General features: G+C 42.6%; 1 protein-coding gene across 1 annotated transcript; it reads right to left on the minus strand.

The window, feature by feature from the left end:
• Window positions 1-19829: 19829 nt before the first annotated feature.
• Window positions 19830-52095, minus strand: Frzb (frizzled-related protein). Its single transcript, NM_001100527.2, is given in 6 exon segments — window positions 19830-21326; window positions 24879-24942; window positions 25331-25535; window positions 30249-30314; window positions 43483-43530; window positions 51221-52095. Coding segments are annotated over 6 exon segments (972 nt in total). The 5' UTR covers window positions 51699-52095; the 3' UTR covers window positions 19830-21215.
• Window positions 52096-58096: the final 6001 nt, after the last annotated feature.

A 58096-nucleotide genomic window follows, 5' to 3' on the forward strand; every position in this document is an offset into this window, starting at 1 on the left:
ACTCAGGACCTCTGGAAGAGCGGTCAGTTGTCTTAACCGCTGAGCCATCTCTCCAGCACCCACCCCCCTTTAAGACTGATTGATTGATTGATTGATTTTATATGGGTATACTGTAACACCAGAAGAGGGCATCAGATTCCATTACAGATGGTTGTGAGCCACCATGTGGTTGTTGGGAATTGAACTCAGGACCTCTGGAAGAGCAGCCAGTGCTCTTAACCACTGAGCCATCTCTCCAGCCCCCTACCGTGACTCTTGATACACAGATAAAGGTGCTAATTGCATTCCCAATAACAGGGTTTTGTTCTCTGCCTTAATAACTCAGAACCCTTACTAAGTGGACTTGTATTGTAATCAGTGCTGATGGGAATCCCGGAAGCCAAAGGAATTAAGGTCAGCCTCAGTTTTGGGAGTTGCCCTAGTAACGTGGGAGTGTGGCAGTATTTGCCCAACAGTTGAGGACAATCCTGAACTATATTCTCCAGCTAAAAGAGGCATCATGTAAATGTCTAGGACAGGTATTGTTCAGCTAAAGTAAGGCTGGTCAATGAGTTGTTTGAAGGGCATAGCTATTTTGTTTGCTGTTCCTTCTCAGGATGACCCTAAAGTGAGTCTCTAAAATAGACCTTGACCTTCTGAGCTTTCAAAGCCTTGGAAATACCTTTATGGGCTGGAGAACTGGCTCCAAAGTTAAGAGCAATCGTTGCTCTTCAGAGGTTCCAGGTTCGTGCCCAGCACCCACCCACATGACGGCTCAGAATAATTTCTATCTCCAGTCCCAGGGGATCTGACGCCGTCTTCTAGCCTCTGAGGGAAGCAGGCATGCACGTGGTGCACATACATAGACGTAAAATCCTCACAGAAATAAGGTGATATTTTAAAAGAGCATTGCAAATATGCCATTTATACCTTAAAAACTGCTAATGGGCAAAAGTAAAAACAAACAACAAAATAAATCCTTAAAACTTCTCTTCAAACAAGAAAAAGGTAGCTATCACCTTTAATACAAGGATAAGCCCTATCTTAAATCTAGTTGTAACTTTGCTCTAGGTTGGTACTCAATGATTATAACCTCGCATTGTTTTTTAATCTGCTCTATTATATATATATATATATATATATTTTTTTTTTTATTAACTTGAGTATTTCTTATATACATTTCAAGTGTTATTCCCTTTCCCGGTATCCGGGCAAACATCCCCCTCCCCCCTCCCCTTCCTTATGGGTGTTCCCCTCCCAACCCTTCCCCCATTGCCGCCCTCCCCCCACCAGTCTAGTTCACTGGGGGTTCAGTCTTAGCAGGACCCAGGGCTTCCCCTTCCACTGGTGCTCTTACTAGGATATGCATTGCTACCTATGAGGTCAGAGTCCAGGGTCAGTCCATGTATAGTCTTTGGGTAGGGGCTTAGTCCCTGGAAGCTCTGGTTGCTTGGCATTGTTGTACATATGGAGTCTCGAGCCCCTTCAAGCTCTTCCAGTTCTTTCTCTGATTCCTTCAACGGGGGTCCTATTCTCAGTTCAGTGGTTTGCTGCTGGCATTCGCCTCTGTATTTGCTATATTCTGGCTGTGTCTCTTAGGAGCGATCTACATCCGGCTCCTGTCGGTCTGCACTTCTTTGCTTCATCCATCTTGTCTAATTGGGTGGCTATATATGTATGGGCCACATGTGGGGCAGACTCTGAATGGGTGTTCCTTTAGTCTCTGTTTTAATCTTTGCCTCTCTCTTCCCTGCCAAGGGTATTCTTGTTCCCCTTTTAAAGAAGGAGTGACTGCTCTATTATTTGACTCCTACCTAAAACTGTTTCTGTGTTTTGTCACATTCTTAATATATAACCATCAGTTTGCTTTGGGATTTTGTTTTGTGGTTGCTGGCTTGTTTGTTTGTTTCTTTGTTTTTCACTATCCAAGGGGTCAAAGCCCCAGGAGCAGCTTCACATAAGATGGTTCTGCTGGGAAAAGCATGGCCCTGAATCTCCTGTATCTTGGCCTCTCTGATCCATTGGTTTTCAAAGTCATGCTAATCTCATTTAGCCCTTATATGTTGAATATGTAGAATTTGTATCTTCTAGAATATCTGACTATTCCAATCTAAACTCTTTATGATCCAGGGATTCCAGCCAATTACTAATACAGGGAATCCAAAGTCTCCTCTTCAACTTATGGCCAACATAGGAGAGAGTTTTGTGGTCTCTTTTAGGCCAGGTCTATACTTTGTCAGCATGGAACACAGAAGACTGATTATTATCCTTTCACTCACTGGGCACAGTTATGGCAGGAGAATAAGGCAGAAAGATGTCAACATCACCTCATGAAGGAAACCAAAAACAGAAAAAGACTAGAAACACCCACACAGTGGCTGTGTGTAAGGGAGAGCAATTACACAAGGAGAGCCCATGATCTCCACAGAAAGAGGAAGCCAGGTACTGTGAAACAATGCTTAAAGGGCCATGATTCTCATGGCTCCAGGCCAGGCCATCTAGCTTTCAACCTTCCCCAACTCTCAGACTCATTCCCATCCTCACTTAACTCTGTGTGCATCGTTACCCGTGTGGCCCTGGTCCAATTCCAGTAACAGAAGACCCCAGAGATATGTTCCAAACTTTGATTCATGCCAATGATAGTTTGTGCTCACAAAATCACTTTTAAAATATTCATTACCTATTGTATTCAAAAATTAAAATTTACAGGTTACAGGAAACATTAGAAAAACACAAAGAGTGATGGTGCACTGTGTAAAAGCTGACAAGTTTGATGACTTGAGTTCAGTATCCGGGACCCACATAGTTGAAAAAGAGAATACCCACAAGTTTTCTCTGACCTGTGCATATATGTATCACGGCATGCACACATAACTACATAATATGTATAATATTACACAATGTGTAATCATACATTATGTAATACTGATAATAATAACAACAGCAATAATAAAAAATTTAAACACAAAGTGTAGACATTTTGGAAGATAGAAACGGGTGACACCTATTGAGTTTCCGGTCATGGCCAAATGGGGTGTTCTGTGCTTTCTAAGCATTACCTTGCTTGCTTGTAGAACAGTCCCTCTCAAAAGGTCATTCCTCCTACTTTGTAGATAAGAAGGCTGAAAGCAGCAGATTTATGGCGTGCTCCTGAGTTTAGCCTCCAGACCACGCAGTGATTATACAGTCTTGTCTTAATTGCCCTCACCACAGATAACACGGGTGTTTACATCCCCAAGAATGCTTTTCAGACATACCCCAAGGGAATTACTTTCTTGGCACAAGTTGTGAAAATAACATCTGAGATCTCAGGCCCCTCATTTTGTGGGCACTTGATTTAGCTTTTATTTCTAGTTTTAATACACTTCCTCTGTATGACTTTCCCATATCATATTCAGATGGCTAAATGCAATTCTTGAACCAACGTGTGGATTCGCAGAAGTGTGTGTGTGTGTGTGTGTGTGTATGTTCTATAAGATTTTTAAAGTTGAAATCGTTGTACATACAGCTTTGAGCCCTGTTTTATTCATTTCTGTTCTATCGAAAACTTTTCTTATTCTATTAAGAACTCTTCACACAAATATTTTTATAAAAATTTAAGAGTTGATACCTTTCTGTCAAGTGGCTAAATCACAGGTCTTTTCAACAAGCATCTGTGATGTAGTATAAAGCAAAAATTTAAATATGTGGGTCAATCCTGCCTTCCTGGTCTGTAAACTAATCAGTAGATGTACTCTGAGCTGGTACCTAAGGGCTATTGCAATCAGTAAATTATATAGTATGTCACACTTCATCAATTTTTACCATATTAACGGTGATTACATGAGTCTTAAGTTTCACAGGGAAATCAAATAATTGACCGCAGCTGGCAATATTTTATTTTACATGGAACACCACTGCTGGGGAATTTCAGCCTAACCTTTAACAGGGCTCTAATTGAAGACAAACACCCAGAGGCAATGCCTTGAGCTGTCCGAGCTTCTCTCCTCTGCTAACTTCATTTTGTCTCTGAATATTTTCAGAAGTACTTGCAAATATTACATGGCCTTCACTGAGGTCTAAGGGGACCCAGGAAAGCAACCAGCTTTGTTCTGACATGAAAAGCAAACCTTTGACCATGCACGATAGAACAGGGGCATTTTCGGAGTCAGGAAGGCTTTGAAATGAATTTGATCTCTCAGCTTTTATGGCTACTCCAAATCATGAAGCGGGGACAGTAACATCAAAGGACGAGTTTTGAATGCCATGTGATCTCGCCATCATGTTTTTATAAGGAAGGATGAAATCGAAATGATTTGTGTAAAAGAGAAGTAGAAATTTTTTTTTCTAGTTAAGCTTATAATCTCCTACTGAGTCACTGTGTTTTACTGGGATCGAATGATTAAATGCAGAAGTGCTCCGAGGAGTGCAAGTCGCGGTGCAGTTTGGTTACCATGTTTATCGGTTCTGTGGGAATAAGAAGACGTGGTTGCAATCATTTGGCACTGGAAAGGAAACTCCAATCCATTTTTGTTGGCACAGTCCCCCAACTGAAATCAACATGCTGTATGATATAGACCTTAATTAGGCTAAAAAATAATTAGTTTTCTGTAAGAAGAAGAAAACAAGTGGCCAGGCATATTCATGATTTACCTAAAACAGACACGGAAGCTCTCATTAGAGCTGCTTTTTACTTGGCAGAACAAAGAATGGTGCTGTCTGCAGCATAGGCACTGAAGGAGCACAAGTAATCCTTCAAAACTTAGAGAACTATACCACGTCACTCCACGGTCTTAAAGAGAACTGAACTGAAGTCAAGTGAATAAAAATATTTTCACTTTCTAAGAAATAATGTATATACAAGTGCATGCATGTACACTCCACACAAATTCTAGCTTCTATAAAATATTATTTTTAAAACTCTGTTCAGTTTACAGTTTTCCATACGACACAATAAAAATCGTAGTAAATTGTTTACACTGTCTATTTTTGTGAGGAATAATTTTAAAGTAACTTCTATTTTTAAGCAGCCTTCGAGTTTTTGCTTTCAATATTTTCTGTATCTTATTTTCAAGAAAATGTTGACTGGCAACTTTAAATAAACCTTTCTTTCTTTCTCTCTTTCTTTCTTTCTTTCTTTCTTTCTTTCTTTCTTTCTTTCTTTCTTTCTTTCTTTCTTCCTTTCTTTTTGCAGGCAATTTTTCATGATCTGCCCTGAGTTAACCCAGACTCTGTTGCACGCATTCAACCACCAGTGATCAATGTTAGGAGTGTAAGAAATCTCATAGGTAAGTTATCCCCTGAATTATTTCAGTAACACTTAAAAGCGAGGTGTCCTTCAGAGCCTAAACAGTCTATAATTTTGTAAAGTAATAAAGTATAGGTCAAAATTACAAGCTATTGGTAATGACGGGATAGCTTCATTTTCAGAACCAGTAACTTAAGTTTATGTAATGTCAGCACACGCGACTGTGAGCCAGTGTAGGTTTTATTTCATTTTTTTACCCTAGTTTAAATGTAGGCAATCTGGTAGCCCTTTCCCATCCTCTGGTGTCCCACCGGAGCAGTAACATTAGCAAAGTATCTTTTGTGCCCTCACATGTGGGAACTTAGTAACCTTTCTGCCACCACAATTAGAACAAAGACCTATGTATTCATTCAGTAGAGTTCTTCATTAACAGTTGGCCCAGGACTGGAGGAGTCATTAGGCTTGTTCCTATCTGGTTCATTGTGTTTCTGCCTCGGTAAATAAGCCCGCAGCCAGAGTTCTCAAGCTTATGGCTAGACACCAGTTTATAGAGCAAAAGGCAGCAGGGCCATTTAACTTTTGGCTAAGTGCTTTTCTATTAGCTGGGTCACACATTCTTAATAAGCGCCACTGCACAGGGTTTGGTCCTGAGAAGATCTGCAAGCCTTTTGTGTGTCTTTTGTGAGTTCCAACATACAGCTTACCATTGATTTAGCAGACCGCCTTTCTACAAGACCTCTCTAATTGCTTTTCATGCTTAGTTGGGAGAAACAGCAGGCGGCCTTGAAGGGAAAGTTTTGGGGCCCCAAAAGGTAGCTTTAAGTGCCTCCTTTCCTGTGTTTACTGTTGACAGTTCAATTAGCAGACCAAAGCAAATATGCACTACCGGGCAGGTCAACAAGACTTCACATGCAATTAATTTTATTAACAGAGAAGCAAAATTAGCCAGGATGCATTTATCTTACACACTTACTAAAGAGCACAAAAGACAGAGAAATCTGAGTCATTTTCCCAAATTTCATTTCATCTTGGGGCAAGTCACAAACTTAAGCCATTTTTTTTTCATGTGTAGGTAGTGAAAATTTGTTAATTTTCTCGGTCTTCTAACTTTAACAGTAGCTAAAAACGGTAACAATGAGATAAAGACCTTAGGCTGGCTAGATGGCTCAGTGAGTAGAGAAACGTACCTCCAAGCCTGGGAAGTTTGAGCTGGATCCCTGGTAGCCAGCCACGTGATAGAAAGAGAAAACCTGATTCCAAGTTGGAGTCCTTAGCATAATTGATTTCCAAGGTACAAATATTTACTTTTAATTGACTTAGAATTTGGACAGCATAGAAGATGCACACAGGTTGGAGGCAGAGACAGTACAGGACGTAACCTCCAGAGTAGTTGACAGAGAAGTGGCCATCTATCTGCTTGCCCTGTTTAGCTCACACATCTGAGATTCTAAATTTAAGTCTAATTCTAAGACATCTAAGTCCAGCCCCAACTTAAAAGCTTCATTGCTTTTCTTTCCAATGCTGTTAATGTCTCCTGAACCACTTTGTTTTAATGTTATCACAGTGATACACTTCCCTGTCTTTCCCTAAATTTTTTTCACACCATTAGCATGTACTGTCTTTCCCTAAGCATGTAGTTCTACTATTAAATATTAAACAATGTTAATGTGTGTTTGCTTCTGGAGCTGACGTCATTTCCCTGCTCTGCTTGGGTGCTTTATCTTTTTTTATTATTTTTTTACATTTCTCATTTTTTTTTTTTTGTTCTTGGACTAGACATCAAGTCAAATACTGCTAGATTTCAAAATAAACATTTCAGAAGTTGTAGCAGGTGGGTCATTGTACAAAGATAAGACACAAAAACCCGTAGGAGCTGGAGAGATGGCTTAGTGGGAGGAGTTTGCTGCGTAGACTGGTGACTCAAGTTCAGTCCTCAGAACCCATGGGAAGGGGAAGAGGGAGCCAACACAGATGCTGTCCTCAGACCGCTACAACTGTGCCATGGCGCCCACACACACACACACACACACACACACACACACACACACACCTCATATCACATATCTTACACACACAATAACTTTTTTTTGGAACTCACAGATGACTAATTCATCAAAGAATAGAAAAGAATCAGAGGAAAGCACAATCCACGGAGAGAAATTTTGTAGTGTCGAATGCCAAGCTGAACCCAGAACTTGTTGCAGTTACAGGTCGAATCCCCAGATCCTTGAACACTTGCAGCCTCAAGATTTCCATCCCTATCCTAGTTCTTCAATAAAAGTCCATCATAGACATTGTTTTCAAATATACACTTTTTTATTGCATTTGCAAATAGAGACTGTGTACATTGATCTCTGTTCCCCGGGGAAACCTACACAAGGCTTTTGTTTTTAGATTCTGGAGTATGGCATAATAAACATCTCTTTCCTGTATATAATATTTTCATTTTCCTGCACATTGGAACCATCACTAACACTTTATTCACTATCCTGAGCATGTGTCAGAGTTCTCTACCCCCCCCCCCCCAGGCTGCTTGATTACACGTGATACTTAACTTTCAGTCTGACTTGAAAGAAATTAGACTTTGAGATTAGTCAGTGTGTCTCTTACTTGTTTCTCAGAACTAACAATAATAAGACTTTAACTCCAGAGAAACGTTTCCCAGCTGGAACGTTGGAAAGTCAAAGCGTTAACCTGGACACACAGGTTGGTGTGTGCTTGACAAACCAATCCCTTTGTTGACTGGAACGATTTAGTGTTAACTACATAGTTGTTTCTTCAGGGCACTCAGATCATAAAGGTGACGTCTGCTGTGTTAAGAGAGCTGTGCACCCACATTTCACATACTTCACTCATTCCTGCACACTCAAGTGGGATTAAATGATTCAGCGTCATGTCTAAACCCTTAATCCTGTTGTGTATCACTTTCAAAGAGATGTCACTGATATATTTGCATATAAATCCACATCAATATGATATTAGCGAATGCCCTCCTAGATGTTCCCAGATCAGTTTCATCCTGTGTGATTGGCCCAACCCCTGCTTATGCCCAACCCCTATCTTTCAAAAATTCCACAGTTCCACTGAAAGACCTTTCCAGTTCAGTCTGATTTCTCCACTTTGCAGGCACTGTTCTGACTCAGACTGTCAGGTAAGACTCTGATAGTAAGATAAGTAAAAACTATATGTGTTTTACAAATGCTGACTTCTAGGTTTCTGAAGATTTGTCTCTCTGATGCCTGCACCTATAACAGAATAACTACATTTTTCAAAGCTATCACAACCACATCAGAATTTTTCAGTTAAACTTGAAGGGAAATAGGAAGGCAGAAGTTTCCCCTCCCCCTTCAGAGCTCAATTTTTTTTTTCTTTCTCTAGGTCTTTCTCACGACTGTCAACCGAATAGAGGTAACACTGCAGTCAACCCAATGCCTCACATTTGGTGACTCGAATCATCTTTAACTCTTTTCACTTCCCAACATGGTACACAACTCATCAGCTAGTTCTCCTATCCCACACTGACTCACATTTGTCCATCTCCTTCCACCCCACTGCTGCTAGCCAAGCCAGCCACCACCACTGCTCCCTTGAAATACCACCACCATCTCCTTTATCTAACCATGTCTTCACCCCACAGTGAGGCCCCCTGTAAAAGTCTAGATAAGCTTGTAAAAACATAAACCTGATCACATCTTACTGCGGCTGAGATCACTGTGCCCCATTTTGACATAAAAAGCAACTCCCTAACACAGCTAGTGTGGCCCTTTATGCCTGCCTCTCTCTCTCTCTCTCTCTCTCTCTCTCTCTCTCTCTCTCTCTCTCTCTCTCTCTCTTGCTCTCGCTCTCGCTCTCTCTTTCTCTCTCCCAGTCCCATCCACTCTATAGCTCTTCCAAGTAGCTAGCTATAGCCTGACATTTCTTGAGGAGACAAGAATAAATAAATGTCTTTTCAACCCAGACAGGACACCTGTGACAGACCATAGAAACTGTTTCACTTAAGTCAAATTTGGTGAACCACTGAGATATTGGAATTACTAACATGGCCATGGATCTGAGGATTATCCTCATGGTTGTCTTTACTGGGTTTAGAGTCCTCATGGAGACATACCTTTTATCATGTCTTCGAGGGTATTTTCAGAAAGGTATAACTGAGGAGGAAAAGTCTACCTTGACATCTCTACCCCCTTTCACACAAACTGCTACTAGGCTAATCTAACCCACCGTTTCTCCCTGCCCACTAAACCTCTCACATTTATCACAATCAAATTAGAATTTTCTGAAAGCTGTGAAAGAAATTAGAGGCAGAATACACTTATCCTGGTACCACCCATTGACTATGGCTTATGACAATGGAATAAAAAGAGGGAAGAGGAGGAACAGAACAGAACCCAAAATTCATCTCCTCTGTCTCCTGAATGAGCTACACTGTAAGCAGTCACCTCACATTCTCACCTCCTGCCTTCCCTGCATGAGGTACTGCAGCCTCTTAAACCTGTGAAACAAGGGAAATCTTCTTCCTTAAATTGTATCTTGTCAAGTATCTGTCACAAGATTTAAAAAGTAACTGATACAGTAGGAGATTCCTGTGGAGCCTGCGTAGCTCAAATGCAGCTGCATCCTCAAAGCCCGAGCCTGCATACAGGGCAACTCCTGAAGGGGCATCCTCTGAACAACTTGCAGTACAGTTTTACCCAGGAGTATCCTCGTCCTAGAAATGTTCTCAAGTTGGGCCATAAGTTTCAGAGCTCCCTAAGTCTTATGAGCCTCCCTACTCCCACAAAGAAGTATTTCAATCAAGAGGAAACAGTTTAATATAGCATCCCATCCCTTCCTCTAGTTCTGGCATTTTCTCTGTCCTCTCTCCCATTTTCTGAGCATTGGAAGGAGTAATATAAATATCTGATTGTTTTCCATTTATGGTTGATCCTTGGGCCACAGCAAGAGTCACTCTCAGCTGTTTGGATGATTTAAATCTCCTTAGTAACTGGCCACAAGGCAAGAAGTTTTCCTCTAAGACCACAACATCTATGGGTGTTTAGAGGGCAATTTGTTACATTGTAACGTGCTTCAATGTAAGCATGTGACATGTTATGGTATAAACATCTCTTCTGTTTAGCAAAATGAAAATAATAGCTTCTACATTAGGGCCTGAGATGGTCCCAGTCATAAGTCTCTGCCCTGACTCACAGCACCAAACATAACAATTTCCTCCTGTGAAACAAGTCTTGAAGTCAATCAGAAAACAAACGATCACACTCATAACAATTAAGCCGCTATTCTGTCATCAGGCACGTCTTGCCAGGCATGTCAGTAGTGTGGCAGCTAGGGTGATGTAAAGTTCTCACCACTTGTTCCAGTTATACCATCATCAAAGCAATGCTGGGTACAGTGGCATCAGCAGGACGTACCACCTTACCCAGCCATTTGTAATCCATAGTCGTCCCCACGAGTCACCCTGCTTCTTTGTCATAGGGTGTTGCAGTGGGGTCTCTATTTTCCCACTCCTGACTGGCTTGGTGAACCCAGCTCACACTGCTCAGTGCACTTCAGGGATGGCAGAGTGTGGGGCTGTGCTCTCCCCTACATTCCCACTGTTCAAATTGGTTTCTTGGTTCTGACAGGTTCCAAGGCAGTCCTCACAGTAATCTCAACTTCCAACACCTCCCTGTAGCTCATGCAATAATACACCTCCGTGCCCCACCACAGTATGCAACAAAGCCATTAAAGGCCCATTTCAGTTCTGAGGTCCTTGCTACATTAACTTCTTTCTTAGCTCATTCTAGCTGTCCTATCAGGACTGAGGAACTGTTTCGAAACATGCCTGTCCGTGTAGGAATTCTCTCTGTTCAAGAATAGTGGAAGTTCAATGTCGATCTCAAATTTGAGGCCAGCCCAGGCTGCGTGAGATCCTATCTCAAAAAAAAAAGGGGGGGGGGGAACAGACAGAAAAAAGGAAACCCAAACAAGAACAATAATTTTTTTTTCTCCTAGCACTTAGGAAGTTGAAACAAGGGGATTACAAGTTTGAGGACAGCCTGAGCTACACAGTGAGAATCTGTCTCAAAAGCAACAAAAGCAACAACAACAGCAGCAGCAACAACAACAACAGAGCAACAACAGCAGCAACAACAACAACAGCAACAACAACAACAGCAACAATTTAACTTTTATAACTTCAGCAATTTTTTTCACGTAATTTCACATTTTTCTCGTGCTAAAACCCTCAGTGTGCATTGCTCACAGCAGGGATTATTACTAAATTCTAGAATTAGCTACAAGTGCCCATCATTGTGTCTAGCATATCCTTTGCCAGTGGGACAGGTAAACTCTGGTCTATATTCTTTGTGTTTGGTTAACTTGAAAGAGAAGACTTAGTGTTTCAGGCTGAGTGTGCTACAAAATTCTTGTTTGTTTCCCACCGATTGTTAAAATCCTTAACAAAAACAATTATAAACTCAGGTTCTTTTGTATCTGTCTGCACGGAACACATTTCATTATAGAGTGGTTCAGGATTTCTACCATTGATTTACTTGTGACAAGTTAAACATTCCGCCACAGTGTATATTTTATGGTCAAGTTAACCTGAGCTAGATGAATTAGAGCAGCAATTGACCCTCAGTCCTGCCCCTGACAGAATGAAGCTCGGAACGACCATATTTAACTCTGAGCTACAGTATATCAAACACAAACTTCTGATTGGAAGCTGTTTCAGGATCAATTTACATCCAAATAAAAGGGCACTCCAGCGAGAGTAAATTACAGGGCATGTGGGATCCATCAGGCAAGGAGGGCAGTTGTAAATCAAGCTCACTGTGAATGGGTTAAATGCACAGAGGGGTGTAGTGCTCCAGGGACTTCCTAAATTCTCTTTTAAACTTCAGCAACTTAAAGAAGGGCAGAGAGTGAAAGAGGTTTTAAAAGCTGACAACTCCCAGCCTCCATAAGGACCTGGGTTTGATCCCTAACAAAACAAAACAAAATAATGGAAATATTGACATAATTATTATCATTTTTCACTATCCCTGACATGCCAACTTTAAAAATGAGTGGTGGAGGCTAGACAGATGGGTCTGTGGATAAGTGTAGGAGGACCAAGCTCAGATCCTATGGCCACACAGGAGATTGCAACACTACTGCCCTGGAAGGAAGAGACAAGAGCTTGTAGACCAACAGCCTAGCTTTGGGCTGAGGTACAGACCCTGTCTTAAGGGAATAAAGCAGACAGTGAGACAATGCAAGTCACCTAATGTCCCCCTCTGGCTTCTGTATACACACACGCATTCATATACAAACACCAAGACATCAGCATAAGGCCCTGGGTGCCAGATCCCAATCAAACTAGAGCACATGAGAGGGAGGACATGAATGAAAGGAAAGCAAGACCTTTAAGGATTTACAAAAACAGCTTTGCCCTCTGTTCCTGACTCTTGTAGAGACTTTAGCTTCTGGCACCCTCTGTGGACATGAGTCTTGTTGCAATAAAACTTTATCCCTAAAACATGTGCTTTCTATCTAGGGTGTGGCTCAATGACTGGGTCTTGCCTAGCTTTGCAGCTAGCCTAGATGCCCATCCCTAATCACTGCAAACAAAAACAAAGTATGCCCCCCCCCATAGGAACAAAATACAATTGGGTGACAAGTGGTTATTAGGAATAGTTGCTTAAGCAGATGGAGGGCTAAGCATGTCCCATTTTCTTTTCTTCAATCTTATTTTTTTTTTTCTCTTCCAGAAACCGTAATACTCTAGGGAAACCTCTATTCTTTCAGCCCCTTCCTTAATAAGACAATAGATGCAGACAAAACAATGAGTCGGCACATCCATAGACCCCAGGTTTAGGAATTTTTAGTGAACCCAAACTGAATCTATAATGCTAAGACTTTAAGCAAACCCTCACTTAAGTCTGAGCTAACTTTTTTCAGTAGCAATGTTTTTGTTTTTTTTTTTAATGCCATCCAAATCGTTGATTTCGTTAAATCCAAAGAACAATAAAATAAGGCACAAAGCATTTGACTAGACACACAAAGGAAACAAATCAAAACTACTCTGCTAAATCCTGGCCCCTGACATTTTTGAAAATGAGTTTTATTGGACCACAGCCTTGCTTGTTCACACTTTGGTTACCAGTGTGTCTGATTTTGAACATCAGTGCCAGAACTGAGTTCTTACAACAGCAGACCCGATGACCTACAAAAACCTTCAGTGTTTTGTGTGGGACTCTTTGTGGAAAAATTTGCCAGCCCCACCCCCCAACCCCCATCCCCCACCCCCCACCCCCGCTTAGGTTGTCCCCTTTTCAGTCCACTGTTCAGTTGTCATCTGTTTTTCCAATATAGACTAGCTCAAGTGCTTTATGAGTTAGTTTTATTTTCCAATGAAGTAAGAGTTGCCCATCTTTTGAGAGCCTTCTTCAAGTGTGTAGCCCAGAATACAGTCTGTACTCATTTGGAACATAAACACTTTGTTTCAATATACTTTTAGTCCTTCTGCAACTGCCTAGAAGATGAAAAACATCTAGAAACAACTCTAACAAAAGTTCAGCTCTTGTGGGAAACATGTATCTTTCTTTCTAAATGCTCTCTGCTGGTTGCCCCAGGGTATGGAAAGGGACTCTCCCAGGAAAGCCGAACTGTTACAGTAACATTGAGAAAGTGGATTGGCTGATTGTCTTATTAGGGTTTCTATTGCTGTGGTGCAATCCCATGACCAAAAGCAACTTGAAGAGAAGAAAATTTAATTGACTTATATCGAGTCATAGTCCATTGAGGGAAATGAAGGCAGAAACTCAAACCTAGAGGCAGGAGCTAGGCCGAGTGCTTATTGGCTTACTCAGCCTGCTTTCTTACAGAACCCAGGACAACCTGCCCAAGGTGGTACTACTTTCCCCTTGGTAAGTGATGGACTTGTTGCTCCATCACTAATTAAGGGTTGCCCAGAACCCATTTTATAGAGGCAGTTTATCAGCTGAGGGTCCCTCTCCTCATAATTTGTGTTGACAATGAAAGCTAACCAGCATACTTGGTATTTTTTGTTTGCTTGTTTTGTTTTTTGGTTTGGTTTGTTTTTGTTTTTTTAGATTTTTCTTTTTCCTTTTCTTTTTTTCTTTTTTTCGGTTTTGTAAAAAGTGTGTACAAATGTATGTGAGTCTCCATGAGTTTCTGTGCACCCTGTGCAAACAGGAACCTCCCAAGGCCAGAAGAGGAGGATGTCAGATCCACAGGAACTGGAGTTCTGGAGATTGTGTGCTACCTTGTGGGTACTAGGAACTGAACCCTGGTCCTCTGTCAGAGCAGTAAGCACCTCTACCCATGGGACCATCCCTCCAGCTCCTCGTTGTATTCACACTTTCCTCCCCGCAGCTTTTTGTTTTGTTTTTTGAGGCAAAGTTTCTCTGTGGAGCCCTGGCTGCCCTGGATCTCCCTACGCAGACCAGACTGGCCTTGAAGTCAGAACTAGCCTCCACCGGCCTCTACCTCCTGTGTGCTTGGATTAAAGCATGCACCACCATCCCCAGGTTTACTGTTGCTTTTTAAGAACATCTTCCTGGCAGGGAGGAAAGGAATATACATTCAGTAATCAGCTAGAGAGTGAACTGAGAAGAATCTAAAGATGCAGGAGAGAACTCAGGGTAGCTGGGTAATATCTCCCGGGGAATTTTATTCTCTTCAGACGCAGTAAGCATTTGCTAGAACTTTGTTCAGGCACTGTGAACCTCTCAGATATTTGGGAGTCACATGATAATCTCAGTACTTACTAAGCATCTACAAGGTCCTGCTCAGTCTCCTCCACTCCTGATTCACCAGCCCTCGAGGTAGCTTGACAGTAGCAAACTAGAAACTTAAATCTAGGTACCTGACTCCTGAGCTTCCTCAACTTGTTCCATAAAAGTCTTGATCACATGTTTTCAAAAGTGTTCTCTCCAAGGAAAGAGGAGGCTTGGCAGCTTTCATTCTGGAATTGTGTAGACAAGATCAGATCCAGACTGCTTGATCTGGGGATCTAAAAGCACTTAAATGAGCTAGAAGACTATTAATCAATGAATTTAAAGAACATGATTTTTTAATATTTGCTTCATAGTTGATCTTTCAGCTGTTCTTAACATATTGGTGTAGTCATTTATTTAACTTTATCAACCAAGTAATAAGTAGACAAGCAGAAGAGGCCTGGCAGGGAGCCATGAGTGGCTGACCAGACAATGTAGTCTCGGCTGGTATGTTGTCCTTGGGCCTCTGTGATTCTCATTGAGGCTGAGCTGTTTCCTTCAAATTCTAAGTCCTAGAGAAAGATTTCTAGCTAAGATTTTGTTTGGGTTCGTTTCTTCTTTTGCTGAGTTCTTCTGGAATTTTTCTTACCTCAAATACTGGTTTTTAGCTGTTGTTTGAATATAAAATGTCCCCCACACCTTCTGTAAGATTCAAACGTAAGGACAAAGGCTGCCTTAGGCAAAGGCCAGGTGGAATTTAGGATAACACCCTGTTCCAGGAAATGAGCTAACCACCCTTAGCAGGGGTCCTTCACCACCTCCTCTGCATGCCAAAGATATTTCCCCACCAAGGGCCTCCAATGAATTCAAAGGACAACAGGCGGCCTCCAATGAATTAAAAAAGTAATAGACCCCACCAATGAGATATAACCAACTCATGCTGTAACCTAAAGCCTATTCCCTGAAAAAGTATAAAGGGTGTGGGCCTTTGTTCTTCAGGGTCGCCTCTGTCCCGAGTACAGGGTCACCCCAGTATACTGGATTATTAAACCTCTTGCTTATTGTACTGATCTCCATCCCCGTGTCTACGTGAGTGGGACCTCCTGGATGTAGGGCTGATCGGGTCCTACAGTTCACGTAGCTCATGCCCCTAGCTGAGGACGGCATTTTGAAACATTCTGAAAACTTTAGGAGGTGGAGGTAGCTGGAAGAGGTGAGTCACTAGAGGTGGGCCGTTGACAGTAATACTCTCCATACTTCCTGTCTACTATGAAGTGAACACCCTTTCCCCCTCACACGATCCCACCATGATGGTTCTGTCTCACAATGGACCCAGAGTCAATGAAGCCAAGATCAGAGACTGAATATCTGAAAAGAAGCTAAAATAAATCATTATTCCTTTTCAACTGTTCCCTCATGAATTCTGGTTACAGATACACAGGGTTGCAACCTCCAAGAAGCTATGGTTTCCATAGAAACACCTAAACAATGTAGAGATAGGCAGTAGAATGAATCCAATCGGCTTTATTTCTGAGTTCCATCTACCATTCAGTGAGATGGACTGCTCCATTCCCTATCTCACAGACTAACATTGCTGAGCTAGCCCATGCTTCCTACCCACCCATCTTGCCCAGACCTAAGTGATAACATCCACCCCACATCTATGCGAACACCTGACTACAGTGCCACTGTGTAGTGGGTGACATATCACCCTCCTGTCCCTGGGGTTAGTGCAAACTTCTTATCCTCATGTCCCTTCCTTTCCGCATCAGCCTCCTCGACAGTCCACACTTCCTTTCCTTTTAGACAAACTGGCCTGAAGTATATCCCATGCTTTCCTCTGTGGGACAACAGTTCAAGCTTGCAATGCCTGCCAAGCAGAAACTTGGTGTTTGCATTTTGTCCCAAGAACAACATCACTGTTGTACAATGACATGTTGACTCTGTCATAATAAAAATGCTTCAGGAATGACAATCTGGGAAAGCAGGCCATGGAGAACAGTTTCCTTTTAGATTATGAGGGCCCTGGCTGTTCAAGGGTTAAAGGTAATGATCTGCCTAGGATATGACAGCCCCACCCTTAGGGAAAACAGCCACTGAGTTCTCTACCTTAGCAACCATCATCCTTGACTTCAGCCTTTCTCCAAGCCTTGCCAAAGGCGTGGGACTTCAGACCTTTTCCACATTCAAGGGAAAACAGAAAGATAGCCACTTTCCAACTCAAAATCATGTGTGTTTAAGCTACCAAAGTTAAAAGGAATCACTTGACTTATTTATCTGATTATCCAGGACTAGAAGAATTCCACTAAAACTTTTACTTCAGGGTGGGGTGTGGGGCACACCTGAACAGGCACGAGGACAGTATTTTGGGGTAACGTTGGGACAACATGGTGTAGCCTTTCCGACAGCATCAGGCAATCTTCCACTTGCTTTGCACTGTGCTTGTCGAAAAACGATATTAAGGTACATTTACATTTTTACTACAGCAGGAAACGCACAACTTGGGAAATAAGACGAAAAGATTCTCCGGCCCCTCTCTGCCGCTTACAGATGTCTGAAGGGCTGGATCTTCCATTCATCTATGAAGTGGGAATCACGCCATAAACTTTTAAGGCACCAACAGGACATGTGTGAGTGTTTTGTGTAACTTCTCCCCACTGTTAGACAGGACCCCAAGGAGAGTCCCATCAAAGGTATGAGGAGTGCATTATTTTTGTTATTGGTGACTGGGATGCAGCTGGGAGCCATAGACTTTAATTCTCCAGACTGCATTTCAGTGACACTCTCCTGAAAGTCTGGGGCTTGGTTTTTACCTTCTTCCTTAGTGCTTCTTTTGTTTTCCCTGTATTAAAATGTTAAAAATCCATAGGGTTAAACAATTACCAGCCTTGAAATGCTTTTTAAGAAGTCATTTTACTGTTGAAATGTAATAGCAAATAATTTCTTGCAGAAGGCTGTAAGCAAAGCTATTTACTCACAGCGATCGTAACTCTTTCGTGTGGCTCCGTAACGGGTTCCAGATGTGGAAAGACACGGGATTGTCCCGCCCCACCCCCAATGCTCAGCATACCATATGGCACTGGGTCAGATTACACACAACACAACGCAGTCACACACTCAGGGATCCATGAAAAAGAGAACACACATTTGCTGCTTGTTTTTCTCTGGTTCCTTCAGCAGGCTGGGTTAAGAAAACTAAAATCCCGAAGGTGAGCAAAATTTTCTCAAGAAAATTAAAATTTAAGGCCTCCGGGTTTACTGACAAGCATGGATGTTGAGTTTGTAGTGGCTTTTTGTTTTGTTTTTTGCTTGTTTTTCAACATGGAGCTCCCCCATGTTGCCCCTGGCTATCTTGGAGCTAATTATGAAGAGCAGGCTAGCCTCAAGCTCAGAGCTCTGCCCGCCTCTGCCTACCCAGTGCTGAGATTAGAGGAGTGCACCACCGCCTCCCAGCTTTTAATGGCTTTGGGGGGGGCATAAAGGACCTGCAGAGAGGCACTAGTGACACATGTATGACAATGGTGAATCGGAAATGGTTTTCCAGTCTGCATAGAAACCTGCCTGTCCTGACAAAATCATGCCTCCCTCCAAGATGTCTGCACAGTTTGTTAGTGAAGATGTCAAAGCTACCAAACTTAAAAATGGCCATGTACCTAGTTCACAGGTGTTGTCCCATTCAAAATGTTGAAATGACAAGTCCCCTACAGACAACCAAGACTAAACAAGGTGATTGAAACGGAAGGTAGTAAAAACTCTGCTTAGGGGCTGGAGAGATGGCTCAGCGGTTAAGAGCACTGACTGCTCTTCCAGAGATCCTGAGTTCAATTCCCAGCAACCACATGGTGGCTCACAGCCATCTGTAATGGGATCCAATGCCCTCTTCTGGAGTGTCGGAAGACAGCCACAGTGTACTCACAAACATGAAATAAATAAATGCTTCTTAAAAAAAAAACAAACAATAACAACAACAACAAAAAAAACCCTCTGCTTAACCTCAGAGACTACCCCCTTTATCTGTGAATGCAACTGTGTATGAATTTACATCTATTACATGGGAAATTCCTACACTGAAAACTAATATATTTTCCCATCTATTCACCTAAACAGAACACCTCCATATAGGTTTTCATTTATATAAGGATATTTTATCACTGGCTGAGGCTGTAGCTTGATGTAGGCAGACACAAATGGCAATGGAGATAGAAATGGAGATAGAAATGGAGATATATAGATGTCGAGCACCCACAGGGCCTGGTTCTACCTTCAAGACATAAAAAAAAAAGAAATAAACAAACAAACAGTAAAATTTTCATTACTTAAAATAGCTTCAAGTATGCCCTGGAAACACTGATGGCATGTTAGGGAGTCCAGATGCCAGCTCCTTCAAGTCTCCTGTTACCAAGTCCTGCCCTTTCTGCAGGGTTGCTGTGGAAGCCCTGAGGAAACAGAATAGGATGGTTGTGTTCATCCTGGGAGCCCACAGCCAAGACAAATACCCTGGGGAGAGATTGGAGGCCAACATCCATCCACAGTGCTGCCCTTCCCTCCCCCAACTCCGTATCTCAGCATCCCTAGAGCAGCACTCCTCAATACCAAGTCACACAAAATTCTCCTTAAAGGGATAACAACACACCTAGGAAAAGACACCCCTGTCTCAGCACCAGAGAACACAGTACAAGGTACCTGAAAGCAACCACAGCAGATCCAAGCCTGTGCTGTCCTCCTACAGACAAACATGGGAGTCTGGTTCTAAGGTTGGGGGAAAATATTGGTGTTTAGGGCTCACTGGAAAGCAAGGATGGTTTTTTGCTTCTAAAAGAAAAGAAGTTAGATGAGGTATTAATTACCAACACTGGAAAGGTCTGCTCAGGAATGAATTTCATCCTTGCCTGGTTGTTCTTACAGAAGGACACACAGCATCGTTTGCTTCATACATGCTTTATTTTCAGCACACCATAGCTTAGGAATTTGGATCCACTACTACCACATGCGTAAGCTGCAAGGAATGAGACTTTTAGGTGATTGGCACATGCTCTAAAGATCCCCACTGCAGGAAGGAAGAAAAGGCACCATGAGTTCCCCATGGGCCATCGGGGGTTTCACTGCAGCTTGAGTAAGAAAAACATTTTTGTTGTTGTTGTCTCTCCCGACAACCATAATTCCTTTTATTAGACATTTTGACGGAGCATTAAACAGCACAAATTCAATTCATAAGGTCTAGGCCATGAGCCTAGTCTACTCATCTAGTTCGACTTGGATGTGCAATGGCTTAAACCACCCACCCCCAAAAATACAGACACACCAAAAACCAAAATCACAAGCCCAAAGCAAAAAGAAGAATAAAAAAGAAAACAAATGTGCACATTTCACTGTCCTGTAAACTATAGTCTTTTATAGAGTTACACATCTCTTTAAAATAACACCCTGGTGCACACATGCATACTTCAATGCTTTCTTTTCCTGGTCAATACAGCGAGCCAAATTTATTTCTGAATGGAGGTGGGGCGTCCAACAATGAGCTTTATTTAGAAGGAAGCAGAGCTACAGTGATAACAACAGAAGTCTAGCTATAAGCTTTTCTCTAATGTCCGTTAATACATTTATGAACAAATCAAAAGACTTTGCCAGAAGAGCACTGTTGTCAGTGGCTCAAGGGCTACTGACTCCAGTGTGCCCCTTAACCAGGCAAAATATTCTTTTCTTGGCTCCTAACACTATTTATTTTGCTGCCTGCCAATCTTGAAAATAATTCATGCTGTGTGGCATTTCCTCATAAATGCTTCCCGGTGTTGCCCCGCTCCGCTTGTGCAGTGTCTGATTTCAATCTGCCATTCTACCTTTATAAACATTTAGAACTTTCACAGCATGAGGGAAATGCCCAAAGGCATACAAACACAAGGCTTCAAGGATAGCCGCAGAGTCTGCTTTACAGCAATATCTAGTTCTTGAGATATTACCAGAATTCTCTCTTTACATCAAATACTGCATCTCAATCGGGGTACAGAACACCAAATTAAAACCCGGGACTCCAGGACAGAGACCTTAGCATCAACATATTTAATTTATTATTCTGGTTGCAAAAGAACAGTTCCCACATGGTTGGTGAAACAGGATATAGAACATATAGAAGAATCTAACCCCAGGCTATTAAGAAGCAGGAGAAAAGGAACCAGAAGTAACATCAGTTGGCACGCGGTGTCTGTGGTAAACAGGAGGTCGCGAGTGCAACCGTGCGGTGTTCCTTTGCTAGTCCAGCAGCGCCAGTCTTAGGAGGGAGTCCGTGGGTGTGGCCTTTTACATTTCAGGATTCAGCTGCGCGCTGGCCGGGGATTAGCGTTCCTGCCAGACTTCTGATTCTGAGTGGAATCGCTGGCATCAGTTTTACCCAGTCCAAGATGACGGAGTTTCATATCCCAGCGCTGTGAAATGTAAAAGAGAGAACAGTCACATGGACACAGCATTTGGGGCTTAATTTCTATGATGCTATCAACGGAGGGAGAGTCCAGAGTCAGACCTCTAAAGTGTTTGGCTACTTTTCCAAAAGTACAAAACCTCTATCCAAAGATAACAGCGATGCTGCGTAAACACAACGCTCTGATTTCAAAAACCACAAAGGAGACCGTCTCATCTATAAGATATTCAAGGATGCCATCGTACCGAAATGTAGAACTAAAATTCCATGTCTGTAAATGATACAAAAGTCAACAGGATCTGTACTTTCTGAATTTATATTCAAGTGGAAGATTTATGTTGACAGTTTGAGGGAAGGGCTATTTCTCATCATTTTCTTAAGACTAAAGCAACATGACCTTTTAAAAACTAGTTGAGTGGTCTGGGAGTTGGTACATGTGTTTGGTACCCAGCATCTGGGTAAAAGCCGAGTGGAGTGGTATCCATCTATAGAGTCAGTGCCGAGGGGACAGCAAGCCAGGGTGCAAAGACAGGCTGGTCCCTGGAGTTCCGTAGTCAGAGAGTCTAGCATCCGTTTGAGGGAAAGACCTTGTCTCCAAAGGTGAGGTAGAGAGCAATTGAGCAAGACCCTTAACAGTGACTTCCATATGCACATCCACCAGCATGCACAAGTGCATGTGTGTGAACACATACACACACACAGACACAACACCTACCAGTGACTTCTAGCCACCACGTTCACATCCGCCAGTATGCACAAGCGCATATGTGTGAACATGTACACACACACACACACACACACACACACACACACACACACACAAAGTTAGCTGTTTTAAATAGTGAAAACAGAAAGGAAAAATGGTGTCTCTAAAATATTTTCCTAGTATTTGCCAATTACACCAAAACCATGAGATACTGCCTAGCCACGGGTTTTATAATGCATGCAATTGTGGGTTTTTGATTGTTGTTGTTGCATGCATTTAAAAAAAGTAAGAAAAGTCACATTTAACTTGTATTTCATATGCATGTCAATACTTGTAATACAATTGAATGGAGGTTACACGGTGAAAGTGTACGGAGTGATAAGTGCATCTGTACTCAACGAACTTCAGTGAACATAGAAATCATCAGAGGACCATGCTGAGAACAGCTTCCTGTTAATCAGCTCTGAATGGGGTCCATGATTTCCACAGCTCAGGAGCTCTCAGATGACCCAGGGGCTGCTGAGTCAATGACCTCACTTTAAGTAGCAAGAAGCTAATGCCAAGTGGCTCACGTTCTGATTCTATCCCCCAACTTAACCATACAAAGGTTGTGAACGTAATCAGTGTTTTTATTGTTTCTGTATTGAGATTAATAACTGATCATGGGATTATTCTGAGATGGAAGGATTACAAAGTGAGCAGCACGTTTGTGGTTATTAGTAGCTTTTCTATTAAAGTATATCATCATATTAATCATCGTATTAGCTGACTTTATTGCACAATAATATTGCTTTTATATTTAAAAAAAATCTGATTCTTAACTCTCTCCAATGTAATTCAAATACCTTGCACAATGGGCTGATGTGAAACATAGACGCTCCCAGCACCCAAATGACAGCTCACAAATATTTATAACTCCAGTTCCTAGGGATCCCACACCCTCTTCTGGGCTTCTTGGGCACGAGCACTTACACACAGACATACAAACAGACAACACTCATACATAGGAAATAAAAATCTAAGAATCTTTTTAAAAAGAGACACCTCAGAAGAGAACTGGGAGCAGTGATATATTACTGTAATAAGAACACCAGTACAGGAGGACCACAGAGAGTTTGAGGCCAGCCTATGCTACATCATAGGTACCAGTCCAGCCTGTGCTAAATTGAAAAAGTATCAGTCCAGCCAGAGCTACATAGCAAGACAGTGTCTCAAAACAACAGAGACAATTATTCAAGTCATTGGTTCATTGTTTTTCATTAGTGAGTTTAAATTCAATCTGAGAACATCAGTGATCTCATAAAAACTATGACTTCTCTGAAGGAAGTAAATTCACCATGCTACAAAACAGGACAAGCCGTGCAGCCCAGTGGAAACATAACCAGGGAGGCTTGCTATGCACAGCAGCAGAGGTGCTGAAACTCTTCCAGTGACTGGTACAGGACTTTAGGACAAATCCCTGTTCTGCACTCAGAAGCGGAAAACAGACTCGAAAGTCTGGAAAGACGTCCCAGTTATTCTGAAGAAGATCCACTTCCCCACTAATAATTAAACACCAGGTTAATTGCCCAGAGATGTGAACAAAAAACACTCACAGTCAGCATTTGAACTGCACCTCACTCCTGACTAAAAACCCTGGAGACAAAGGAAGTCAGGAGTGATCGTTTTTTTATCTATGAAGTCATGCCCTCCACATTTCTGTGGGTCACTTCGACTCACATGTGTCTGCCACGCTGAGTACCAGACGTAACAAGATCAACTGCCTAAGGGTGTTTAATTTACCCTGGAAATGCTGCCTGAGCCTTCAGCTCTCAGAAGAGGATGTATTATGTTTGGTACAGTTCTCCCTCCCAACCCCCATCCCCAGTTCACACCCTTGGAAATTTTTCTGCCTCCTTTGTATTTCCCCAGTCATTCTTCTCTTTGAGGAAGATGTGCTAGTGTAATAATAAGAAATGCAAAACCTTTTCTACTGAGTAATGTACTACTTCAAATACATACATACATACATACATACATACATACATACATACATGCATGCATATGGTCTAGGATTATAATGTAAAATATTAAACCCACATCACTGTTTTAAGCACCCAGTTTGGTGAGATCTCTTCTGCACTTATGACTATGGCAGCATCTCGTTCATAGAAGTCCGTGTCTACACATTGGACACCGAGGTATTTTTCTATTCAGCACTAGGTTTTTTTCCCCCCTTCTCAGAGAAGAGCAATTTGTTTAGAAGCAGTAAAAACCCCTATTTCCTGGTTTCCCAAGTGGAGATAGAAGTGCCCCTGTTCTGATCAAGAGTTCCATGATAAAGTTTCCTCACAGAGTTCTTGAAAACCTATGTTGACCGCCTTGCTTCTTTCTGCCTGGAATGGCCTATGACGTTGGTGACAGAGCAGCCCTGGGTGACTTCTACTGAACAAGAAGATGGAAGCGATAGCCTCCATGGCAGAGCAATTAGCTGTCAGAGGCTGGCACCCGAACGCTTGCATGAAGCCGGCCTGTCATGGTTGGCCAGCTACACGAGGTTTCCCAAGAAGTTAAGGCAACCGTAGTTAGAGCTCTGATACACGTAGAGGAAATTCATTCCATAAATGAATAGACAATAAAGATAATCTCAGTTCTCAGAATATTCATGTACATGTATATATGTGTGTTTATGTATATATATGTATATATATGCATATCAGGTCTTGATATTCTCATGTAGTTAAGGGCAACTAATTTGTGTAAGAGAAGGTTTTGTATGGTTTATATGGCCAGACAGAATTTTTCTTCTGAACGTACAGCACGGTTGCTCAGTCCCAGCCCCAGTTCTACTTTGAACATAAAATCCAAGCCTACCTTGACTTTCTTACCAAGCCGATCCTTCCACTTCTCAGCGATAGAGCCTTCTACCAAGAGTAACCTGCATTTTAAAAATCAAATGACAGCTTTTGAAAAACCAGAGAATATAATTGAAAAAAATTCGAAGAATTGGTGGCAAGAGAAACTAAATATGTTTATTGTAGACTAGGAAAGCCAGAGGGTTGAGAACAGTCTTAACCATTTAGGAATCATGAACCCCTTTAGAAATAAATAAATCTATGATCCTTCTTTCTAGAAAAATCTATACCCATAAGTCTATGAGCATTCATATCCTTTTTCTATCCAACGTATAAAAGTAAAATATATAGCCATAGTTCCCAAGAAAGTAGAAAGAGCCTAAGACAAGAAAAGCCCAGCAAGATGTGTAAAAAGAAATGTACTAGCTAGGAAGGGAAACAAACTCCCAGGCCCCTTCAGGGGAAAGTTACCTGGAGCGCTCTTCATCTTCATACCCCATGATGACATACTCCTCATTAACACTGAGGGGAGGGCAGAGGCAGCCAGAGGTGCTGTACAGGTTGACGGTATCCCTTGGAATGTTTACCAGTGATGCCTTGAGAATTTCCTTCACCTCCACAATGGCGGTCACGTCATGACATTTCATCTTTACCTCTTTAACTTTAGCCCGGATGACTGGATAAAAGAAAGTAAATTTGGTTTATACGATGACACACAGTAGGCACACCATTCAAAACAGAACAAAACAAAAAGCCAGTAGGCTTTTTTCCTAGCCAGTTCCTCTCAATTTCATGCTCAATGGTTAGAAAGGGAATGCCAGGTAGACATTTTCTTTTAGAGAAACTAAACACTATACTGGCCTTCATGCTCAGCCCTGATTCCCTGCTAATTTGTGTATGTATCTGTGTATGCATACATTGGTGATTATACACACACGTGTGTATACATGTGTGATTTCCACGAACCCATTTAGGTAATCAGGGTTGATTGGGTAATCTGTTATAATTCCCCTACAAGGCTTCACTTTGGATGTGCGGCTATGCATGTGCACCGAGTGCTGCCAGTAGGTGTTAGCTCAAACCAATCTTCCCCATGGAAAGGCCTACTCACCTTGATGCTTTGTTTTTTGATTATTCAACTGATCAGTTTTCTCAAGGCGGGCTCTCTTCCCTGCTACGGCTCAGTCTTGTTTCCAAACCATCTACTCCGTCATTCACCTCCCTCTCCCCATCTCACCCTCCCTCCTTCACACCAGTGCTACGGTCGTATCTCCTTTCCGTATACTGAGATTTCTTCTTGAAGAAAAGCTGTCCATTAGACCTTGTCTCCTCCATCTGCCTTACGTTCAGCTACTCTGCTAGCCGGTGCCCCTGCTATGTCATGGACAATGTTCTAGCATGCCAACTGCATCAGTCCCCCTCTCCCACTCCCAATGCAAGTAGACCCCAGCTCTCCCTACGGGCATCAGCTTCACTTTTCAACACAAAGGCAAATTGTCCTCCGTTGCAAAGTCAAACAAACGCACTCAGAACCTAGAAGGTGCATTTCTTCTGTTCTCCTGCGCCTCTTTTTGAAGAGTCACATTGTGTGGATATCTACTTCTGTTAAGTAAACATTTTTACAGGAAATTTTTACTTTTTAAAGAAAGAAAGATAAGAACATGTTAGTTAATAAAAAGCCAACAATTGCTCAGGAAGCTCTGTCACATTAATTCAATGTCCACAGAGGAAACACAACGTATGTAAGAGAGTCCACTTTGGGAAAGCTCTGAAGACAGGAATGGACAAACTCCCACTTGCAGATCCCCCCCAGGTATTTTAGGTGTTCAGGATTATACAGGATTATAAAATCCCTCCACCAAAACGTAAAACCAGCTGATAATCCATTCTCCACCATCGTCCTAACTTTATCGTCATAACCTAATGGTCTACGGGCACAGCAATCTACAGGACAGAGATTCTGTTACCAAAATTTGTAAAATTTAGGATAAAGCCTCAATTTTATTAAGGAGTATTTCAGTCTTCAGAGAACTTGTTGCAACACAAGCGTGAGAGTTTATTTCAGGCAAAGTCTAACTGCCCAGGTGGCCCTGCCTGGCTTGACTAGCCAGTGGCGTCCCTGTCCTTCCCTGTTCCCACGGCCCTGTATTTTGACAAGAGATAACATTTTCCCTCCAGACTGGCCAGTTCCGAAGGCCAGTCTGCAGACATATTTATGTGAGTCCTGGCTTAAATGAATGTGCTTCCCAGTATCCATCAGCCATTAGCGATTAGGGAGCTGTGCAAATGTTCTCAGCGAGTGATTTATTTACCCGGTGCATCCACTATTTTCATTAGGAATTTTTAGCACATGAACCTCCTCCAAAAAAAATACCTCTCCACAACACCTACTTTATTATTCAAGTAATTTTGCTAAAACTCACATTTTTTTTACTGAATTGGTCAAGAATGAGGCAGAGGTTTCATATGAATTAGCAGTTGTTCCTGCCTATACCTCATTTTCTTATAGATACATGCAAATACATACAGTGAAAATCAATATATTTTGAAACAAAAATATTCCTTTCGTTAGTTTGCCTTCTAGTTAAGCATTGGAGGGCCTATTTTCTCCTAAAAATCTGTAAGTCCGAACCAAAAACCAGTCTTTAAATCATGGGTAGCCGTAGTGTCTGGCTATGACAAAGAGAATATTTTGTCCTCACCTCCTTTTTTTACTCTTTCTTTTCATTTTTTTTTCCAATAGTGATTAGGGAAATCTAGGCGGACCTTGAACTTGCAATGCAGTCTTAGCTGGCCTTGAACTCTTGATCCTCTCGGCCTTATTCCCAAGTGCTGGGAGGGGCTACAGATGGAGTACTAGACAAAGCTCTCCTTTTTCTCGATTGTTGTAATGCTCACTCAGCTACCTTCTCTAAAGGTTCTTCTTAATGTTGTGATGATTACTAGTTTAACCTTAAATGGTAAGAGTACCACAGGCTACTTTGTTAACAAGGAAGCTGGGCAAAGTTAAAAGTACTAAGTAAAGAGAAATGAACACAACTCTATCTCTTTGAAATAATTTTTTATTGCTAGTGTTTTTAGTGTGTGTGCACCAGTGCATGCATGTGTGTGTGTGTGTGTGTGTGTGTGTGTGTGTGTGTGTGTGTGTGTGTGTTTGCTGCTGTTTGTTTGAAGACAGGCTCTCATGTATCCTAGGCCGTCCTCCAACTTGCTGCATAGCAAGGGATAACATTGAACTACAAGAACGATATTTCGTGATGCTGACGATCTAACCCAGCGTTCTGTGAATGCCGGGCAAGTCGTCCACCAACACTGCCAAGCCCCGGTATGAAATCATGTTTTTACCTTTTATCATAGCTATATATAAAAGTTCCCATAGCCTTTATAAATCTTAAAAGGCTAGCCTACTGAAACCAAAGACCTCCTTCCCCCTGCAGTTGTGGCAGTTTGCATAAGGAAGTAGATAAGTAGCTAGGCATTTGATTCTTAGATAAACTAAACTCTTCAGCTGGGGGACATCTGTCCCTCCTTGAAATGTCTGTCTGTGCCCCACTTGCCAAGAGTGGCTAAGATCCTGCTTAAGATAGGCAGTCAGGTGATCTGGTAAGCTCATGCCCACAACTCTGGTGCTGGAGAGGCTGAGGTTACAAGTTCAGAGGCAACTTGGGCTATAGAGCCCATTCTAGGCTAGCCTTTCAAGTGCAGAGTCCCTGTCTAAAAACAAATAAATTATAAGCAAAATATAAAAATGTATTCCACTGAAGAAAAATTTGGGAAAGAAATTGCATTCAGACTCGCCTACTCTTCTTTTATGCTCTTTAATAAGTTGCGTTTGCAAGCATTACTGTCATGGTTACTTCTCTCCTTCTAAGACCCCAAATTCTAGAACAGTAATTCTCAACCTTCTTAATATTGGGATCCTTGAATTCAGCTCTTCATGCTGTGATGACCTCTGTAATATAAATTATCTTCATTGCTCCTTCATAACTAATTTTGCTACTGTTATGAATTGTAATGTAAATAGCTGTGTTTTCCTGTGGTCTTAAGCAACCCCTGTGAAAGCATCATTTGACCCCCAGGGGGTGGTGACCCATAGGCTGAGAACCACTGCTCTAGAAGTTGAGTTGAATCGTTATACACCCTCCAGCTTCTAAAAATAAGGCACATAAAAACAAAATTCTCATTTTCACAGCGTAGTTAACTTTAGAAGTCTCTAATCCATATTTAGTCATTAACTCAGGATCAGAGTATGGCATGACCTTGTCGGTCTCACTCACAGGCTGAGTGTTCCTACTACCAAATCCAACACAGTGCTACAAACGGAAAATTCCACCCTGACTCCACCTGGCAGGTCACAGTTCAACTAAAGATGCCCCAATAATTACCTTCAGGAACTGTCAGTGATACACAAATTTCGTGCTTGAACTTGAGTCCCATTCCCAAGAATATTTCCAAGAATATTCCCACACATCCACAAATATTCCAAAATACAAAATGGTAGTCTACTAATCCTAAATACTTCTGGTCCCTAGCATTTTGGATAAGGACTATTCAGCCTCTACTTGAAAAACAATTATATTTTTTTTGAAAAAAAAATCTGTGGAAAACAGAAGCACTGAGCAGACCTATCTTACCAGCAGAGGAACGCCAGTGACTGCTTCTCATGTGCCTAACAATGATTGACATTCACTGAAGTATAACAGTACCCAAGAGTACATTATACAGAATGAAAGAAGGGACAGCTTTGTTCAATAATCATCACTCATAAAGCCTGGGTGAGAAGAGTGGTTGTGAGCAGTTGAGAAAACGAAATGAGACAGTACGTGGAAAGTTTCTGAAACAGTCCCTGGGAAAGACAGCACCCTCCCATTAAATCAGTCAGCTCTATTTGTAGAGGAGGCTCTTCAGTTAGCAGTTAACTTGTCAAAATGTTACATTGGATCCCGTTAAAGAGCAAAGCATTCCCTTAGATGAACAGCAACAACTATTAAGTACTGTTTCCCAGTCCTTTGGGTCATTCTTGTGGAGCACAGCTGGAATCCAGATACCAAGCCAGAGACAAGAACTTCTACCTTGAAACTGATCTCTGGGTGCTCAATGCTATGGTTTAAACAAACAAATAAACAAGCAAACAAACCGATGCTCTCACAATCACACATTTGAGAAGAACTTTGCCACCATGATGCATTTATTTATTTGGTTGTGAGCCTAGCCTTTAACGGCTGAGCCATCTCTCCAGCCCCATGATGCATTTTAATTAGCTGAAACTGGAAACAACACTTGCAAGTGTCCTTTGTTTTTAAGCCTCCCTTTTTAACTACCCATTTCTGCGCATGCAAGGGTGTGCATGTAATATACACCCATGAGTGGACGGTAACAGTATCCTTACCATAGTTGTAATTGTTCCGGAAATAGGTCTTCTGTGTAGCTCTGACAGGCTTACATTTGCAACGTTCTGAAAGAGATGAAATGGTAAGTGACTTTTCTACATTAGCAGTCTCTCATTCACCTATGTGCTTTAAGGAAGACTCCATATGAACTTGGTGGTGAGAGGTGTCTCTGTGCCTGATCTTTTCCTCCTAGAACTATCTTGCTGTTCCTTCTATCTACACAGCCTGTTCCTCCACACCAGTAGACTCTGAGGAGAGTCCCCAGTCTCTCCCATCCAAATCCTGAGGGAACACTACCTGCTCATCGTCATGCTTGAGCTAACCAGGACCCCAGACTTCTGAACGAGATGTACTTAGTGCTTTCAGAAGTAAAATGTTGGCTCACTGCAAGACAATTCGGTAGCTAGTGTGGCCCTGTGGAAGACCTGTCCACTTTTTATAAATTCTTTGGCATTTCTTCACACATTAGTTCCTGGATCAGAAAGCCACTCAAGGAGATAAACTGGAAGTGCCATAAGCCAGTGAGCCCCTTCCACTGGTAAAAAACCTGCCATCACATGAAATGGTGCTTCTGTGCTTGTTGGAGACAAACTACATCTTTTGTAAATGTAAATCCCATATATTAAAAATATCTACAATAGTCATAAGCACTGAAATAATTTGCGTATAAGAAATATTACACAGACTGAGCAGGTTGTAGTTCTATATCTAGGAATACATGCATGTGTGTGTGATGACATATATATATATATATATATATATATATATATATGACAACAATTAAAGAAAAAGAGGCCATGAATTTGAGAAATAAGGGGATTATACAAGTATATGAGAGGGGTTGGAGGGAGAAGAGGGAACAGGTGAAGCGATGTAATTATATGCTAATTTAAAATTTAAATATTAATAGTAAAACTAAATTGTAAAAGATATTTGTGAGTGGTGACCTGAACACATTTTTACCTAGTAGAGATGAATGTCATAGAATCTCTGATTATCTCAAAATCTTACATTTGTAGATAAGTTCACATCTTCAAGAGTATATTTTTAAGCCTTCTATGGAAATGACATTCTTCCAAAATTACTTAGTTGAGAAGCTGGAGTTGGGGATGTACCTCAGTTATAATGTATATGCTTATCTCGTAGTTTGAATAGCAATGGCTGCCAAAGACTCATGTCCTTGGATTCTTGGTCATAGGGAGTAACACCATTAGTAAGTGCGACCATATTGGAGTAGGTGTGGCCTTGCTAGAGGAGCACGTCACTGTGGAGACTGTGGAGGAGAAGTTTGAGATCTTTTTTTTTTTTTTGGTTCTTTTTTTCGGAGCTGGGGACCGAACCCAGGGCCTTGCGCTTCCTAGGTAAGCGCTCTACCACTGAGCTAAATCCCCAGCCCGAAGTTTGAGATCTTGTATGCTCAAGCTATGCCCAGAGTGGTTCAGTTTCCTCTTGGCTGCTTTCAGATCGAGATGTAGAACTCTCAATTCTTTCTCCAACACCATGCCTCCCTGTATGCTGCCATGCTTCCTGGATGACCATAATGAACCAAACTTCTGAAAATAAGACACACGCACACACACACACGTAACCAAGCAACCACACACATGCACTCACATATTGTAAGCATACGAATTGTCAGCAAAGCCTATATAAAAAGAAATAACACAATTTCCTTAAAAGACATCTGATTAGTAAAGGTTTCTTCAAGTTAATACCCCTGAGAACTCTCCCCCACATTAAATAATAAGGGTTTCCCACATGGCGACACAGAGCACATGAATTAGAGAAAGCAAGCTAATGTCTTGTCATTCTGTTTAAAAACTGTTATGTTAGTTTGGGGACCAATAAAGAGCAGACTTCTGTGCTGGCCATTTGCCATCATATTTATTATTTTATATGCATGGGTATTTTGCCTCCATGTCTGCTTTTGGAGGCACTGGATCCTCTGGAGCTGAAATTAATGGTTGTGAGCTGCAGGCGATCAAACCTGGGACCTCTGGAGAAACAGCCAGCGCTCTTAGTGTGGAGCCACCATCTCTCCAGTTTCATTTTTAAAAAATTTTTAATTACAGTTTTTTGTTCTGTGTGCATGTATGTGTGTCTATGTATACTGTGGGAGTGCACACACACCACAGCTTGTGAGTGTAGGTCAAAGGAAAACTTGCAGGAGTCTCTTTCTACCAGGTAGGGTCTGGGATCACACTCAAGGCAAAAGGCCCGGCAGCTGGAGCCTTTGCCTGATAAGCCATCTTGCCTGCCTCTTGTATTTTCTAATCAAAATTAACTTTACGTCAATTAAACCTATGCAGGAGCACCAGCAGTCCAAAGGCTAGATGTACCCTGCCTGCCAGATTTCACAGAGGTAAGCGTCTCTCCTAGCACCAGTCACAGTAGTGATTGTTGTGGTGGTCATGGCAATGTTTCAACACTGCATGTGGCTTTGTCCTTCCTTTGTTCTGCAAGTGATTTTCAGCAGATTTCTGGAGGAGCTCAGTCCAGTAAACAATGGCTAGTACCAGGGGCTGTGGACACTTTGAAGAGGACCACTCCATGGTAGACAAGATGACTCGGCAAGCAAAGGGGCTGAGTTCAATGCCCAGAACCCACAAAAAGGTGGAAGGAAAAAATCAACCCCCAGGGTTGCCTTCTGACCTCACTCACACACATCACACACACACACACACACACACACACACACACACACACACACACACAGAAACATACATACAGAAACAGAGAGAAAGAGAAATACACAAACACATACACAGAGAAACATACACAGAGAGAAAGAGAAATAGACACACAGAGAGAGGGAGAGATGGGGGAGGAAGGAAGAGAGGGAGGAAGAGAGAGAGACAGAGAGAGAGACAGAGAGAGAGAGACAGAGAGAGAGAGACAGAGAGAGAGAGACAGAGACAGAGAGACCAATCGGATTTTATAAAGACAACTACTTCAAAATAAAGCTCCTATTACTAAAATGTTTGTGTTCCCTTTTAAAGAAAAGAAAACATAACCTAGGACTTCTTGCCTTGTTAGCTTGTTGATTTTTTTCTGATATGCTGCAATCTTTAATATTTTATAAAGTTTTCATAAACATTAGAATATTTCTGAAGAAAAAATGCTACAGCTTGAATTTACAAATTATCACCATAAAGATATACATTTGTTGTTTCTCTACTTAGAAGCACACATGTGTCACCATAATGCCTGCAAAGACTAAGATTTTAGCTGAGTACTAGAATGCTTAACAAGCTATCAACGGTCTTGGATTTGGTCCCCAGCATTCAAAAATAAAGTAAAAATAATAATATGTTCATAAATTAGCTATATATCTCTAATCTTTGGAAATTGTTTGTGTTTTAATTTTTAAAAGTTTAGTCAAAAGCTATATAGCGAGTGTCACTGAATTGAAGCTAATGTGATATTGTTCTCCATGTAACTTTGCCTGAAACATAAACAAATACATTACATCACACTTAAGAGGTAGAGATACTTTTTCATTGCATTTTGAAATAATTTAGGAATATTTCACGAGGACATTTACATAGTGATGTGTACAACCGCCTCTATGTAGATTATTCCCTAAAATCTAATGAGCTGGGCCTCATCATCCTTGGGGCCAGAAGTTTCTCCTCCGCAGCACACTCATTACTCTTAGGGGTCCGTCACCATGGGAATTTGTCACACCGCATAAAAATATAGACCTTTCTCCCCTAATTCTTAGCTTTTGCTATAAGTAAATTCCTATATAATTTGATTATCTAATAGTTCAACATATTGTATAAGTTGAATTTTACATCCACCAAGCACAAATGTATAATTTCCTTATTTCCTTTCACTTACATGTGATCATTTAATCCAAACATATTCATACTTTGCATTAATAAACTCAAGGTATTATCTATCTTCTAGGTCACACACACACACACACACACACACACACACACACGCATACACATGCACACATTTGTGCAAATTCACCCTTATGTCCACAAAGCCTAAGAACTAGGAAAAAAAACAAAAACCCAAAGAAAGAGAAGCTGCATGCACCATCCATTGCTACTTTCGGTGTCCACCACCATAAATAAAACTGTGACCATTTGTTTTTGGTTTTTTTCTATCAACAGTTTGATTTCTTTATATTTGGACTTTTTACCGAGCCCATAGGATAACCACTGCTACTAGTGCAACTGTTAGTGTTCTTCCCCTGGTGAACTTCCTGGTGAGACAAGAACTCAAAGTCTTGGGTTCTAAGATGACAAACTAATATAGTATTATAGCAAGATGAAATATAATCCAGGACTTTGCATCAAGACATTATATATTGAGGATAAAATCTTATAAAAGAATTATAGGCTGCCTTGGTGGTTTAGTTTAAGAAACATTTTCATTAAAGGAGCTAATTTTTATTTTTAAGACTGAAGTGAAGAGAAAGTCTTTGTGCACTTTGAATTAGTTTTGCCCCCTTAGACTCATGTGTTTGAATGCTTGGTCATAGGAAGTGGCACTGTCAGAAGGTGTGGCCTTACTGGAATAAGTGTGACCTTGTAGGAGGAAGTGTGTCGGTGTAGAGGCAGAGCTTTGAGGTTTCCCACGCTCAAACTCAGCGAAATGTGGAATCAGAATCTCCTCCTGGCTCCTTCAGCACCACCTCAGCCTGCAGGCTGCCATGCTTCCCGCTGTGATGATAAAGGACTAAACCTCTGAGACTGTAGGCCAGCCCCAATTGAATGTTTGCTTTTATAAGAGTTGCCTTGGCCATGGTGTCTCTCCACAGCCATAGAACCCAACTTAAGACAGTCTTCAAATGTGGACAGTTTTGATGTTAGAAGTTTGTTCCCTTCACAGTCTAGAATTAAACACAATACCCCAGAGTGTGAGATGGGGAGCAGCACTCATTCATGAGTGGCCATGACTAGGGCTCTGCCAAGGCCACTCTTCGTGTTCTCTCAGTTGTTCATTCATCTGCTGAGTTGCGAGAAATATTGATTATGCTAGTGTGAACACGACTGTGTCACCCTTATACAAACGAGAAAACCAAACGTGCCCAACACCCTTCAGAAACAGACCTGGATAAGTCAACTCACAGACAGAGCTAGCATAGGTAAGGCCCTGAATTCCATCCCCAGCACAGCGATGCCTCAAGTTACTAGGCAGTATTTGAGCTACTGCACTGCCTACTGTCTCTACAGTGAGGCTCTGGTAAGCATAAGCCACTTTGATCACGACAGTAGCCACACTTATTGGAAACACGCAGAATGTTATTTTTATATGGGTTAAAGAGCTCTAAACAGTTCCAAAGAACTGAGACAATTATAAAATTTGTCACTGACTGGGTTTTTGTTGTTTAATACAACCTTGTCTGAGACCAAGCTTAAGTATGATACAACTTTCTAATGCGTCCTGACCTTTGTTCGAACTCATTTTGATCTCACACACAGCTGCAAGACTATAATTAACTTCACTGGATGTCAACAGCCCATAAACCAATTATGACTTTGGAAGACTCTATCTTTGAGTAGATATTTATCTGATCTTACTCAGAAAGTCTCTCCAGTCTATACTTTGGACTTATGACCAAAGGAAAAGGGAGGAAATCTGATTCTGTGTGTTACATTTCTATTGCCCTCTCATAACTGACCACTTTGATGAGATCAGGGTGTGTTTCAGTTTGTGCCAGAAGTACATATCCTTGCATCTGACCCAAAATACACGTGTCCCCTCCCCTATACTCTAAGACACTTAGAAGGCCACAGCAAACTTTTAAAGATTCACAAAATAAATTCATACAATCTGAAGACCTACACCTTCAATTCAGGCCTTCATATACTTCCGACTGCCTCGAAGTAGGGTTCGTGGCAGTGTCTTACATAGTTCTAGACATCTGGAAATGTCTACCAGCCCATGCCTGTGTCTTCCTGCTGTAGAAAAGACAGTGTCCTCTATTGTCTGTGACAGCCACGCCCCCTAGATATGAAGTGGAAAAAAGAAACGGAACCTAGAAGCCTTTCAGCCAACGATGTGTTCATTAATTTGCGGTGCTAATATTTACTTGGCACGCCACATTCTAGGCTCTGTCCCTGGACTATAGGACACCTGATGGGCAACATGGCCAGGGAGGAAGGTACAAAATAACAACACATAAGACAATCTGCAACTCTGTGCACATGTCATGAAAAAGAATCGCATCATACGGCCTAAGCGGCTTTGGCTCTTACAGTCCTCTGCAGAAGTGGCCTTCAAATATGAATCTAGAAAGGTGAGTTACGGTCAACCAGTCACGAAATACTTCTTGCTAATTTGGAGGGAGGGAGGGAGGGAAGAAAGAAAGAACGAAGGGGAAGGAAAAGAAGAGACAGAGACAGAGAGAAAGAGGGAAAAAAGAGAGAAAGAAATAGGAGACGGAGGAGAAGCATCATCAAGAGATGGAGGAAACACAGGAGGGGATGGAGTCACAAAGGCTGGAAAAACAGGAAATCCTAAGGGGGAAAGAGGGTGATCTTTATGTCAAATGACCCTCAAAGCTGAAGTGAGTTAAGAAATAAAAAGGTCCATTGAATTTAATTGGCAAGGAGATGACAGGGTCCTGGGAAAAAAGATGGAGAACAGGGCTTTGAAAGCCAGACACTTGTCCACCACACAAGAGGTAAGGACAGAAGGTATTGACAGTCGCTGGATGATGGATGTGTGTGGGGGTGGAGTGGGGGGGAAGAGCCATCCGTTCAACAGCTTTTACTCCCTCCTTGAAGGATGGAATGATGTTGTCAGCTGTGGGGCATGAGGAGAAGGGACACAGCTGTGGGGTACAAGGAAAAGGCACAGAACTGATGTTTTAAATGAAGGACAGGCTGTGTAGAGGATAAAACGGGCTCACAAATTGCTTCTTCAATAAAGTTTCTTTCCTGAAGTGGGTCACAAATTTGAATCGTGTTAAGAATTTGCCACCAAAAAGAGAGAGAGAGAGAGAGAGAGAGAGAAGGAATTGAAGATATTTTCAAGAAAATACTCTCATAAACAGCAAACTCTCACTTAAATGAAGAAGTCAGAGGCTGGACAGACAAAACGTGCAATTGATGGGCAGCCAGTAACAAAGGGTGAAGAAAAACCAACAGCTACAGTTTCAGAACGCATCGTCTAGAAGGAAGAGCGGAAGTTGCTAAAGAGTGGGACACTTGAGATTAAGTTTACCAAGTCAGAACCATGGCTACGTGGCAGAATCTAGCCTGCCTGTGAGAGAGAATGGTGGCGGTGGGACAGGACCCTAAGGACGTGGGTAGAAGTTAAGATGTTGGCTCTTCAGCTCAGTCACAAACCATCCAAACAGAACACAAGGACGGGGCAGATGTCAGATTTGTTTGGGCAGCTTTCCTAAAGAGAATGGCCTAGAAATAATTTGCACTTCAGAAGGTTCATCCCACTACCTTCTAGAAACAAGGAGACAGGAAGACATGCAGAGAGCCTACCCTCACAGGCAACCATACTCCCTCACGCTGACATTACTACTCATCAAAAGGATGCTTGATTGGGAAAAAAAAAAATCTCTGGAGTCTTATTGCTCCTAGGACATTAAAGAGCAGCCATCAGAATCCTAGTTGTCTGGTCTCAGTAAAACAGGAAGTGGGGGAGGGAGTGTGAGGGGTGTTGTAATGACAGTTCCTGAAGAATCAGAAACCGATAAGTCCATTAAGCTGGGCACAATAGTGGAATGGCTAGAAGCTTCTAATTTTGCTGGTGTCATACCGTTTGTAGGTGCACTGTACACTGAAAGCATGAAACTGAGTTGACAAATGTCACAAACACTACAGTAAGCAAAAGCTGCCAAGGGCATCTGACACAGCTGCACTGTTGATCCGTGTGCAGGGAGCCGAAGATGTAATGGCTCTAACCTATAGTAATGAAACTTAGAACCCTACTAGTCTAGAATGGGAAGTCTCTAAAGACGACAATAGTGTTCTTTGTCCCAGGCTCAGTGAGGACTGCATGGGTGTAGACATTGTCAAAACTCAAGGCAGCACACACTAGATATCGGTTCATTTTACTCTAAGTAAACTAAACCTTTGAAAATACCATTAACCTAAAATTCAAAGGCAACCCCTTCATTTTTCCGCAAAATAAAGTACCTTAGCTACAACTCATTGGACACTGGATATTTAAAATGATATCAATTTCCTAAATATATGCATCAGTCAAATGGATATATATATGAAGTCAACGTCATACACACACACACTCACACACACACACACACACTCACACATACTCACACATACACACACATAAAGTTTTATTTTGACTGAGGGAAAACATGACGAAGTTGACTGCTGAACTTAGGTAACAAAAAAGTTTGGAAAAACAAAAGTAGCACGGGGTCAAACTCAGCTATAAAAACAAACCTGGAATTTGTAATAAAGGACTCAGTTCATAATGATTTGTGCTCTTAAAAGGAAATTGCTTAAGACTGCAAGGACTAACATTGCGTCACTAGTAAGAGGAAATTCCATTTATTTCTTCAAGACTAGAGTTTGGGAAATATTTAAATAAATGGCTCTTCACAAGGCTTTTTTGGCTCTAAGAATCATTCAGATTCTCTAAAACATGAGTCGATGCAACTGTTTTATAATGTCCTTAAAGTTAAAGAGCGAAAAGGCACAATGGGCCCCACTGCTGTGACAGGGTCATGTCTGCTCAGTGCCAAGTCCAGCCTCGAGGGAGAAGAACAGGGAAATGGCCGTCCGCTGGCCACTTTATCTCACGCCCCTGATATGCAGTGGGTCTGGGAGAAACGAGTTTCCATTACATTTTTGAAGAATGGAGGGATGGATAGACTAATCCAACAGTGACACTCTCCTGCAGGGAGCCTAGGAAGGAGATGAAGCCACATCCTTCAAGGTGGAAGTTTTTTATTAAAAGGTCGTTGTTGTCGAATCAATTATGTTTGAAACACAAATATGATAGGTGGGTAGGAAACGGAAATATGCCATTCTTCCTGGGATAGTGAACAGAACCACAGTCAGAGATGTGACTAAGAACCTCTGTAGACAGATGAATTCCACCAGGAAGAAACTGTCATGAAGAGAGAGAGAGAAGAGGGCCCAAGCATGAGATCCTTCGGAAGTGCCTGTGCCTGGGGGCCAGAATCACTAAGACAGTTTTGCTAACAGTTCAAGGAAGAGAATGTGAGAGAAAGAGCTGGTTCCAAGTGACAGCTCCCATGTGTGACAGGGAGGTTGGGGGAAAGGCCTGAGATTATAAACTACGGTACAGCCACAAAAAGTACTATTTAGCCTTGCTAATTTCCCCTAGTTGTGACTGGTTAGTTCAGCCTCTGAAGTCAGCAAGTGTTTGTAGAAAGGAGAACAGAGGCCAGTGCAAGCTGATATTCATATTGGGGAAAAAAAAAGACCAGTGAAGTTTGGTCGTGTCCACACAGTACATCAGAATTTGTCAGCTATTGCCTCCCTGGGGGTAGGGGGGAATGTGTGTTTTTTTAGTGTAAATGCTCATAAATTGGTTGTCATCATACATGGAAAAAGAGGATTATTTTTGGTTTATTTCCAAAGACCAGCACACTGGCCTGGAACTGTAGCGTAGTTGTTAAAGTGCTTGTGAGCACACACAGAGCCCTGGCTTCCTCTCCAGCAATGCTTAAACCCAAGTGTGGAGGTGCCAGCTGCCATCCCGGAGCTCGGGAGGCGAAGGCAGCAGGAGCAGAAGCTCATGCTCATCTTCGGAAGCATAGGGAGTTCGAGGCCAGCCTGGGTCACACAGACCCTACCTCAAAAAACAAAATTAAACTAAAAAAACAAATGAACAAAGGCCATACCCTTTCCTTGAAGGAATTAAACATCCCTCTTTTTTTTTTTTTTTTTTTTGTTCTTTTTTTTCGGAGCTGGGGACCGAACCCAGGGCCTTGCGCTTCCTAGGTAAGCGCTCCACCACTGAGCTAAATCCCCAGCCCCTTAAACATCCCTCTTAATTTTCTATCCTGATGGATGGGACTCACATCCCATGCTGTGAAATACAGAACATCTCTTTCTTTTATGATAGCGGACTTACCACAGTAAAACACACTCACAAATTGGAAACTGTTCAGAGTCATTATCTCCGAAACAGAAGAGGGGGGAAAAGTTAAGTGTTACGGCAACAAATAAACTAATTGGAGGGAAAGAATGTCTTCCCCAAATTCCAGACAGAAACAGCTTGACATTTTGGAAGGGGGTCAGGATGGCGGTTATAATGGTTTTGGGCCTTCCTCATTTCCTGCTTTATTGTGAGCCTTTTCAGCTGCGACCTTTCTCCAAAGGATAAAATTCTGAGTGTGAGCAAACTGCATCTACTTTTGAAACATGTGACTGTGTCAATGTGTGCGCCCCCCCTCCCCCATCAGCATGAACTCTCTTATTTTCTTATCTTCCTTGTCCCCATTATACCAGCCAACAGGAAAACATTTTTGGGAAAAGGAACAGAAAACTCTGATTCCAAGAACACTCCACTCGCTCTGAGGTTTCCCAAGTGGAGCTAGTTTTGTGTTGTTGTTGTTGTTGTTGTTGTTGTTTGGGAGTGTTTGGTTTTTGTTTTTTGTTTTTTTTTTTCTTTTTCTTTTTTCTTTTTTTCGGAGCTGGGGTCTTGTGCTTGCTAGGCAAGTGCTCTACCGCTGAGTTAAATCCCCAACCCCTTGTTTTTGTTTTTGAGACAGGGTTTCTCTGTGTAGTCCTGACTCTCCTAGAACCCACTCTGCAGACAGGCTGGCCTGGAACTCAGAGATTTCATTTGGCTCTGCCTCAGGAGCACTGTTTCTGCCTCTAGACAGCTGAAATTAAAGGTGTGCATCACCATACCCTGCTCCAAATGGACCCATCTTTGTATATTGTTTGTGTTATTGATGTCTTTGCTCATTGACACACTGAAACTCTAACCATAACTTTCAGATAAATTGACAACACACACACACACACACACACACACACACACACACACACACCTGACAAGAAATTCTGACTGACCAATTGCATTACTCAACAAGTGGGCTTTTTAGTTTGTTTCCCACAAGTACAACAGAATGAGTGGTTCTCAGAGTAGCACAGACACCAAGAATGTCTGGCTACTTTTGTGTGACAGAAAATGTTCCTCACTGTATCACCAGAATTCAAGGTCTTCTAAATAAGCATGGGGATGAGCACCCTCTGGAAAGCAAGATGTGGGTGGCCACGGGTCCTTCTGGGGCATCTGCAACCCAGCTGCTTTAGCAAGATGAGAACCAGCTTTGTCATGGAGTCCGGTGTGGGTTTGGGTGGGCGACTCTTCAGTATCTTTTCCCGTCTTGGGATCAGGGCGAGGGGTTGTGAGATGATATGAGACATTGGGAAATCATGATGTGGTTGGTTGTGGTGGCACCTTTGTGTCAGCCATGGCCATTGAAATGAGCATACAATGCTAATCAGAACAATGACTGCTGGCTCCACACTGCGTTATATATAATTTGCATTTAGATACTAAATAAAGCTTTAATCCTCAAAAATTCTAAACAATTTAAAATCAGTTACTTTTACATAAGGTAAATGGGCTGCCTTTGATGGACAGCACCTAAGGTCAGACACTTTCCAACTTAATTATAATACTCAATGGATGTGGTCAGTTCAGTAAAAATCTTTATTCCTAACTTAGTCATGCATTGATAAATATGTTTCCCTTTCTCTTATGAGTACCTGGCAGGCATAGTGACAAAAATCAGTGAAAATTACCAGGAAAAAAACCAACTATGTAGAAACTGGGCAGCATTTAGACACAGTAACTGGAATAGGAAACAATCCTAATATCCAGTGAGAGCGGGAAGAATTGAGCAATGATGGACAGCGTTATCAATGAGAACTAAAGCTGTCACGTCTATCAAGAAGAGCAAAGAAGCCACCATGCATACGGGGGGTGGGGAGGAGGTGAAGATTCATCCATGCAAACTTCAAGACCAGGCCAAACTAATCTGTGATTGGCAGAGCCCTGCCTAGAAGCTATGTGGTGAAGAAATGTAAAAGTGGCAGTGATGCAGAGGCTTCTAGAACTCTCTAACATCAAAAATCCTGCTGTGTGGTCTTTATGAGGCAATGCTAAAAAAAAAACAAATGCACCCGTTTATGGGTTTTGTTCTTTTTTGCACTTTATTAAAAGGTTTACTGTGTAGTAGATGGGATAATTAGGCTCGTTCTTTCTCTCTCACTGAACAAAGCCTGAGCAGAAGGCGTGAAGCAGTTACTCAGGAATGCTCAAACATAAACAACAGCAGGACTAGGAAAGGAGACCTTGTCTCAGGGCAAAACAAAACCACATATGTGACTTTTCAGTTTTGTACTACCAACACACAACTGTAGGCTTTTCTGTACTCTCAACAGTGTTTAGATCCAATCCAGGCATGCAAGGTGATGTATAACCGATAGTTAATTCTTCAGTCTGTGGAACACTATTTAATCAAATTAACACATAGCCAGGGGTACTATTCAGTTCCTTGGAGCACCCCACTTTGATCCTTGTTAGAAAGCTAGGACATTATTTCTCCCTCTCTGCAGTTCATTTCTAGAGATGACGACTGCATCTGGTGCCAAGAAGAAGGTGGTTATGAACCAAACAACAGGATCTCCCTGGTCTCTTAGCACCACTGGCTCCCTAATCAGAGAGGAGAGGTCTCCTTCATCAGAGTTTTAGGCTCACTTGACATAGCCATTCCTATTAGCATTGCTTTAGGATGACTTAAGGTTTGGGTTGCAAGAAACAGGAGTAGCTGGAAACTCCCAGGTTGCAGGTTGTATGGAAACAGATTGGCAGATCAAAAGATTATATACCTTACCACTGAGGCTACATCCCTGGATTCTATCTAGGTGACAATCCCCAAAGGACATGATAGTGCCAGAGAACGGCTAGTGCTTAAAAGCAGGCGAAACTTGTAATTGTAAAAGATTATACATGAAGAAGTATGGAAGAGACGGCAGAATTATTCTGTATCCTGAAAAAACATGTTTATGTCAATCTATATGTTCATCAGCATTTTTGTAAACCAAACTATAAACCAAGAGGTCGACTTTAATATGCTAACACAAAAAATTAAGTCAGCATAGATACTGAATTCATTTTTATGTTTATTTTTAAAGCAGGACACAAGTATCTGCAAATAAAACTTGAGTATTAAGACCGTATCAAAAATTGACTGCACCACAAACTAAAGCCAGGAACAGACAATGTACTCACCACTGCTTGTCCCTCTGCAGTGTCCAGTGCTCGAATCCATAGGAAAATCTGGAAAGCGGCAGAAAAAAAGAAAGAATGAGAACAGTGATCACTTCAGGATGTCACCTATAAGGTGTAATTCTGTAACAGCCTGACTTGGTCAAGAATCTGTTGTCTCCAGGAAATGGTCCCTTATTAGGGCTGTGAGGCAGTCCTTCTATTGGGGGTTGAATAAGGAGGAGGTCCTTTCTCAGCCGTGATTGACAGCTACTGGTCATGAGTCGTCCTCACCCGTGAGCAAAACTTTAGCACTTAATAATGTGTTCTTGAATTTCATAAATGCTGTAAGTGAATGTTGTAACCCATATAAACATTAGGCGCCGACCCAATGTGTGTGCTTTGTGACAGATAGAACCAAGCATACCTTGTCAATGGATGGTTTGTGTCATACTCTCCTGGCACAGTGTCTATGGGAAATCCAGAAAGAACTCCAGGCCCTTTGTTAAATGAGGACTAAATACTTCAGCACAAAGGAAGCCTAGCGCCTGTAGATCTCTCAAGCCAGTACAATTAATAGATGTGGCAATAATTGGGATTCACCATTGGTTCCTCTCACGATGCTGTAATCTCAGAAAGTGGTAATGATAATGGCCTTCTGTGTTCTAATTAGGAGAGCAGCCTCTAATGAATTGCGCTGCGTACCCCTGCTGAGAGACATGGTTACTAACCACGGATTCTCGCTGATACTCAACTCACACTTTCAAATAAGGGTCTTATATGAAAGTATTAACACTTAATGCTAAGTGAGCCCAATGCCTCTACTTAACCTAACAAAACCAGCATTCTTTCTCTGTCCTCATTCTTCCAATAAAACATAAATGAGGAAGGGTTTGAGGTGTCCTGGATTGAACCCAGGGATTCCTACATGCTAAACAAGGCTCTACCTGTGAGCTACATATGTGGCCGTCAGCTAACATGCGAAAAAGCAGCATAAAAAAAATCGAGGTCTCCAGATAGATGAAAGATAACAAATACTAGTTTACCAGCACGTGATTCAACCAAAACATGAACCATTAACTTGATGACGTTTATCTTATTCAGTCTTATTCATAATAAAAGTGTCCAAGTTTTAAAGCAAAATGCAATGTTTCCATTCATGAAGAATGATGAGAAAAAAATGCACACGGTTTGTATTAAATAATCTCCCTCAAGACTAATAAATTATATTAGTCCACATTTAAAACATGAGGCATTTAAGGTTTATATGAAATGAAAAAAATAAAGCTTCTTGGGGGAAAAAAGAACTCCTTTGAAACAGGGTAGCCAAGGAGAAGGTTTTCCTTATTTCAACCTCTTATCGCCACGGATGTTTCTATACCTTTTTTAACACTAAGGATTCAATTGTTAAAATTGCATGAGAGAAATGCAAATGTTTCCAATCATTTTTTTACACAGTCAAAGTCTGAAATTCTGCCATCAAAACTGTCCTGGATCCAAATGGTAGGCACTGTGTGATTGCTAGACTCCATATCGAGAGAGTTTGTAGTGACAGAGCAGACTTCAGGGAGAGCCTGTGTGAGAACGTCGCTGCAAAGGGGCCCGCATGTCCCCCAGCATGGCTGGAATTGAGATGGGACAAGCAAAGAGTGAGTTTACAGAGAGAGGGAGAGGAGACTGGGTCTGAAGTTGGCAATAGATACACAACTGTTTCTAAACAACCGTGGGGCCAGAAGAGGAAAGAGGAATACTGCAGACAAGGAGCTGGCCATGGCTGCACTGTTGTAATCCTCATGGGGTGCAGTGAACCAGAAGAGAATGACAGACAGAGAAGGACGGAAATCTGATTCTGAATAGAGTAGTAGCACTTGAGCACCAGGGATGAGAAAAGAGACAGAATCAAGGCAGCTCCTAAACCTAGATAACTGTGAGACTGAAGCCTTGCAACAGCTAAAAGCACAAGGCGAAGAATAGGAAGCTCTGGGACGCACTGAGGCTGAGGGACCTTCGTTAGATGAATCTGGAATGGACATTCTCTCCTATCTCAGCAGTGCAACCAAACAGCCATTCCTTATCACTTGGGACCCATTGTCCTGGATGTCCTTTTATTCTTTTAAGCTAAGTGCCAACACAAGGCAAATACTTCACTCCTTTAACTTTAACCTCACGAACAAAAGACACAGATTCTCCAAAAAGATCAACATCCCTTTCCTTAGCAAAGGAAGATGGGTAGTGTAGAACAGACTCTGGTCTGAACCCTTGTCTTCTCACGCACTGAGTCAACTTGACAAGTCACTTCTCTGTGTGCTTGTCCATTCTCTCTTGTAGCTGAGAGTAAAAACACTTAGCTTGTAGCTGTGATGAGAATGCATGTGTACATCTTTGCGGCAACACCTAGAGCATGGTATGTGCTGAGCTTTTATTCTGTCAACACTAAAGTCCTAAGACTGCAGGTCCTCTCTCCCTGGTGTGGTCGCTGTTGAGCACGTCTTTTACCAAGTACCAATCATTCATTCCCCTTGGTGTACACCAATGCTGGCCAATGTCAATGTCATACAAAATGAAGGGCAAAACCGACTAAGGGCTTGCAGCTCCAAAACTGTGATGGTCCTTAAGTTTGTATGCCGAAGCTAGTGCCCCATCATTCAATACTTGTCTACACAGAGGCTCTTGTGCCCTTTTAAACACCCAGCAGAAAGACAAAGACCAGAAAGAGCATGGTCAAAGTTGCTCTTCAAATAATTATTTCAAAGTTCGGTAAAAAGAAGACAAAAAGTGACTGACTCAAATAATAGTTTAGGGCTGGAGAGATGGCTTAGTGGTTAAGAGCACTGCCTGCTCTTCCAGAGGTCCTGAGTTCGATTCCCAGCAACCACATGGTGGCTCACAACTATCTGTAATGGGATCTGGTGCCCTCTGCAGCTGTGTCTGAAGACAGCTATGGTGCACTACTCATAAACGTAAAATAAATAATTCTTTAAAAAAATAGTTTAGGGGCAGTCTAAGATTTCACTAGCACTGACAGCTGGGTTATCTCTAAATAAAATTAATAATACAGATTCTCTCTCCAAGCCAGGCAGACTGCTTTTTGGTATGGACACGATGAAAGATCCTTAGAACTGTGTTTTTCTCTTCGGTCTTAACTTCAAATTTTCACTTCTTTCCATGTGACGTTCTCATTCGGATCCTTCCTTCTCGGTGTTTGACCCCTCAAATATTTGTAAACCAGGGCTAACACTAGAGCAAAGGCAGCCTGGTCCTTGGAGAGGGAGAGTTGATTAAGCAGCCATTTCTGCATGTGAAAGGTAGCAGGACTCTGCCAGACCAGAGCCCGAAGAATATGTTGCACAAGAACTTGGTGGGGGCGGGGATATTAGTCCTAACGGGAAGCCAGCAATAGCAGGGTGATTATGGAGCCCTTGGCCTAGCAAGCTGTAGGAGTCCTAGAAACCGCTGTGAAACACCCTACCATTTCTCTCACACATTCGATATATCTTTAAATTTTTTAAAAATACTGATTCTTTTTTCTTTTTGATGAACCAGTGACGTTAATTAGGATTACTTATAGCACTGTGGGGCATCCCCACTACTGGAGAAAATGTGTCTCCCCTGCCTGAAACCACAACCTGTGATAACAAAGAAGGAGTGGAACCTCCAGATCCGCCTCCACCCTCCACCCCTACCTTTGCCCACCCACCATTGGCTGCTTCTAAGTCCTTGGGGAGGGGCAGAGGCTTGCGGGTCTCTTCCCCTAACAAACTATTTCTAGTTAACAGACATCGAACTCACTCTTTTCTTTCTATTAGTCCCATAGGAGTAAGCTCCTTAACCTGAGTTCTAGCTTGATTTATATGAAATGGAATACTAATTTTCTGTGTTCCTGAAAAGTAAAACTTGCTTCCCCAGTTAGATCCACGTGTAAATCTTGCTCTCCAGGGATAATGCAGTAAGAGTAAGAGGCTGTGTCTGCTGCGTTTAGCAAGTTCAAAAACACAAACGAAAAGGAAACGTTGGTCAAGTTGAGAAAGCGGCAATAAAAATAGGAAAAACTATATCAGGGATTTGTTCAGGTCCGACTCAGCCAGTCGGCTCACATAGCGTCTCGTCTTCACCGTGTCCCTAAGACGCAAACACTTGTGCCTTTACTAACAGGTAAGGGTTGAAGAGGCTATGCCATTCCTCTGTAGCGAGAGTCGGCGTGGGCTTGTGTAGAGACTCAGCACCTGGTTCATACCACAGACCTGCCCAAGAGTCTCCACGAACTGGCAAAGTGGCCAAACTGAACTCTTCCCAAACAGCAGTGCTCAAAGCCACACTGTACAGTAAACACAAAAGACACAAATAAACAATATGAAATTACTAGTGATCGTCTACGTGCCACATATTCTCAAGAATATGTCCATTTTTAGTGTTTTGGAAGTAAAAAATGGTTTGGAGTGTCAGTGTGTTTCACTGAGACTTGGCTCTGTTAAATGCGCTAAGCTTATTTGCTGAGTCACAGTATCTCAGGTGCAAACAGATAACCATGAATGGTGTGAATGAACTAAAATCCTCTTGTTACAGGAATGTGAATGGTTGTACCACTCTTTATTTTTTCCTTTGACCCAATTGGTAAGATATAACTGTCCACCTAAACATACAAAGCCCAGTACCATCCATCCCTTAAGAACATTCGTCACAACCTGTAAAGGTACAGCATGGAATCTTAACGTCACCCGCCACATTGTCCTGCCACGGCTTCTCCTGTATCACTCTTTTTTAAAAAAAAATATATAAATAACTGAAGTGTTTGACTTACATGTTTGATGTCAATTTTTCACTCTGAATGTTGTATGCCTGTTTATTTTCTTTTAATAATGGTAATATTTTATTCTCTTTTTTCTTTTCTTTCCTTTTATTGAACATTTTCTTTATTTACATTTCAAATGTTATCCCCTTTCCTGGTTTCCCCTCCGAAAATCCCCTATCCCATCCTCCCTCCCCCTGCTTCTATGAAGGTGTTTTCCCACCCACCCACCCACTCCTTCCCACCTCCCCATCCTGACATTCCCCTACACTGGGGTTCCAGCCTTGGCAGGACCAAGGGTCTCTCCTCTCGTTGGTGCCCAACAAGACCCATCCTCTACTACACATGCAGCTGGAGCCATGGGTCCCTCCACGTGTACTCCTTGGTTGGTGGTTTAGTCCTGGGAGCTCTGGGGGGTCTGGTTGGTTGATATTGTTGTTCTTCCTATAGGGTTGCAAATCCCTTCAGCTCCTTCAGTCCATTCTCTAAGTCCTCCATTGGGGACCCAATGGTTGTACCACTCTTTAAAGAGAGATCTCACTTTCATATCTGGTTAGATAGGATCTTGTCCTAAGACACAGGAATTCTGCTTATACCTGAAGGGGAAACAGACAAACTCTGTTTTGTAAACTATCATATCCAAATAAACCAAAGGATAAATTAATTAAAATGGTGATACCTGTATGAACATGGGTGTTTGGCCTGCTTATATGTCTGTGCACCACATGTATGCAGTGCCCATGGAGTTTGAGTGGATATACAGCATCTGGTTCTGCTTTGGGTGTATCTGTGTACCACATGTGTGCAGTACTCATGGCGGCCAGAAGAGGGCATTAAATCTCCCAGAAAGAGAGTCATAGATGTTATTAATCTCCCCTGTGTGTACTAGGAATCAAACCAAGAAGAGCAGTCGATGCTCTTAACCACTGAACCATCTCTCCAGCCCCATGTCACCATATTAAGTAATTCCAGTGTCTGGCAGTTTCACCGAACAGAGGAAATGTGTAATTTTCAACAGACTGGAAGCCAGGGGACCTCTTAAACCAGCCTCATCCTTAGCTCATGGTTTCTGTTTCCTGTGGTAACCAAGAGGTGGCAGCACGCTGACTACCTCCTGCCCAAGGCCCTTTGCTTCCAGCGCTGCTGTCAGAAAAACAAATCCTCCAGAACTGCAGAGACTCTCAACAATCATATCCCTGGGAGTGGAGACTTGTCTCTACGCATGTCTATTTGAGTGCTTCAGGGAGACCAATTGTGTCATTTTTGGCCCGAGGGGACAGGTAACTCAGGGGCTCATAATGAGCTGCTTTCCATCCAAATTCACTATGGCCTTCAAGAGCTCTTAGCCTTGCCAAAACTCACCCCTTCCAGGTCCTCCTCTAGGCTTGGGCTTAGGAGTTTGTCTTCTAAGGGAAGCATGCATTTCAGTGTGGAGTGCATTGCCCCTAATGCTTGGCCAGAGATGACTTTAACAGTGTCTGTCAAGCCAGGACAGCAACAGCATTGAGCTGTAACAAACAGCAGTGTCTGCAGGGACTGGGATGTCAGTCAGTCAGTACAAGGGCTCAGACAGTAAACAGAATGCATTTCTTCCAGGTTGCCTTATAAACGAGCTTTTGATTCGTTGTTGATATTAAGAAGACAGTACCTATATTCGTGGTAATACTCTAAGTTTATTGACCTTGAGAAAGATGTGAGATCTGTCTGTGTGTCTTGGTTTTCAACTATCCCTGCCTTTCCCTTGACCCTCTCTTAGTTAATGAATGTCATTTTTCAGTTAATGAGTCAGCCCTGTTGATTCGTTAACTGTGGACTGAGGACACGAGCCTGGCTTGAGCAAGCTGAGAAACCGAAGGAAAGGAACAGAGACGGGAGAACCAAGTGAAACACACTAAGAACAGTTGATCCTGGGAGGTACTGAGGGAGGGTCACTACTTTGTTTGTTCAAGCTTTCTCTTTAAGAGCATGAAGGATACAATCTGAATCTTGGGTTACCTAGTCGGGAAATGTTGAGTGTACTGAAAATATGCCACACTGAACTGGACTGAGTTGTGTGTATGTAGGGAGAAGGGGGATTCTGGAAGTTATGAATGTCACAATTAGACCAAACATCTGTGAGAAAATGAATTGTGATTAAACCCATTAAACATAGAGCTATAATACAGGTTTACAGTGGGAAAAGTGGGAATGTGTGGGTCGTGTATGCACAGAGAGCATAGGTGGGATTGAGATTAAAAGCAAAGTTTATATAAGGCTATGAGGATGACATGGCCAAATATAACTCCGCTCACCCATATGCCGTATACAGAATTACGGGAAGGCACGTGGGCATGTGAAAAGGGCCTGCTATTTCAGTTCCCTGTCTATTTGACTGACGTGAGCAGCAGAAGTTAATTAGCAGGGCATAGAAATAATATTTCATAGCTGTTTCTGACTGGACTGGAATTACCACCTATTTTGTGGAAGGGGGGGCTTTGTTGAAAGGTGATGGTAACTGACGAGATTGGGCTCTGAGCAAACACAGGTCACTAACAGATCTCTGTGTCAGATGTTTACTGAAAGTATCTTAGCACTTTGTGACTGGAAGAAAATGAGGGTTTTTATTTTCCTAATGTCTCCCTCCATACAATTGTAAGCCGTGAAAACAACTAAAGATATAGCAACCCTATGGTCCAGATTGTAAAAGAATCCACCAAAAAACAGAGCAGAAAGTTAGATGTTGTTAAGTGTACTGCAGCTAATTCCCACATGCAAAGAGTGGGAAGGGAAGGAGAGCCTCTTTGGAGGTTTGGCGTGAAGAGCAGGGAACAAATGGGTGGATCAGATCACCTGTTGGAAGACACTAAGTTTGCCTGGAAGAATGATAAAAGTCAACAGAGGAGGAAAGTTACGTGCTCAGAAGAGCAAAGAGCGAGCGAGAGGATAAAGGCAAACGACTAACTTCTCCTCAGAGGTCGGGTAAAGTCCGGGACTCACCGGCTCCGTCCGCGGTGACGATGGCCTCCGGAGAGATGCACACGCCGCGGTCGTACACCGGCAGCTCTTCGCAGGCCAAGCTTTCCGGCCACGAGTGGCGGTACTTGATGAGGATGGGCTCGCAGCCCTGTCGGGCGCGCTCACACACGGACTTGCAGGGCTTGATGGGCTCGTGCTGGAAGTCGATGGTGCAAATGGGTGCGTACATGGCACAGAGGAAGAAGAGAAGATCCGGGCTGCAGTGGGTGCCCAGCAGCCCTTCGAATTGTTCGATGGCCAGGATGGCGTTAGCCTGGGTACTGTGGTGCAGGTGGTTGGGCATCTTGGTCATGTTCCAGGGTAGGGACTTGCACAGGGGGATGCGGACAGGCTCGCAGGCTGCTGCCTGGGCTCCGGGTACCTGGAGCAGGCAGAGAGCAGCCAGGACCAACAGCCCGGCCCATCCTAGCAGCATCCGTCCCGGGCCGCGGTAGACCATGGTCCCAGCAGGATGGATGGGGCAGGGCGCAGCCGGGCGATGGACCGGAGAGGCGCGTTCTGGATTCTCCTCCTGCGGTCCGGAGGGGTGAACAGCCGTTCCCCGGGACAACCACAGTACTCTTGGATCCAAGTCCTCCCAGGTCCGGTCCAGGAGCCTGGCGGAGCTCGGTGCCTTGCTCCGCTGGCTGCTCTTCCCGAGAGTCTAAGCCTCTAGACGAGGCAGCATCTATTTATTCCTCTCGCTCTGGCAGAGACATCAGCCTTCGCACATCAATCAGATGAGGGGGCAGAAGAGGAAGCCAGGGAGAAATAAAAACAAAAGTCAAATTCAGTTAAGGGAACTTAACTGGGGTGTTACAAAAAGGTGTTGGAAGCAGCGATAAATTCTGCAGAGTGAGATGGATGGGGGACCCTGAGGGAGGAGATTTGATGGGGGTGGGGGAACTAATGGGAGCGGAGGTTGGAGTTTGCCAAGTCCTGCAGGGTCGGGAAGATCCTGCGAGCGACCGGAGGAGCTCAGAGGAGGTCAGAGCCTTGGCTAGCAGCTGCGCCTTCCCACCTCGGCTGACAAGAGTTCCGCCCCGCGGTCCCCTGCCCTCCGGCTCCTCCTTCCGAGAAGGCTGAGTTTTCAGAGGACTCGAGTGTGAGACCCTGTCTAGCTGTGATGCTGTAGCCCCAGGCAGCTCCCGACAGGAGTCGCGCACTTTTCCCACGCCGCTCCTGGCTCCAGCTCCATAGACGAACCCTTGGTCCCCACGGGAGAAGCGATCTCAACGCACCACAGAGATGCACACCCCTCGATCCCGCCCTGCGAGCCCACGCTGTCCCTCGCTCCCCGCAGCTATTTCCTCCCAGGAAACCGGAGCGCACCTCCGCCTGCAGAAAGTCGGGCTGGGAGGCTGGAGCAAAGTCACTTTAAATGTCTACGTCGCAGACACCACAGCCTCTTGAGAGCAATGGCAGGGCCCTATCCAGCGAGAGTTAATGACTCCAGGGGTCTGTAATTGGAATAACTGTGGAGAAACTGACCTTCACAAAGGGGAAAAAAACAATGCACGAAAAAAAAAAATAGCCCCACAGGAACATGAAAAGGAGTTTTTTTTTCCTTCTTTCCTGCCCTCCCTTCTTCCCTCCCTCCCTCCCTCCCTGCTTCCTTCCGAGTTTTTCTCTGCCCTGTAGAATTAGAACTTTTGAGTTTTTCTTTTTCTGAAGCCGAACAGTGGAGCCTACTTTAAAGCACTTGGATTCCGACCCACCCCCAGAGTTTTCTCACCGAAACTTGCATTTATTATCTAACTCTTCCCACGGGCGGTTTCATCTAACAGGGGAAATAAACGCGCAAGCAAAATACCCCACACAGGTAATGATAATAGTAAACAGGAAATGGTTCTCATCCAGATGAGTTCAATACAGAGGAGAAAATAGAAAACAGATCCCTCCCAGGCTACGCCTTCCAGAAGTCTCCTGTTTCCACCCCTGGCCGCCCCCTGGCTTTCAGAGCATTGTACGTGGGAAGTCCTGCGGAGGCCCAACCACTGTGCCCCTTCTGAGGAAAATCATTGAGCAGACGGATTGCAGTGTCAGAAGACAGCGGGGGCACACAGGCAAACCCTACAACAAAGCCGGACGTCACTAGACCGGTCCTGATTTACCCAGCCTTCCCCAGCCCTCCCCACCCCCCTGCTGTCAATATAAGGCAGATAAAGTCAGTCTCTACTTCCGAGAGCACACAGTAGGATACGGCTTTAATCCTCTGCCCGGGCTCAATGGCACTTAGGGAATGTCAGTGGCTGACTTGAGTTTATGGAATTTTTATCTCTAAAATGATCATTACCAGCGGTTTGTGACTTCAATGTTTTCGGAAGGAAGTGTGTCTACTTCATAGGAAATCAACAACAGATGGCGGCTAGGGAGCCATTTAATTAATAAATAAACTATGCCTGATTTACAATTATTTGGTGTCAGATAAGACAACAAAGCCAAAAGTTATATAAATTAATTCAGTGAAAGATGGCGAAGCACACATAAATATTGAAGGGGAAATTTATAAACAGTCAATAGAAGAATATTTGGAAGCTTTATTAGGTAAAAGAAATAAGAGGGATTTGTGATCAATTTGAAAGTGAACGACGAACAGGAGAGGTTGTTAAATATATTTTGTGTTCATCTCACATTTTTTTTTTTTTAGGAAGAAAGGAGCAGAGTGTTTGATGGTCACACAGACAAAAGGTGTGAATGAGCTCATTTGCTTCAGAGATGACGACCTATTCACCCACCAAATCCTTTCACAATCTCTCCTCTCTCCCTCTCTCTCTCTCTCTCTCTCTCTCTCTCTCTCTCTCTCTCTCTCCTCCCCCCTTCCCATCCCTCCCTATCTCTCTGTGTTGTTTTGTTTGTTTTTGTTTTGTACTTCATAGTGAGACAGCATCTCACTATGAAGCCATGGCTGTCCTGGAATTCAATATACAGACCAAGGTAACCTGAAACTGACAGGAATCTGCCTGCTTCTGCCTCCTGAGTGCTAGGATCTAATGTGTGCGCCATCACAACTGGGACTTGCAACTTTCTTTTAGTCCAAATTTGTCTCCACTAAAACCAGCGATGAATTCCCTTGCCTCCCAGAAGAGGCTGCGTTCACTTGTCTGTTTCTGTACCTTCTCATAAACATCTGTCACCTGTGCAAACCATTCTTCGGCCTCTGGCAATATATTTCTTTATATTTTTGTTCTTTCTGCTTTCCTAAATGGCTTATACAACTTTCAAAAGAAGACAATGTGTCTTCTGCTCCTTTTGAAGTAGCAGTGGGGAGAACGGCACGTGGAATATGGAAGTGCAAATACTTTATAGAGATAAACAACTTAAGAAGAGAGTTAATTCTGAAAAAGAAAGGAGACTGTGTGATGACAAAGAAAACACAAGTTCAAAAATGTACATTTTCTATTAACAGGTGAGCTGTAATACACAAAATAAATTCCTTCAACAAATCCCAAATTTGGAAAAATTCAAGACAACTGAAACCTGGTTGGTATTTCAGACAAATCAGGGTGTACTTAATCTGTTTTGCTTGCATTCTATTTTTTATAGTGTTATTTAAATGTTGTTTAACTGACAGTAATATTTCTATAACTCTCATCCACCCACAGCTCAGCAATTAAGATCACTTGCTGCTCTTCCAAAGGGCCAGAGTTTGATTCATAGAACCCATCTCAAGAGCTTTTAACTCCAAGGGATCTGGTTATTCTTCTGAACTCTGAGGACCCTGCATACACACACACACACACACACACACACACACACACACACACACACACACACACACACACATTTAAATTTAAAACTGTATCAGGACTCAAACAAGACAGATGCTTGCTATGGACATTTCCTCCCAGCTTGTGAAATATTTTTATTTTTTAATTTTGTATGTGTGCTCAACCATGCCATAACATGCAAGTGGGGGTCAGAGGACTAACAGAAGTCGCTAGTCACATATGGAACCTGGGGATCCAACTCAGGTCTCCCAGCTTTGCACCGAGGACCATTAAATGTATCTGAAATCAAATAAAGCAACACTGTAAAATGTCTTAACATTATCCAAACTTCCAAACCCTTCCGAAGGACACACCCAAGACACAATGCTGTCTCCCTCTGCCCAGTGTCAGCTGGGACCTGAACCATCCTCTATCATTTCTCTTATTCTTTCCTTCCTTCCTTCCTTTGATTTTTTGGCTGCTGCTAGTGTGTGTGTGTGTGTGTGTGTGTGTGTGTGTGTGTGTGTGTGTAACAGAGAGACTCTGTGTGTGTGAGTCTGTGAGTGTGAAAGTCTGTATAGGTATGTGTGAGAGTCTGTGTGTGTGTGTGAGAGAGAGAGTCTGTGTGTGTATGTGTGTGTGTGAGAGTCTCTCTGTGTGTATATGTGTGTGTGAAAGTCTCTCTGTGTGTGTATATGTGAGAGTGTGTGTGTGTATGTGAGAGTCTCTGTGTGTGTGTGTCTGTGTGTGTGTAAGAGAAAGAGAGAGAGAGAGAGAGAGAGTGTGTGTGTGTGTGTGTGTGTGTGTGTGTGTGTGTGTGTATGATGTAGCCCAGGATAAGCCAGAACCCACCGTGTAGCTAAGGTTACACTTGAACACCTGATCCCTGGGCCTCAGCTTGAGAGCTGGAATTATGGGTATGCACTGTAATAATCTGCAACCCTTTGACAAAATAAGATCACAGACAATATCTGGCCTGTTCTACAGAGACCCACACACTTTGCTACCTCTTCCTTCCCACTATCTCTTTAAGAGATTTATTATATTTTTTTAACACATCTTACAGTGACAGAGGAGAAAGTCAGTAGCCTACAGCTCATTCTAGCTGGGCTCTGGGGCTGAGTTATACTGTAAACAATTAAACTGTGACTACAGTCAAATTAGAACACAGCCATAAAACCATCTCTATCTACCTGGAAATCCACAACGCCATCACTAAGGAGAAATGACCCAGCTGGCCCTCAGCCCCATTGTGTTTATGACCCTGAAAGTGAACCATATCTGTGGACACGAGAGCACGAATGTGCCTTTTCGGTGCTTAACCTCAATACTAAGCCCAACAGAATATTTTTAATCTAGAAAAGAAATATTTATAAATCCCTAGAAAAAATATACAAGCCCTCAGTTTTGAAGAGGAAACGCTAAACATAGTGTCCGAAATGGCTAACGAATGGTTTCTGAGGTCAAAGTGAGAAACCTCAAGGTAGATTAGCCAATGCCACCAATGGCCCACGTCTTAATAAGGATCCTCCCTATGCAAACAGAACCTTTCCTGGGAGCAGGTTTAGTGCCTCAGCATCTTGGTCTCTCTGGCCAGATAGCTCCACCTTCTGGGAATCCTGATGGGCGGTCCCTGCTAAGCCCCACCCATCTGTCATCTCCCCAATCTGTGTCCTTTCCCCCAGCAATCCTTTCGTTGAGCCCCCGATCCTTAAGGTGGTCGTCAGTGCCACTACTCTTCCCATCATGACCGTGACTCTGGCTCTGGATAGCACTCCTTCAGACATCCCTTCCACCCTTCCGTCACAAGAAACCGCCAATCTTACAACTCAGGACAGAAAGGCGTTAACACCTCCATGCTAACATGTCTGTTACATACCCACTTCTCCATATTAAAATTATTCCTCCTTTCCTTGTGTGGTTGGTTACTCACTGATTTACTGATTCGGAGTTGGACTTCAGTCAACACCAGAAAGATATGTTTTGAATTTGCTTACCTACAAAATAACACGTAACCAACTATTTCTGTGTGGCTTACTCTGCTTTACGCCAGGCCCTGTCAAAGGCCGGAATCCTATTATGCAGCACCGCAATTACCATCTGTGTGTGAACAAGGAAATTATGCCACAAAATAAGTTCCTAAATCCCATGACTCCAGAGGAGCTCATGCCACAGTTCCAGGCACTGCAGCTGACAAGGGATTCTAGGGGCTGGAGAGATGGCTCAGTGGTTAAGAGCACTGGCTGCTTTTCCAGAGGTCCTGAGTTCAGTTCCCAATAACCACATGGTGGCTCACAACCATCTGTAATGGGATCTGATGCCCTCTTCTGGTGTGTCTGAAGACAGCTACAGTGTACTCAGATACATAAAAATTTTTTTAATGTTTTAAAATTATATTTATTTACTGTGTGTGTGTGTATCCTCATGGGTGTGAGGAAGTCAGAGGACAATTTGTGGGAACGGGTTCTCTCTTTCTATCAGGTGGTCCTGGGGCTTGAACTCTGATTGTCAGGCCTAGCAGTTGGTATCCTTGCCCGCTGAGCCTTCTCAACAGCCTAACATTTCTATAAGGTCTTTATTTCACCTGACAAAGCTTCACGCGTCAAAACATTTCACTAATAACTACCAATTTAATATTATAGTATTAATTAAATATTCGGCAAGAGTATCATTCCTCTTGTTGGATTTCCCATTGTTCCCACCTTTAAAAGTAAAAACTCTGAATTTGCATATGAAAATGTAATATGCTTTAAATAAAAAATATGTATTGGCTCCTGAGAAGGCCTTGGAGGGGAGCATCCATTAGAGATCATTTATCATAGTGTCTGTGGGATGATGATGATAATCAACACAGAGAAGCACATAGCTATTCAGATCTGCCATGCTGTCTCTAATACGGTCAAAGTTGACAAGACATGGAGTAAACAATAAAAGTTCTTTAAGAGACAAGGTAAAATAAACTCTCCAAAGAAGGTATGAAAATAATTTTGTTGGGGTTGGGGATTTAGCTCAGCGGTAGAGCGCTTGTCTAGCAAGCACAAGGCCCTGGGTTCGGTCCCCTGCTCCTAAAAAAAGAAAAAAAATGTTGTTGCCCCAAGAAAAAGAATCTATTCATTTCTTCCCCACTGAGTCCTCAGTACCAACTTTC

Source organism: Rattus norvegicus, chromosome 3, assembly GCF_021556685.1.
Source record: "Rattus norvegicus strain SHRSP/BbbUtx chromosome 3, alternate assembly SHRSP_T2T, whole genome shotgun sequence".
NCBI lineage: Eukaryota > Metazoa > Chordata > Mammalia > Rodentia > Muridae > Rattus > Rattus norvegicus.